This window comes from Lactuca saligna, chromosome 7, assembly GCF_052625555.1.
Source record: "Lactuca saligna cultivar CGN05327 chromosome 7, ASM5262555v1, whole genome shotgun sequence".
NCBI classification, from domain to species: domain Eukaryota; kingdom Viridiplantae; phylum Streptophyta; class Magnoliopsida; order Asterales; family Asteraceae; genus Lactuca; species Lactuca saligna.
The window spans coordinates 110,173,794-110,245,882 of record NC_136423.1 but is presented as its reverse complement, the minus strand read 5'-3'; positions in this window follow the sequence as shown (position 1 = coordinate 110,245,882).

Below are 72,089 nucleotides of genomic sequence, written 5' to 3'. Positions count from 1 at the left end.
GTTGGGCTAAACCCATGGAGTAACCCATGGATACTCCATGGAGGTCTTAACCCATGGAGCATGAAGAATATGGAAAAATATGAGTTACATGGTGTAATGCTAATATCCACAATATAAAAGGACCCCATGGCTCAAGAAATTGGCACTAGTGTGTGTACACATTAGGGCTAGTCGATTTGAGCATAGGAACCTTTTCTCTCAAGTTATTCCAATATGTTGGTGATGTTATGTGAACCATTTGAGGTGTTACATTTAAGGCACCAGGCTCTTAAGCTCCATGGAATCTAGCTACAACAAAGAGGTATGTAATTCTACTAGAATTTATATTATATGTACTTCATATTATGCTAGTTAGAAAAATACCTTGGAAGATTGATATTTGCATGTATAATAGAGAAAACATAGATACAAGGTATTTAGATTGCATGTACACCTTAGGAGTGTTACAATTCTCCAAACCCATCAGTTGTATCAGAGCCTTGGCTTGTTTTCATTATACTTGATGCAAATGGCTGAAAATGAAAGTTTGCATGCTGTCTGCACAGTTGACTCGATGATTCCAGTAAGGGACTCAATGAGTCCATGGCTAAATTCATCCAACTCATCGAGTTAGTTCGTGCACTCAACGAGTTGGACCCCCAAACAGCATATCTTCGGGTTTTAAGGCTGGAATTGGTCTAGAATCATTACCTAAAATTGTTTTGGATTTATAAAAACCTGTTTTGATGTGTTAATGATTATGGTAAACCAATTTCAAAGTGATTATCAAAATTTCAAGTTTTATGTGTGTTTATATTGTTGATAGGATTGTTCATATACTTATGAGTTTTGGTAGATCATATGAATTATTTGCAAAAAAAATTTGTTAGTTAATTTTTGATATAAATTTATTTTAATGGAGTCCATAATTTGTCCTCAAGTTACGGATTACCAAAAGTCATTTCTTTTAAAGATCCATTGAAATGTATAAGTTATAAAGTTGAAGAGTCTTTCTCATAAAATAGTTTTATGGACTCCATAACTTGTCCTCAAGTTATAGATGTTCACAACTCCCTTCATTAAAGTTTTTAAAAGATTAATTAAACTCATAAGTAATGAAAATCCAAAGGTTTATTAAATTCATTTCATAAGTTATAAAAATGAAGAGTCTCATTTTTAAAAATGGTAAAATCTTCCATAACTTGTCCTCAAGTTATGGAACTTGAAGAGTTTTTACATTAAAACTACTTTAAACTCATAAGTTATGGAATTGAAAAGGTTTGAATAGTTCAAAACTTGCCCTCAGGTTTTGGAATTTGTAAAGTTTCCCCTCATGAATACTTTAATTCCAAGTTAAGTCCTTAGAATTTTAAAAGTTAAAATTCAACCCTTATAATTTAGAGTATTATAAGTTCATAATATATACATGTATAAGAGAAAGTCAGTCTTACTGTTAGTAGACCTCATTCATGAACCCGATATATAAAGGGGGTATAAGGTTACTGCCTATAAAATGACAGTTTAATGGGTGTCTACTCTCACCCACTACTTCCTTGACTGGTGGAGGGTCGTTAGCCGAACGGGTAGGACAAGGACTATAATTCTCCCTTCATTAAAAGTATAATGATAAATACTAAGTAACTAAACACTTATGAATTCCCAATCTTAGTTACTTAGGAAAATGTGAATTTGGTGCTAACCCATGAAATTACACTTTGTACTTTCCTTAAGTCGGTTAGTGGAGCGCCTGTGGTTAACCGACACACTAGCTAGATTTAACAAGGTAGGAAAAGGGTAACTTAATGTTTATCATAGTATCGATGGAGCACGTTTGGTTAACCGGCATATCGATTGAGTGATAAATATTAAGGGTACCAAGTATATTTGCATAGTTATTCACACCTTTTTTTTGTGATCCTCGGTAGCCTAGTCACAAAACTTGAGAGAGCACAATCGAGATTGAAATATGCCATTGAAAAGTTCAATGAATCTCAAAAGATCTAGGAGTTTCAATTCGAATTAAAACCTAATAAACTATTTCGTTTTTCATGGTGGAAATTGGTGAATCATCATTCAACTACCTTCAAATATTTTATAGCTTGGATTACGGCATCCCTTTTCCAAGTTATAAAATATTGTGTTGGGTCCTAGCCTTAATATTTCATATTGGGTGTCATATTAAGGACTTTAAATCAACTAACTTGAATATCTCCCATATTAGATGTCTAGTTTAGACATCTATGATCATCCAAAATCTCTTGGAACAAGATTTCCTAATGAAGACGATGTTCCATTGTTGGCTAATGGAAATCATAGTTCTCTTCCTCCATCTCCTCCAATTATTCTCGCTAACCTACAAGTTCTTGAATAGTTCAAGGTCACTCAAGCCCTATTGGCAAACAAGGTCTATGTATGATCACATCTTGGAAATGAAGTCACATATTGACAAGCCGAGAGAGTTGGGTGTCAAAGTCTTGAGAAAGTTGGATGTTCAATCACTTTCTATGTCACATAGTGAGTTCCTATGGGACTACTATGGAACATACTACGACATGACCCTTAATGATCTTATCTATTTCCTTGGTGCTGCTAAATCAACAATGATTTGGAGGACAAGTAGAGAAAATTTGATTAGAAGATCAACTTCCCAAACTTGCATGGACATTGACAATGGTAACATTGGAAATCCGAAAAAGCTGTCTCTTCCCAATGGAAAGGGACTGGCCATAGTCAACTCAGTTGACCAAATGGTAAAGAGAAATGCTAAGTTTGAGATAGTCACATCTACCATTGCCAAAGAGTCTATATGTTTCTATTTCCAAAAGGAAGGGGCATTAGTTGCGAAGCTTCCCTAACTACCTGAAAGATCTAAGAGAAGTTCAAGTCAAAAAGTTTGACTCTGCTTCAGGTAAGTCAACTATCTAACTCTCTTAAGTTCCTATTTGAAGGTTCTTAATACATTCTGATGTATGGCAGGATTAAGCAAAGGGAAGGAAACTTAAAGAAAGAGTATGTTGAATCTGATTGCGAAGATGGATTTCAATTGCATGGTTCAAAGATCAGATTCTTGAGCTACTACTTAGAAGTTATTATAGATTGCTAGGAACTATGTAATAACATAGTTTTCATTTAAAACTGCATTGTAAGGAAAAAGTTTTTTTTCTGCATTTTATAAATAAATAAAATTTTTATTTTATTTTAGTTTATATCTCCTTGCAATGATTTTTATTGAAAATTGATAGTTGTATGTTTCTAGCAATAATGGAAAAAAGGAATTGGATTCTTTCATTTGTGGTAGTGACTAAATTTAACAAATAAGGAAGATTCTCATCACCCAAGTTTCAATTATCCCAAAACTTGGAATCATGCAAGTTGTGTAGTATGACAAATAAGAATTTTATCCTTTGGAAAATTAAGACTAATTCTTTGTTCACATGTATACGTGAGTCAAGTGAAGGACCGAGGGATCGAGTATCCATTCTTGTGCACTGATCAAGTCCACCACAAAATATCTATAAGACTATCCGTCATGATTTACTAAAGCTTAGGAAATATGGTTATACTTACAGGTTTATGTATAATTATGAAACATTGGAAAAGTTTTGATGTATGGCAGAACGAATGAGAAGAATCAAATAAGGCAGAAAGATAAAAGTTTCTCAGATATGAAAAGATGGGAGAGTACTTTAGTATCATGCTTTATGATTATCTTAATGATTGTGAGACCATATCACAGTTCATCATCTAAGGATATCTTAGTGCATTCTTATGGCTAAGAAGAGGATTCATGAATTTTTGAAATGGTTAAATCAAGAAGATGAGTCATATTTTGTTCCAAAAAAATTCTTAGAGTCATACTCCAAGATTGTAACTCGAGTGACACATCTTAAAGAAGGTTTATTAACATTAGTCAAATGTAAGAGTAAAATGTGTTCTACTCTTGTACATTTGAAATTTGTAAGTTGTGATGTTTTGGATAAAACAAGACCAACTAAGGCCAATTGTGTGAAGTGTTTTTCTTGATAAGAATCCGCACCATCTCTTGAATATTTTTTTTTCAAGGAATGGTTCTTGGCAAGAGTTTCAAGAACTAATCAAGAATAAAACATGTTGTTTATCACTAGCACACGACTTGAGGTTTATAGCCTATCGTGTTGACATATTCTTATTTATGTGCCTATTCTGGTTAAAGTTGACTATGCATTTGAGTTCTAAAAGTTCTTAACTTTTATCATAACAATCTGGAAGAAATGGTAGGCCTTATGCTGCCAAGTGGCAAGAAGTTAAGATTGCATGAGTTCGGTCCATATGACTTTGGATTTGTCATTGACCTTGTCTTGTGATTATGGCTATGACAAATTCACATGGATAGGAACACATACACCATAAAATCTAAGTGTCATAAGGTTTCTCTCCAATTCATGAAAAATGATGGTGAGGAAACGCTTTCACTAAGTAGGTTTTAAGTAGATAGAAATTGTGATATTTGCATTCTCAAAGTCGTTAGTGGAGTGTGTATAGTTAATCGACACACTAACATGGACTTGTGAGGAATGGAAAAGGTCTAAACAATTGAGGCTATGATTACGACATCCCTTTTCATAGTTCTGAAATTGTTTAGACACACATGTGAGCTATCTAAGGAAAGGTGTATGATTTTGATTAAGTTTTATCAAAGCATATCGTATCGGAAGTCTGAACTTTGGTAAGAAAATCAATAAAGTATTGATTTCTAGAAGTCCAACTGACTTCTAAGTACATGGAAAAGCTAGTGGGAGCATAAGTGTTATGCTAATAATCATAATGTTAGTGGGAGCATGATGATTATGATAAGTGTTTCAAGTTAGCAATGTTAATTATAGAAAACAAAAGTTTCAATTGGGAAAAGTTGTTTTTCTATAACTAAGGGAGAGGAAATTATACTTCATTTCAAGTCTAAAAGCTTAGATTGAGATTTTAATCATCCTTAGTCAAGGATATATATATATATATATATATATATATATATATATATATTATGTTGGAATGGCTCAACATAAGGAAATTCTATATATGGGTACATTTGTTGCGTTCTAACATTCTTTTATGGTTACGACATCCCTTTTCATAATCTGAATTATGAGAACATGGCAAATAGAATTAGGAATATTTTAGCAAAAGACTAGTCTAGTATCATGTCTTTATGTGAGACATCATGAATTGTGTCCCATATGCTTTGGATATAGGATCGATTGCATGTGCTATAATATTCATTTGTTCTAAATTTTTCAAAATGCCTAGAGCATTAAGAAGAAAAAAGTACTAGAACTAGATACGACTAATTTGATTAAGAAATTGTTGAGGACAATCTAAGGTTTACCAAAGATTGGTTGCTAAGGGACAATTGGAAGTATAGTATTAATTTTGGAAGGACCACATTGACATATTCTGAAAGGAGGCAACTCTTGTTCAGAAGTGATAGTCAAAATGGGAATATGGAAGTGTCTCCATAGGTGGAAGTTATTAAATCTGTTTAAGATTAGAAAACTTAATGCAAAAAGGATGTTCAAAGCAATGTACTTTGAATATGAAACCACGTTTCCATGGAGTTGATATCCATTGGAATACTCTGTAATGACTGTCGACAGGTGTCTGTGACTTTGTGCATAATCATTACAAGAGGATCAGTGCATATAAATTTAAAATCTAACAGATTTCGGTAAATGGCAGAAATTTGGAATTCTTGCATTTACGGTAAGGATTTGTGATTGTGAAATGAGAATCGTTAGAATTATTTTCAATAGATCTATTCTACATAGTAAAGATAAGACAAAATTGCAAGAATGGTCCCTGTGGTATGTCAAAACTAGCAACTTTGGTCCAAAACGGGTTTGGCTCGCAAGAATGGTCCAATAGTTTCTTTTTGTTGCAAGTTTAGTCCAATTTCCTATGAACTTTTTTATAATGACGGATTTGCCCTTTTTAGTTTTATTTTCTTAATTCTTTTTATTGCATAAATCAGAAATAAAAAAGAGAAATAAAAATACACACCTCATCCCTCCTTCCTCTCTTTCTCTTTCTCTTTCTCTCTCTAATGCATTTTCATTTTAAAAGAACATAAGCTGTCGGAAAAATTAGATCAGTTGGAATCTTCTCACCGGACAGCCACCCTGTGCCACAGTAGCCACCATCTAGATGGAGTCACCACCTGCTCATCTCTCTTCCTCCCCCACTTCAGTTTTCAACAAGTGAAACCGTAACTCTGGTTCTTTGTTTACAGATTTTTGGTTCATTACACCATCGTCGGTGCCACCCCTTAGATGTTCAGGTCTCGTCATCCATGAACTCTAAATCTTCCGGATCTCGGTTCTTCTTTTTTTATCAATTCTTCTCTCGTAGCAATGGCGAGCCCAAAGTGACGTAGGCTTTCAAATGCGCGGGTTTTTCTAATCGAAGGATCATAGTGGCGAAGATCTGAAGCTGACAAAGAGGGTTTTGGTGTTTCGAGTGTGAGTCCAAGATAGATCTGAAGAATCAGAGGAACATGGCGACAGAGATCTTGAGCTTTTCTTGGTGACAATTTAGGGTTTATTAAATGGCCGTTTGTCACCTCCGTATAGATGAACACAGAGGTTGCAAAGATCCCAGACAGTAACGCACGTTGGAAACCTATTCCGGTGAAAGGTGGTGACTCCGGCTCCAACGACTCCAACATCCGACCGATGACTTTCTAGATCAAGATACCAAAAACATCCACCCTCTTCTCCATCGATTTTGTTTTTAGAAATCAATAATCGATTTGGTTTTCATTTTTGTTTTCTGGACATTTTCAGATTTCTTGTTCATGAGTGTTCTTGTTCCAATTTGAGTGGTATGGAAAAAATTAAGTTTGTAGAAAATTGGATTGTTCATGTTTTAGATTGCAGATGTGAAAAAAAAATGATTATTTTGTTTTTCAAATATGAATTTTTTTTTCTGGAGTGGTGGTAGTGGTGGTTTCCGGTAGCAGTGGTGATCGGACTAGTCTTGTAGGGAATAAAGAAAGTGGGGTTAAATTTTCTTTTTTCTTTTGTTTAAATTTTAATTAGAAAAATAAAAAGAAATTATAAACAAATAGCAAATTAAATAATAAGGGCAGATCCGTCATTAGAAAAAAGTTCATAGGAAATTATACTAAACTCGCTACAAAACGAAACTATTGGACCATCCTTGCGAGCCAAACCCATTTTGGACCAAAGTCGCTAGTTTTGACATACCACTTGGAACATTCTTGCAATTTTGTCTAAAGATAATAAACAAACATAGTGTGTATAGATGGTGTATGGCATGACTAGTGTTCAAATAATAAACATAGTGTACATGCTTGGAGCATGGGACAACTATTGTTTTAATTCAAGTATAAAGTTGATAATTTGAAATAGTATGCAATGAATAATGTGTAATCAATATGGTGATAAATAAAATTTGTTCTGTTTATATTTATAAGTTCTAAGATGATATTAGATTTGATTATTCTTGTGTTTCACTTTGCATGTTTTGACTTACAGAATAACTAGGTTGTTCTTCCTGAATGACTAAGTTATTTGTAAAACCTCGTTTATTTATTAAATTAATTAATTAATGGCTCGTAGCCCTAAAACAAATAATTATATATGCAGGGTGTTGGTTTCGAGGAGTTAATTGGCACAATTCAGAAGTTGGGGGTTAAAAGTATAAATTCCGGACTCATTTTATAATTATTTATGAAGGCAGGGACTAAATGGTAACTTCTGGGACTTCATTTGAAGAGATTTTGGGGCTAAGCGGCTGTTTGGTAAATTAGGAGTCGAATTTGTGAAGAATTATTGAAGGAGGGGTTAAATTGGTAAATTTTGCACCTAAGTTGTAATGGATTTTAATATTCAGGATTTAAATTGCAAATTGGAATAATGAAGGAAATTGAAAACCACCTCCTTGGGGTGGTGGCCGCTGCCTCTTGCCGCCATAGACCGCCGTGTTGGGTGGCGGTGTGCTTTGCCTCGTGGTGTTGATTCGTTTAAGGTGCTTGAAACCCTAATAGGCCCAAAGAAGCTCAAATGGGCCCAATGAAGCCTAATGGACTCTAATGGACAATAAAATCCTTTGGGCTTAATGATATTCTAGTGGCCTAATAGGCCCAATAAATCCCTAATGGACCTAAAAGCCCAACAAATTGATAAATGGACTAATATTTGGGTTGGAAAAACCATAATGCCAATAAAACCCTAATTTGTGGAAATTACTTGGGATGCACACGAGAATTAATTATTAAATCTTAAATAATAATTAATAATCATTGGAAAACTAGCGTAAGGCATAATGGACTTCATGGATTAAGTCCTTAATGGGTTAAGAAAGAAACACTAAACCTTAATCATCATTTCATATGAAACCCTAACTTCACTTGGGTTTATTGTTGGGACTTTCTATTGGGCCTTGATGATTGGATTATTAATGGGCCATCCAAGAATAATTATATGGACTAAAATAATTTAATGGGCCTAGGGAAAGTCCCATGTAAGGGGTTGAGTCCAATTTAGAAAATTGGGCCATAGATGGACCATAGTTGGGCCTTAATGATTGTATAATGTTGGGCCTTAGAATAAGACCACATATAGGCCTGAGTCTAATTTGGAAAATTGGGCCATATGTTGGGCTTTAATTCCTAGTTCACTTTGGGCCTATGGATTGGGCATTGGGCTTATATAAGCCAATCCTGGGGTAATGAAGTAATTATCCAAGTATGTATTATGGTTATGTGTTGGGACCCAATTATTAATTGGGTGTTGTTTTGGTGTTGACAGTTCAGGAATTTGTCATCCAACAACTGGGGTTGAGTTTGCGGGACTTCAGCAAGTATGGGATTGTGTCTATGGGACTTCAGCAGTGTGAGGTGAGTTACCTTCCAGTAGCGGTGGGTCTACGGCCACAATGCCGGCCCACCAGTAGGGGTTGTATGTTAGATGATTGTCTTTGTGATGTCATCTATGTTTGCTACTACATGATATGTTATATGTGATAGTAGTAGAGTTCGGTTGTTAGGACCAATGGGTAGGCCAGACACCCTAGATATGTCTGACAGTATGTGATGATATGTTGGCATGATATGTTATATGTGATAGTGGCAGTAGGAGGGGAATAGTCCCCAAGTTCGGTTGTTAGGACCGAAGGGTATTTCGGACACCTCATATATGTCTGATAGTATGTTCATGTTATGATACATGCGATAGTAGCAGTAGGGGTGGAATAGTCCCTGAGGGTCAATTGTTAGGCCCGGCGGGTAGGTCAGCACCCCATAATGGCTTGACACGGGTAGGTCGGCACCCTAGAATGGTCGTACCGGGTATGTCGGGCACCCCATAATTTCCCAGCAGTTTGTATGCTATGTGATTGTGTGGTATGTGGTATGATGGGGGAACTCACTAAGCTTCGTGCTTACGGTTTACAGTTTTGGTTTCAGCTATTCGTTTTAAAAGGAAAGGAGACGGCTCAATCGCAGCGCATCACACTATGGTTTTCCGCACATGAGATCTTTGGGATTACACTCTGATATTGTTTTATGACAACATGTTTTGATTATTTCTACTATCGTTTTGACATGACATGATATTACGGATGTTTTATTACACTGTTGGTTTTCTAATAACGTATTTAAAAATGAAAATTTTGGCCTGTATTTTTGGGATGTTACATTATTCAAACCATCCATAGTCGATAATACGTTGGAAGTAGGTATTAAGTCAAGACTGTCATGAAGTTGGTTTGTAGATGTCCAAGGTATTGGAGATAGAAAGAGTTGCTACAACATTCATGAGTGCTCACAAGTTCTGAGTATTGGATTCAACCCACGCTCATTTGACTCACTTCATGGATTTTATCAAGAGTGATCATGAGACGATAATATCTTATATTCTTCAAACCTAGAGATATGAGTTTTTGACTATGAATTGGTCATACACTGATTGTACGGAAACGCATTGGTAACTCGATGTTATAAAACGTGCCTTTGTGTATGATTCAACAAGTACTGGAACAAGCATATGAGTTGAAGTTTATCCATTCCTTTTACCCTTTAAGGGATAAAAGCAATATATGTGGGCCCCTCGATGATTTAGTGATGACACCCCGAAGTGCTTGGCCAAGCCTGGATTGATTTGATTTGTTCAATTAGTCGGTCGTCATAAATCGGAAATCGTGAAACAACGGATGGACAGAGAGAATGATTATAATCCATGTCTCAGTCCATATGATATCTAGAATGGAGGAATATATGATCCCTTATCTAATGGATGCGTCATTGATTTGTTCAGACTTCGACAACAACTTTTGAGGGCAACGATTGTTAGTCGGGTTTTGGAATCATACGCAATAATAGTTTTAGATTTATCCAAGTGGGAGACTTTTGGATTAGATGTCTAAGCCCAAATTATTATTGGTATGTATTCGACCCGACTTGGCATTGTCCATTTGGCTTGCGTGGCATCGGAACAATTTGGATAGACTTTTGTCAGAAAATGATATTAATGACTTGTTAATATATTATAAGTTCTAATATATTAATATAAAATAATATTATTTAATTAGTATCGATCAAGAATTAATTTCGAATTAACTTTGTGATCAAAAGGAGACTAACTAAATATATGGGGATTGATTGTGTAAATCATTCATTCTTATATATGTGGGCTTATGATCCATAGTTCTTCTTGTTGGGCTAAACCCATGGAGTAACCCATTGATACTCCATGGAGGTTTTAACCCATGGAGCATGAAGAATATGGAAAGACATGAGTTACATGGTGTAACCCTAATAGCCATAATATATAAGGACCCCATGGCTCAAGAAATTGGCACTAGTGTGTGTAGACATGAGGGCTAGCCGATTTGAGCATAGGAACCTTTTCTCTCAAGTTATTCCAAAATGTTGGTGATGTTGTGTGAACCATTTAAGGTCTCACATTTGAGGCACTAGGCTCTTAAGCTCCATGGAATCACGCTACAACAAAGAGGTATATAATTCTACTAGAATCTATATTATATGTACTTCATATTATACTAGTTAGAACAATACCTTGGATGATTGATATTTACATGTATAATAGAGAAAACATAGATCCAAGGTATTTAGGTTGCATGTACACCTTAGGAGTGTTAGAATTCTCAAAACCCATCAATACTTTCATACACAACTACCGAATATAGTAACGAACATTCATTTAGGTCTTATGGTTTAAGACTACTTTACATTACTAAAGAAAATATTGGATTTTCTTGGGAAACATACAAACATTTTCATAGATTCAATGACAGGTTTTCATTACAAAAATATTCTTATGAACTCAACAACTTAAATGTTGATACACTTTTAAAACTACTTGTATTCTTAGGGAATCGGTAGACAGGTACACCCGTAGGTATTGAGAAGACAGAGCTTCTAGAGTCGCGTCTTTTATACTTTTGTTATACATTTTGTTGTCATACAATTATGTATTGAATAGATGTAAATACTCTAATTATTCAATGTAATGGATGTGTTTACTTTTATTACTATGATGCAATTGTTGTGATATTGTACATGACATCCTCCATCCCATAACGTTTCCATTGTTCCGATTTGGGGGTGTGACAACATCTCTTCAAAATGTGCACCAGAACACCCAAGTTAGCTTCTCTTTCTCTCTCTCTCTCTCTCTCTCTCACATACGCACACACAAACGAATACACTCGATTAGGGTTTCTCACAAATTATAAGGGTGACAAGGGAGGCGAAAATGATGGCTTCAACTAAAAGAATTGGAGACACTACCTCTACGAAATAGAGTTAGGAGTTATAGTATTTGCCTTAAAGAATTGGAGACACTACCTCTACGAAATAGAGTGTGTGGTGTTCACCGACCACAAAAGCCTCCAACACACCTTCAACTAACAGGAGCTCAACATGAGACAACAAAAGTATGCAAAATTGCTAAATGATTAGGAATGTAAAATTTTAATTATCCTAGTAAAGCAAATGTTGTAACAAATGTTTTAAGTAGGAAATAGTGAGCAAAGCCTCTTCATGTAAAGGCTCTAACCCTAACCATTTACTCGAACCTCGCCACCTAAATTCATGATGCTCAGCTGGAAGCACTCAAACCCAAGAATACCGTGGAGGAAAACCCATGAGGTATGGACAAATAGTTCGACCTCAAGGAAGATGGAACACAATATTTCATGAACAAAATTTGGACCCCAAAGTTTGATGAAGACAGAAATCTAGTATATATGACACTATCAAGTCCAGATATTCAATACAACCTGGATCAGATAAGATGTATCTTGATCTTAAAAAGTTGTATTGGTGGCCCAACAATGAAGGTATACATTGCCATGTATAAGAGTAAGTGCTTGCTCCAAAGTCAAATCAGAGTATCGTAAGCCATTTCGTCTACCACAACAACCGCCAATCCCAGAATGAATATTTGAACAAATAACAATAGACTTTATAATGAAATTGCCAAGAACATCAAGAGGTTATGAGACTTTTTGGGTAGTGGTTGACCGTTCGATTAAGTCCGTCCATTTCCTAGCAATCGAAGAAACCGACAAGATGGAGAAACTCACTAGGACCTATCTCAAGGAGATAGTTAGAATGAATGGTGTGCTAATGTCTATTATCTTGGATCGAGATATCAGACTCATTCCTAGATTTTGGCAATCATTGCAAAGGTTCCAAGGAACCAAACTTGACATGTGTATTGCATATCATCCTCAAACGGATGGACAGAGTGAAGGAACCGTACAAACTTTGGAAGACATGATCCGTACTTAGGAGATAGACTTTAGTAATTTAGGGGATACTAACTCACCACTAGTTGAATTTCCATATAAAAATAGTTATCACATTAGCATAAAGGCTTATCCATTCGAGGCTTTATACGAATGCATATACAATTATCTGAAATGTTGTATAGGAGTTGGAGATACTGAACTAGCTAAAAAGCATATTAGACATACTCCACACACTAGCCCTAAGGTCATTCATGAAAAATCACAGAATAGCACTCAGATAAAGCAAAGATTAAATGTCACACGTGGTCGTCAGAAAAGCGATTTTGACTTAAGACACAAATCCATTGAATTTAAAATAAGAGACCGTGTCCTACTAAAGTTCGCACTATAGGAAGATGCCATTAGATTTAGGAAAATGAGGTAAACTAAACCCCAGTTACATCAGATCGATTAAAATCATGGCAAGGGTTAGTCCGGTGGCTTACAAACTCAATTCACCTTAAGAACTAAATAAATTTCACGATACCTTCCACGTGTTAAAATCTTTGAGAGTGCCTATAAAGTCCGTAGATCCGGGCTAGTCAATTTAGTGATAATAGGGGCCGAAAATGACTTTTCGGCAAAAGATTATTTAGAATAAATAATCCTAACCAAGTTTTAGTATATGCTACAAGGTTTCCGTACATATATAGAGCACCAAAATCCGAGTTATAACGAAGAAGTTATGACCCATCAAAGTTTCGCGATGGAACCGGCACGACACTGGGAAGCGTAAATAGTGAATTTACAATAGAGTGACTTTTAGCCTTAGCGATCTAAACAAAATTCAAAGAAAAGTTTAAACCAAGAGTGTCCATATAAAGAACGCCCAAATCTGACTTCGTATGAGGAAGTTATGATTTTCTAAGATTTGCCATAGCGGTGCATGGCACGAAACTTGAGTTTTAGTTCGAGCAGTTTTTGGCTTATGCGACCTAAATGAGAGTTTAATATCTCATTAATAGGAACTCAACAACAAAAAGAAGGACGAAAACGGAGTCCGTATGTAAAAGTTATGAATTTTACGCGGACATTTAAAAGTGTAATCACCTCCTACTGTTAAATTTAAGATCGGTTGAGAATTAGCCGACGGAGTAAAAAAAAAGTTGTAGATTTTATTTTTACCTACGCGTGGATATAAATAACGTCAAAAATGGAGCTCGTATGCGAAAGTTATGGACGAATCTTAGTCTCTACTTTTCGAGTGCGGCAAATTCGATACACTTTTGTAAATCCGAGATAGATTGAGAACTAACCAACTACGTCTAAATGAAAGTTGTAGTACTCGTAAATACCAACACGTGGATATAAATATCGACAAAAATGGAGATCGTAGGCGAAAGTTATGGATGAAGCTTAGTCTCAACTTTTCGAGTGCAGCGAATTCGATACAGTTTTTGTAAATCTGAGATAGAAGGAGAATTAGCCGACGAGGTCTAAATGAAAGTTGTAGTACTCGTAAATACCAATGTGTAGATATAAAGAACGTAGAAAACGAAGGTTGTACGTTGAAGATACGGACAAAGCTTGGAGACTACTTTACTATAAAATTACTATAAATAAGAGATGAACTCTTCATAATTTCTTCACACCATAAGCCTTTCTTTCTCTCTCTAACTTCTCTCTAACCTCCCTAAACCCCTCCCAAGTCTAGGGAACCTCCCTAGTATTAGAAGAAAGCCCCAGAGCGCATGAAGGCTCCGAGAAGAAAAGATTTCAGCTTGGAGACGTTGGTCCAACGAAACTCGGTTTTTAATAAAACCCGTTGTAAGTGAGCTACGCCTATACTATATTTAATATACCTTTTATTTAATTATAGTAACGTTATTAGAAACTCATAATAAGTACTTGGGCTATTATTATGGGTTATATAAGTATTGTTTAACGCTTATATAATAGTAATAATAGCTAGACTATTAATTAGCCTCTGCGAATAATAGAGTAAACTCTAGTGGTAATAATACTAGGTTTCGTCGAAGGAAATTATTTTTAAGAAGCGAAGCACTATCTGAGTTTGGAATCACCACCTTTTCAAGTGAGTGCATGGTCCCTTTCATCATACACACAGATATGAAGAATTTAGATATATTACATGTTGTGAGTGCATGGTTACTTTCATCTTACACATAGATATGAAGTGTTTCATATAAAGTATGTTCTATGATTGCATATTATCTGACTACTTGTTGTCGATGCTGGATGAACGTTTTTATTCATGTTTTAAATGATTTAAACTGTATACGTATTTTATATATACAAATATGTTGGGGATGACATGGGTAGATGAATGATGAGATAGAAAAAATGACGTGAGTAAACATAAGCAGCTATAGACTTAGTGCCTAATAAATAACACCGACAGCTATGGACTTAGTGCCTATTGGACAAACACTGGTGGCTATGGACTTAGTACTTATTAGAATTGGTAGCTATGGACTTAGTACCTACTAGATAAATACTGGTAGCTATGAACTTAGTACCTGTTAGGAATTGGTAGCTATGGACTTAGTACATACTAGATAAACACTGGTAGCTATGGACTTAGTACCTGTTAGGAATTGGTAGCTATGGACTTAGTACCAATTAGATAAACACATGTAGCTATGGATTTAGTACCTGATGAATAAACTATAGCCGCTATGGAATTAGTTCTTTACGTACAAGTATTGGCAGCTATGGATTTAGTGTTAGTCCTATAACCCTGGAAGCAAGGGACTCAGAATAAACGAATGCAGGATAGATGACTCTTACGATAGATCCTTAAAAGTACAGAAGATAATGGGGATGGGTAATTGGGTTGATTGCTTGAATGTTTAAACATAATAATTATACTATTGTGGGTTGAAAACCCTATGTACTCACCAGGTTTCCCAACCTGACCCACTCAGTTTATTTAGCTTATTTATATTACAAATGTTGAGATGAAGTCACATTACACTGAGAGATTAAAGAGATGTAGATCACTAGTGTAAATAAATGTAAGTTATGTTTATGCTTATGTTTTTGTATTGACGATGACATCCCAAATGTTTTAAAACGAATTAAAAATACTTTTCTTCGAAAATGCGTTGATAACGTATTTATCATGTTTTAGTGGGAACAAATTCCGCAACATTTTTATTAAAAAAGGTACTCTTATTTTTATAAAGCATAAACAAAATCAGTCTTTTCTGGTCGTGAAAATGGAGATGTCACAGTTGGTATTAGAGCATTAGTTTAAGCGAACTAGGAATTTGTAGGAAATTTCTAGACTTAAACTTAGAATGCTAAGCGATGATTGTGAGATGAGTGTTTGCTATATTTTAGACACAAGCACTAGTTTATTTTAGGAAAGACGCCTAAAATGTTTTATGTGCCAAATATTTTATATTATAGCTATAAAGATGCCTTATATGCTATTATTTTTTCGGATCTATGGTCTGTTGCTGACCGGATCTGGAAATTTTATGTGTTCAGATTTCTAAACGTTTGATTACGTTATTAGAACTGGCATATAACTTTTCGGTGTGACAAGGAGATCTATACTTCTATCATAAATAAAATATTTTCTATCTTAAAATTCTCGCCTCGGTACACCGAACGTCTGTTTGGGTGTATAAAACGTCATGGTGAAGACAGACTAGGAAATATCCGAGGAAGATGATAACCTGAGCCTGAGAATGTGATGGGTCATGCATCGGTCGTTGCGCCTGCACCCAAACCTATCACAATGGCAGAAGTTCAGGAAGTGATGCGAACCATGATAGACTGAGAAAAATAGAGGAAATGAGATGGCTTACGATAGTGAATGACACCTAACGGAAGATATCATAAGAGAGGTATCTTGCCTTTAGAATACGTCTGATAAATAGCAATACATCTAGAGAAGTATGGTACATCTGAATGTACACATTTGATTGGCGGGATGATTAGAACGATTGGTGTAATTCCTAAAGTTTTCCTATCATTAGGAATTTCCATCAACAACCGAGTTGAAGCAGAATTGATGATTGAAGATACGCATGGAAGAAGTCATAGTAGAGTCAAGGGAAATTTTTATGATTATTTGGAAACACTTTGTTATTTTAGGACATGGGAACTGCGAGACAATACTTGGGACGAGTATGAGTAGGTGTGAAAGGTAGTAGATGCATATACTATCGGAAGCACATGACTCATGTTTGGATCAGGGAAAGTCACAAGGTTACTAAGAAGCTAGTAATTGATTTTGTTTATTCAAGTATGTTTTTACCATCGTTTTGGTAATGACTAAAAAGATGATTATTATTCCGACCCTAGTGGTCATATGGAATTGAGTCCGACTAAGACGAGTATGTTATATGGTTCAGAGAACCAAGTCCGATGTAGTATCTGACTTAAGCTAGAAGATTGAAGTTAAAGACAATCAAAGCGATCAGTAGAGGTATCTGGATAGTTGATTGTAGCTAGGAATTCTACCTTTTAATATGTGATTATATCACATTTGAACATGAAGGGAGGTATAGTCTGTTCTGGAAATTTGACTCTAAAAGACTTGAGTCTAAGCGTTGCAACATACGATGTTAGGTCATTACAATACGACACATCGGTCCATGGTAGTAATCCTAAGATTGTTAAGTGGAAGAAGCAGTCTCCATTAAGGATCAATATTGTGACTTGAAGGTCATAACTGGAAGTCCAACGTGAGATAGGGAGCGGTTCCAAGATCAGGCACCGCCTGTAGTCACGAAATCTTAGAGTTAGATACTTGTTTGAAGAAACATCAAAGTTACGGTTATTACTTAGCATGAAGCGATAACATATGGAGTCATCATATGAGCCCCATTTCTTTGATGATTCCGGGACATAATCATCCTAAGGGGAGATAATTGTAACGCCTGTAGATTTGGGCTAGTCAATTTAGAGATAATAGGGGTCGAAAATGACTTTTTGGCAAAAGATTATTTATAATAAATAATCTTAACCAAGTTTTAGTATATGTTACAAGGTTTCAGTACATATAAAGAGCGCCGAAATCCGAGTTAAAACGAAGAAGTTATGACCAGTCGAAGTTTCGCGACGGAACCGGCATGGCACCGGGAAGCGTAAATAGTGAATTTACGATAGAGCGACTTTTAGCCTTAGCGATCTAAACAAAAGTCACAGAAAATGTTAAACCGAGAGTGTCTATAAAAAGAATGCCCAAATCTGACTTCGTATGAGGAAGTTATGATTTTTCTAAGATTTGGCATAGCGGTGCATGGCCCGAAACTCGAATTTTAGTTTGAGCGGTTTTTGGCTTACGCGACCTAAATGAGAGTTTAATATCTCATTAATAGAAACTCAAAAACAAAAAGATGGATGAAAACGGAGTCCGTATGTAAAAGTTATGAATTTTACGTGGACATTTAACAGTGTAATCACCTTATACTATTAAATTTAAGATCGGTCGAGAATTAGCCGATAGAGTAAAAAGGAAAGTTGTAGATTTTATTTTACCTATGTGTGGATATAAATAACGTTAAAAACGGAGCTCGTATGCGAAAGTTATGGACGAAGCTTAGTCTCTACTTTTCGAGTGCGACAAATTCGATACAGTTTTGTAAATCCGAGATAGACTGAGAATTAGCCAATGAGGTCTAAATGAAAGTTGTAGTACTCGTACATACCAACACGTGGATATAAATATCTACCAAAATGAAGATCGTATGCGAAAGTTATGGATGAAGCTTAGTCTTTACTTTTCGAGCGCGCCGAATTCGATACAGTTTTTGTAAATCTGAGATAGAAGGAGAATTAGCCGACAGAGTCTAAATGAAAGTTGTAGTACTCGTAAATACCAATGCGTGGATATAAAGAATGTAGAAAACAGAGCTCGTACGCGGAAGATACGGACGAAGCTTGGAGACTACTTTAATATAATATTTCTATAAATAAGAGATGAACTATTCATAATTTCTTCACACAATAAGCATTTCTTTCTCTCTCTAACTTCTCTCTAACCTCCCTAAACTCCTCCCAAGTCTAGGGAACCTCCCTAGCACGAGAAGAAAGCCCTAGAGCGCCTGACGGCTCCAAGAAGAAAAGCTTTCAGCTCAGAAACACTGCTCCAGCGAATCCCGGTTTATAATAAAAACCCGTTATAGGTGAGCTACGCCTATACTATATTTAATATACCTTTTATTTAATTATAGTAACGTTATTAGGAACTTTTTATAAGTACTTAGGCTATTATTATGGGTTATATAAGTATTGTTTAACGCTTATATAATAGTAATAATAGCTAGACTATTAATTAGCTTCGGCGAATAATAGACTAAACTCTAGTGGTAATAATACTAGGTTTCGTCGTAGGAAATTATTTTTAAGTAGCGAAGCGCTGTCTGAGTTTGGAATCACCACCTTTTCAAGTGAGTGCATGGTCCCTTTCATCTTACACACAGATATGAAGTATTTATATATATTACATGTTGTGAGTGCATGGTTACTTTCATCTTACACATAGATATGAAGTATTTTATATAAAGTACATTCTATGTTTGCATATTATCTGAATACTTGTTGTCTATGTTGGATAAAAGTTTTTATTCATGTTTTAAATGATTTAAACTGTATACATATTTTATATATACAAATACGTTGGGGATGACATGGGTAGATGAATGATGAGATAGAAAAAATGATGTGAGTAAACATAAGCAACTATAGACTTAGTGCCTAATAAATAACACCGACAACTATGGACTTAGTGCCTATTGGACAAACACTGGTAGCTATGGACTTAGTACCTATTAGAATTGGTAGCTATGGACTTACTACCTACTAGATAAACACTGGTAGCTATGGACTTACTACCTACTAGATAAACACTGGTAGCTATGGACTTAATACCTGTTAGGAATTGGTAGCCATAGACTTAGTACCTACTAGATAAACACTAATAGCTATGGACTTAGTACCTATTAGGAATTGGTAGCTATGGACTTAGTACCTACTAGATAAACACTGGTAGCTATTGACTTAGTACATGTTAGGAATTGGTAGCTATGGACTTAGTACGTATTAGATAAACACTAGTAGCTATGGATTTAGTACCCGATGAATAAACTATAACAACTATGGAATTAGTGCTTTACGAACGAGTATTGGCAGCTATGGATTTAGTGTTGGTTTTATAACCCTGGAAGCAAGGGACCTCGGAATAAACGAATGTAGGATAGATAACTCTTAGGATATCCTTAAGAGTAAAGAAGATAATGAGGATGGGTAATTGGGTTGATTGCTTGAATGTTTAAACATAATAATTATCCTATTGTAGGTTGAAAACCCTATGTACTCACCAGGTTTCCCAACTTGACCCATTCAGTTTATTTGTATTACAAGTGTTGAGATGAAGTCGTATTTGACTGTGAGAGTAAAGAGATGTAGATCACTAGTGTAAATAAATGTAAGTTTTGTTTATGCTTATGTTTTCTGTATTGACGATGACATCCCAAATGTTTTAAAATGAATTAAAAATACTTTTTCTTCGGAAATGCTTTGATAACGTATTTATCATGTTTTACTAGGAACAAATTCCGCAACATTTTTATTAAGAGTGGTACTCTGATTTTTATAAAGCATAAATAAAATCAGTCTTTTCTGGTCGTGAAAATGGGGATGTCACAGTGTCTCTCCAGTAAGAACCTTGTCTTTCCTCTCAATGAGATACAGGTCAGCACTAAAACTCACTTTGTGAAGGACCGGTGGAGATCATGGATCAAGAAATCAAAAGCCTCACACAAAACCGAATAACTGTTGGGTGCAAAGTTATCCATGTATGACTTTGTAAATGGATGACTTTTGTAGACCCACTTACATGTGGTGCATTAGCCATATGCCATGAAATAGAGAGTGAGAGAGAGAGAGAGTTAGAGATGTAAACACCTTTATATAAGGTGGGTTCATACCACTTATAGAGGTGTGCTTGAGAGATGTAAAATTGTGTGTGTGTGTGTGTGTGTGTGATTGTGTGGGTTCATACCATACATAATCGAGTGCATCTCTTTAACACCCAAATCACCATGTTCATTGTGTATTCTTTAATTCCGCATGTCAAACCAATGTTCATAATTCACATCAATTGGTATTAGAGCGGGTTTTCAAAGATTGAAATAAATCTTGAAGAAACGATTCTCTATTTAACAACAATAATCACAATTGGAACGTTTATGGTGAGTCTCTCGAAGATCTCGCTAAATCTCTTTGATTTGTGCTTGCGTTATTGAATTTTTGATCATTTTGACTCATTGTATCAAATTTGTTTCAACCCAATTGTTATGATCCAACATTGTTTTCCTTGATCTAGTCCAAACAAATCAAAATCTTGAGTTTATAACTGTTCATATTTGATTCATATATCTTCTTAGCCTAATTTCTTGTTATCGTTTACTGCTCATCAGATTGAATTCAAAAGCCCAATCAAAAGTTTTAATCCTTTCATTCAAATCCAAACGTTTTGATCTGTTTACAGTTCACTTAATCCAGTTTAAAGCCCAAACACTTGATCTATATTTTTTTAATATCGAGTTATCTGATTTGTTATCATTTTCACCATTAGAATCCTCGATACCATATTAACTGATCATACAGTTGAGATTGAATTCATGCTTGATCAATGACTCTTCTCATCGACTTAATCTGGTTGATTCTTCTCATTGATTTAATCTGATTCACAAAATCTATTCAATCGTTCACAATATTTGTTTGTTTTCACAATCTTATTTTTTTTGCAATTTCTTTTTGTGATTCATTTGCTTGATCTCTTTCCAAGTTCGTTACGTCAATAATTTCAAAACATAGCGAGTGATTCTCAAATTTGTGTATCACCAACGTTGATTAGTCAAAATGAAGAAGATTGATTGATTATGAGAATAGTGAAACAAAGAAAAGTCAAAATCGTTTACTTGGTTTTCAATCAGTGAATTTTGTTTCGATTTTTGAGATTAAAGGATCAATGTTAGATGTTAGATGAAGCATTGAGTATCAAAGTCGTTGATTTTGGATTTGGAATTGACAATCGATGTTCGAAAGAGATACGAACATAGAAGTTCGTTCTTTGGATTTTGAAGATTTTGAAATTGATGGCCTTTATTAACGAATTCTTTGAGATTGAGAATCAAAGGTCTGAGAAGGAAAGGAGTCGATTGATTTCCAAAGTCAGATATCGGTGAGCTGGGAGCTTAAAGAACGAACCGGGAATTGATTGTTAATGTTGAATGGGTTTGATAAATGATGTCGATGTTGTTGATTGTTTGAAATCTTAAGAATTGTTTGATTTTGACAGTTGAAATGGATCTGGGATCGATTTGGAATGTTTGTCAGTAAAAAAGAAGTATTGGATTTTGAAGATTCGATATGTCGATTTTTTATTGTTGTTTTGGAATCAGTATCTGATATCGTAAGTTTGATGTTGATGGTATTTTGAATGTTGATTGAATGGATATGTCGACAGTATGATTTTGAAGTCATAATCGACTGGAATGAGTCGATGTTCAAAGTCTAGACTTGGATTCATTGGTTTTTTTTATAACGAGCAGGAAGGGATTGGAATTGACATAAAAGGTCGATGGTTATTGATTGGATAATGAAGATTTTGGGTTAAGGATATATGATTGATAATGAATATTTTTCGTGAAGGACAAAATTTTGAAGGTTTCGTTGTCTATGTAACGAATTAGAGAAGAAAACATAAAAGTTTCAAAAGTGAACCTTAAAGTTTCGCAAGTTTGATACTTTAATCCTACATTTGAAAGTTGGACAAAATTTCGAAAATTTGGACGCAAAGGAAAAGTTTCAGAATTGGTCTTTCAAATTTCAACATCTTGACACTTTATACAAATTTCGATAATGGAGCAGAAATTTCAAAATCGGTCTTTCATGTTTCAAAAGATTGACACTTTGCACCCACTTTCGAAAATAAGGACTAAACTTTCGAAAGCTTGAAGATGTGTGCAGAAGTTTTGAAAGTAGTACCTAAAGTTTCAAAATTTTGGCGGAGCACACCCAAATTCGAAAATGGGCTAAATTTCTGAGAAATTGAAGAATGTGCATTTCAAGACCCTATAGTAAATGCGAATTAACGCTTTCAACCAGTTTTCGCAAATGGGGGAGTGTTTCACATTTTTTGCTGTCATGAGCACACCGAGTCACTGTAGAATTTTGAAATTGACAATTTCTACCCAATTTTGAGAAATTTTGTCAAAGAAGGTCCGTGAACGAAGCTAAAAATTGATTTTTTTGTTGATTTTCCGGATTGAAGCGTTTATGCCATGTGTTAAGGGGAGTTTTTTCTAGAAAAATTCCAAATGGAGCACATTCTCTTTCCTTGTTGGTTTTATAATCAAATTTCGATTATAAAAAGGGGTAGATTTTTATATGGAAATTCGAAAGTTGAATTTTTCATATTGTGCGGACTTGAAGACCGAAGTGACCTCAAGTATTTGAAGTTTATGAAATGATTTGATTGGAGATTTGGAAGTGATTTCGGTACATGATGGGTTTGGACTTATTGAAGATTTTTAGGTGTGCTTTTATGCTCAACTTTAGGGTTATTATTTGGAGTTTGAGAAGCTCTTAATTATCCGTTCATGCTTGGTTCTTATTGTATCACATCCTAGAATCCAAATTGAATAATCATGGAAGAATTGAAGATTGTAGTTCATCTCTACATGTGTCACGCTTGAGGCTAAGTTCGCGTAGTTGCTCGATCGTGGAAGATTTGAAGTGGGTCATCCATTCCTAAATTTGATGGGGAGAATGTTGGGTGCAAAGTTATCCATATATGACTTTGTAAATGGGTTGACTTTTGTAGACCCATTTGCATGTGGTGCATTAGCCTTATGACATGATATAGAGAGTGATAGAGAGACATGTAAACACCTCTATATAAGGTCGGTTCATACCACTTATGGAAGTGTGCTTGAGAGATGTAGAATTGAGCATTTGTGTGTGTGTTAATTATGTAGAGTTAGATCTAGATCAATTTTTGTGTAACACCATACATAATTGAAAACATCTCTTAAACACCCAAATCACCATGTTCATTGTGTGTTGTTTAATTCCGTATGCCAAAACAATGTTCACAATTCACATCAATAACTATACTAAATACCCAATGGAACTCTAGTAGAGAAACGAAGTTTACTTGGAAACGTGAGAATCAAATGAAACAAAAGTACCTGCAACTATTCAGCGGTGCTCCCTCCACTAGTGGTATGAAAAGATAGTATAACAAAATGATAGTGGAACAAAATATTCTAGAACAAAATAATTTCGGGACAAAATTCCCTTACTGGGAGGTAATGTGACATCCCGAAATTTAGGTCAAAGACTGTGAACGGTCAAGTTCACAGTAAGTCTGTTGGTAAATTGACTCATTGAATTTTAGTACATCTAATGTAAAAAAAAAATGAGTTATTTCGACTATTATAAGATACATATGGTATTATACTTCCAAATATGTAATCATAAACCGAATTGAACAACTCAAACTGTAATTATAGAAATGTGTTTGAAAATTTGAAATTTCAGATTAAGCAGTTGTGAGCAATACAAACATTCTAGACTCGAAATACAAGTTTCCCTGATTTTGAAAAGATAAAGAAAATCCAAAATGCAGTTTGTGTGCAAAAGATACGACCATTTTAGGAATCCAAAACCAGTATAATATTGATTTTCTTAAAACTCTTAAAACCCTTTCTATCTGTTGATGGACATGCACACGTCAAATGGAAATTTCAAAATCAATTTTTGGACTCAGGCTATAACCCATTATTTAAATTCATATTTGAAATATGTTTGGTAAAAAATTTTATAAAAGTTGAAAATCAGACGTTTTCAGATTTATTAATCGCGGGACCTTGAACTATTAACTTCGATATAATTTCAGTTATTGGTAATGTATCCTAGAATAATATATATAAACCCAATCCGATTGATGAAAAAATTTGAAGGTGAAAATGACACAATATTACTAAGATTTGTGAATATATTCAAATGTAAGGAAACATATTTTTATAACAATTAAAGATGCAACTGGTTATAGTGTCTCAGCTCATAACTATAATTGGGATGTATTTGACCCGATAATAGCATGGTCCTTTTGGGTTGCCTTCACCATAGCAATTTGATAAAATGAATTATGGACAAAGAGGTTAATGAATGATTTATTAATATATTATAAGAATAATATATTTATTGAAAAATCATATTATTTAATTAGTATTAGTCAGAAATTAATTTAGTGATCAAAAGAACGGGGGCTGATTGTGTAAATCAATAATAGTTGTAGTTTGGCTAATGGACTCTATTGATAAGGGGTGCACGAATATCTATGGGAATCCCATAGTCTTTTCATCCACGGCTTACAATGTGGGGGTCTATGTGTTGCTTAGTGCCTAAGCAAGGGAATTAGGGTTTCTATTTGAAAACCCTAGTATCAGCTCAACTATATAAGGACCCCTTATGCTTCATAAGAGAACCCTAGCCGAATTCAATAGCCTTCACCTCTCACTTGTTCATCCATTTCTTGTGGCGTTTGTGATTCCATTAGAGGTGCAACAATTAAGGCACTAAGCTCTTGAAGGTCAAGATCAAGCTAATAACAAGAAAGGTATTCTTCTAACTCTTCTTTAATTGTCAAATCCGAAAATTGTATGCTAGATTAGGGTTCTTGCTTTGGAAATTTAATTTGCATGTATAACTTGAGAAAAACCTAGATCCAAAGCCAATAGGATTGCATGTGCACCATAGGAATGTTGTAATGCTCAAAACCCATCAGTGGTATCAGAGCTTAGGGTGTTTTCTCTTATATTTGATGTTATTATGTTTTGCCAAAGCTGGAACAAAATCGATTTTTGCGACCTGACTGCAGAACTTGACGAGTCCTAAGATGGACTCGACGATTTGGACCAACTCGACTAGTCCAAGCCCTGACTCGACGAGTTGATTCGTCTGTTGGCAGATTTTTTTGGATTTTAACCCAAAATTAGATAAGGATCATTACCTTAAATTGTTTTAATTTGAATTTTATGATATGATAGTGAATATCCTCATCTAATTAAAGCATCATGAACAAATTTTAAAATAATGTTCAAAAATATATGATTAGTTTAATTATTTAAAATTTAATCCATAAGTTTTGAAAGGTTTCAAAATTTATCTTCAAGTTTTGGAATTTCAAATTTGATTAAAAAGTTTTATTTTTTAAATATTAAATTCTAAATACCCTAGTGTTTTAAAAGTTTAAAATACAACCCTTATACTATTATAATATTAAAGGATTAATATGTATATATGTATAAGATGATCCAGTCTTACGGTTAGTAAGGCTCATTCACGAAGCCGATCTATAGGGGGGGGGATAAGGAAACTGCCTATAAAATGGCGATTGAATAAGTGTCCAGTCTCACCCACCGCTTTCTTGATTGGTGGAGGGTCGTTAGCCGAATGAGTAGGATATGACATTAATTCCTCATTAATAAGTATAATGAATATTATAAAGTAACTAAATGCTTTTATAAATTCTCAATCTTAGTTACTTTAGGAAAATGTGAAAACGATGCTATTCCATGAAATTGCATTTTGCACCTTGCCAAGTCGTTAGTGGAGCGTGTGTGGTTAACCGACACAATAACTTAGACCGACAAGGTTGGCAAAGGTTAGCTCGATAATTATCATAGATCAATGGAGTGTGTGTGGTTAATCGGCACATTGATTAGGTGGTAAATGACTCGAGAGTGTCAAGCTAATTTGCATGGTTATTCACACCTTGTGTGTGATCCTTGATATCCTAGTCACAAACTTGAAGGGCATAATCGAGATTAAACATTCCATTAAAAAGTTTAGTGAATCTCAAAAGAATCTAGGAATTCATTTCATTTAAAACCTAATTCTTCATTTCATTTTTCATGGTGGAATTAGTAAATCGTCATTTACCTACCTTCAAATAATTTGCAATTAGATTATGGCTTCCCTCTTCTGAATTTGAATTATTTTGTTGGTTCCTAGCCTTAATATTTCATTTGGGTGTTATATTAAGGATTCCTTATCTAATCTAAACTTTGTTCTTTTTCTTTTTCAGATGTCTATCTCAAACAACGCTTCTGGATCGACTTCCAACTCATCAATCTCCTTATCTCTCATGAACATTTGTGCGAGGATCACCTTTAACGGATCCAAATTCAATGATTGGATTTGCAACATTCGAATAGCCTTGCGTTACGAAGAGAAGGAATACATTCTAAACAAGAAACTCAATGAGATCGATGAATCTAAATCTACTCCTGAACAGATAGCTGAGTATAGGGCTCACGAGAAGGACGCGAATGCTAGCCACTATGACTCTTGAGCTACAACGGTTCTATGAGGAATATTGGCCTAACGAGATGTGCCAATATTTGATGGAAAAGTGCCATCAAAGTGCGCATCAAGAAAGGTATGATATTGTCGCCTCGCTGATAACAACCAAGATGAAAGATGGAGAGTCCATCACAAGCCACTTTCAAAGGATGCAAAGGTCTATGGATCGGTTGCTTAAGTTGAATGTCAAATTTGACGAGGAGATGGTAATTGATATAATCCTCCACTCTTGACCTCCTTTTTATGATGATTTCGAGCTGACTTATCGTATGAACAAGGAGGAAGTCACGTTGAGCAAACGTCAAGGTTTGTTAAGGACTACTGAAAGTTGACTCAAAGGAAAAGTTATCGAGTCCACCCCTGCTGCTGCTGCCCTGGTCCTTGCTATAGGACGTGGAAAAGGGAGGAAGAGGAAAGCTCCCTCCAAGAACCACAAGGGAAAGTCCCATAATGGATCTACTTCAAATGGAGCCAAAGGTAAAGTCGATTCTGTCACTCCCTTATCAGATCCTAAAGAAGCATCGTGCTTATACTATCATGACAAGGGGCATTGGAAATGAAGCTGCTTGAAATACTTTCAGGACATCAAGGATGGGAAAATAAATCCAACATTCATAAGTATTTATACTATTCAATCTAATAACTCATCACATGCTAGTTCTTAGGTCCTTGATACATGATGTGGTTTTCACATTTATTTTGATTTACAGGGGCTAAGAAGAAGTAGGGATATGGAGCATGGGAAGATGAACCTGATAATGGGGAATATGAAATTATTTTCTTTCACCAAGGTCGGGATTTATTCTTTAGTGCTTAGTAGTGAGTTAGAAGTAGAGTTGAATAATTGCTGCTACTCATCAGATATAACAAGGAACGTTATTTCATTTCATGGTTTGTACAGACAAGGTTTTTTTTTTATTTAATAATGAAGTTGGTTCTAATAATGCTTTCTATAATGGTATTTTTTATTTTGAAGCATTGCCTTGTAATGGTGTATATGAAACTATGATGGTTGTAGATAACTTAGGAAATAATGTATTGCATATTGATTTCTCTAATGGTTTAGACAAGGCATGCTTGTGGCATTGTCGTCTTGGACATGTCAACAAAAAGCGCATAGCCCAACTCCAAAAGGACGGAGTCTTGGAGTCATTTGACCTAAATTTTAGATGATACGTGTGAATCTTGCTTACTTGGGAAGATTAATAAATCACATTTCACTAGTACTTGTGAAAGAGGTGAGGGATTATTGGATCTCATACACACAGATATGTGTGGGCCATTCTGATCCACCACAAAGGATGCTAACCATTTCTATGTGACTTTTACCAATGATTATAGCAGATATGGGTATATCTAATTAATCAAGCACAAGTCAAAAACCTTTGAAAAGTTGAAAGATTTTAAGCAAGAAGTGGAGAATCAATTGGGCAAGAAGATAAAGATGCTCAGATCCAATAGGGGTGGTGAGTATCTTAGTATCGAGTTCCACGACTATCTTAAGGAATGTGGAATTCTTTCACAATTGACGCCACCTAGTACACCGCAACTTATTGGTGTAGCTGAGAGGCGCAGTCGAACCTTGTTGTACATGGTTCGTTTCATGATGATTCAAGCTTAGTTACCTATCTCATTTTTGTTGGGATTTATGTACTCTAACATCCGTATGGTGCACATACAACCCTAATGCTTTGGATCTAAGTTTTCTCTTGTTATACATGAAATAAAATTATCCAAAGCATAAAGCCTACTACTAGCAATTATCTTAAAATTTGATATTTGAATCGTATAACTAGTAAGAAGATTACCTTTTTTTTGTAGCTTGTTGTATTTGGCCTTTAAGAGCATAGTGCCTCAATCGTTGCACCTCTAATGGAATCACAAGACGCCATTAACAATTGGAGAACTTGAGAGAGAGACTAGACGCACTCAAAATCGATTATAGTTTCTCTAAGAATACTAGTGTATTCAGTTTTAGGCCAAGGGGTTACATATAGATAGTGTAGAATCCAAGAGTCATATGTAACCTTAATTCTTACACTTAGGCTTATGATCCATAATCCATATGGACTAACTCTTCATGGACTCTTACATAAACTTAGCCCATCATGGATCAATAGCCTAAACCATATGTATCGCTGATTTACATAATCAATCCCCATTAATTTAATTAGTCTCTTTTTATCACTAAATTAATTCCAAATTAATTCTTGATCAGTACTAATTAAATAATATGATTTCACAATTAATATATTCCACTTATAATATTTTAATAAATCATAAATAACCTCTTTCTCAAATATCCATCCTACAGTCATATTCATGATAGTCTTACCTCAATAAAATATGATTGACCGTGGGTAATTTGAATAATATTATTATTCAAGAAGTCAAAAAATGCAAAGTGAAACACAAGAATAATCGAATCCAACATGGTCTTAAAACTTTTGAATATAAATAAAACACCTTTTATTTAATCACCATATTGATTACACATTATCCATTGTATAATGTTTTGATTAATCAACTTAAATACTTGAATTAAAACAATAGTTATCCCATGCTCCAAGCATGCACACTATGTTTGCCTATGTAACTTCCTTTGTGAAATAGATCAAGTGAAAACATTTTAATGAAACTCATTTCACAATTCCAAATCTTTATTTTCAAGTGTAAGAATGCCAAATTCTTGCCACTATTAGAATGTGCTAGCTTCTAAATTATCATGCAATGATTCCTTTTGTAATGTCATGGTACCAAAGCCACAAAAACTTTGCTAATGATATTACAAAGTATTCCTTTGGAGATTGATAACAAAACAATTCCAAGGAAGCAAAGTCTCAAATTCAAAGTACATTCCTTTGAATATCCTTCTTGCATAAATTTTTTTAACCTACACATAGATTTTTAATATCCATCTCCCATTATGGAAACATTTCCATATATATCATATAACAACTCATTATAAATAGAATCATGTCTATTCATAATTATGTCAATATGGTCTAGCCATTATTATAGTTCCAATTGCCCACAAGTGACCAATCCTTAGCGAACCTTACATTGTCCTTAATAGTTGTTTAATAACTTTAGTCATATCCAGTTTTGGTCCTTTTTCCCTTCTTAATGCCCTAGGTATTTGGAAAATTGGAACACATGAATAATATAGCATATGTAATCGATTCTATACCCGTAGCATATGGGATACGACTCATAATGTTTTACATAAAGACATGATACTTGACCAGTCTCTTGCTATAATATTTCAATATATAGAACTTCCAATGTTGAAATATTTCAGCATGTTATTCATATATGCTCATGACTAAGTTTGATTAAAACTTCAATCTAAACTTTTATATTTGAAGTGAAGTATAAGTATCCTCTCCCATACTATAGCGAACCAAATTTTCAAACTTTGCAACTTTGCAAATCTGAACTTTGTTTCCTATAACCAATATTGCTAACTTGCAACACTCTACATAATAATCATGCGCCCAATATCATGATAATTATATTCTTACTAGCATAACACTTATTCTCCCACTAGATTTGACATGTACTCATAAATCAGTTAGACTTCTAGAAATCAATACTTATTGAATTTCTTTCCAAAGTTCGGATTTCTAATACGTGATGCTTCGATAAGCCTTTATCTAATCTCATACCCCGTTTATTAGAAAGATCATTTGTGTGTCTAAACTATTTCAGAACTTACAACAATAAGTTCTGAATGCTCAAACTGTTTGCCATTTCTCACAATTCGAACAATGAAGAGGGATGTGGTAATCATAATCAAATTTAAGAACGCAATTAACACAACTGCTATCTTCTCAAAATCTTCTTAGTGAAAGTGTTTCCTCACAATCATTTTCATGAATTGGAAATAAACCTTATGCCACTTAGATTATATGGAGTATGTGTTCCTATCCATGTGAATTTATCATAAGACACGGTCTATGACAAAATCAAACTCATATGAACTGAACTTACTCTATCTTAATTTCTTGCCACTTGGCAGCACAAGGGCTTACCATGTCTTTCAAGTTGTTGAGCGGATCACCCTTATTGACCAATGAACTTCCATTAATCAAGGTGCTTTGTCTTATGCAAACAATTGAAAACTCACAAAACTCACATTCATGGTCAACTTTAAGTGGAACATGCATAGAAACAAGAATATGTCAACACGATTGGTTACAAACCTCAAGTTGTGTGCTAGTGATAAACAATAGGTTTATTCTTGATTAGTTCTTTGAAACCTTTCCAGATCTTTAAGACTCTCATTGACTTCTTGACATATAAGATTCTCTTGTCAAGAACCATCCCTTGACAAACAAATATCCAAGAGTCAGTGAGGATTCTTATCAAGAAAAGCACTTCATATAATTGGTCATAGTTGGTCTTTGTTTTATCCAAAACATCACAACTACCAACTTCAAAGGTGCATGAGCAAGAACCATTTCTTACTCCACATTTCATGATGTGTCCTAAGCGTACTTAAGATATGTCACTAAAGGCACAATCTTGGAGAATGACTCTAAGACTCAATTTTTGAAACAAAGTATGACTCATATTCTTGATTTAACCATTTCAACATTTCCTGATTCCTCTTATTATCCATACAAGTGCACTAAGGTGTCCTTAGAGGATTAAGTGTGACATGGGTTTCATTAAGATGATCATAAAACATGATACTAAAGTACTCTCCTTTCCTTTCAGATTGGAGAAACTTTTATATGTCTGCCTAATTAATTCTTCTTATTCATTCTGCTATACATTGAAACTTTCTCAATGATTCAGAATTACACTTAATCTTGTAAGCATAATCATATTAACTAAACTCTTACTAAATCATGATGAATAGACTTATTGTTCTGTGTGGTGGACTTGATCAGTGCACAACAATTTGTACTAGATCCCTTAGTCCATCACTTGGCTCACATTTATATGTGAACAAGGAATCAGTCTTAATTTCCCAAAGATGAAGATTCTCACTCATCATACAATACAAGTTGCATGATTCCAAGTTTCTGTCCAATTGAAACTTGGTGATGAGAATCTTTCCTTATTTGGTCAATTTTGACACTACCACAAATGAAGGAATCAAACCCAATTTATATTACCTATTTGCTAAAGACTACTATATGACAGATCACGACATGAAACTTGGTTCTTCAGTTACTTCCTGAGTCGTATGGTCAGTTTGTTAAAGACTACTATATGACAGATCACGACATGAACCTTATTGATCTTACCTATTTGCTAATTGTTGTTGAATCAGAAATGATTTGGTGCACAGGTAATGCAAATTTTATTGGAAGATCCACTTCCCAAACTTCCATGGACACTGACAATGGAAATACTGGAAGTCAAGAAAAGTCTTCTCTTCTCAATGGAAATGGATCGGCCATGGTCAAACTGTTTGATCAAATGGAAAAGACAAAGGTTAAGTCTAAGATTTTCCCATGTGCCACTCCGAAAGAGTTTGTTTGTTTCTATTGCCAAGAGAAGGGGAATTGGATGCAAAGCTACCATATCTACCTGAGTGACCACAAGGATGGCAAAGTCAAAATGTTTAACTTTACTTCAGGTAAGTCCACTATCTAACTCTATTAATTTCCTATTCGTATATTCTTAATACACGATGTGATGAGATCACATTTTGATGTTTTGTAGGATTGATGAAAGAAAGGAAGCTTAAATAAAGAGCAGGCTGAGTCTGATCGCGAAGAGATGGATTTCGATAGCGTGATTCGATGATTAGAGTTTTAAGCTGCTACTTAGGAGTTATGATATATTTATTAGAAATATGTAGTAACATAGTTTTCATTTGTAATTGCATTGTAAAGACAAGTTTTTCTGCAATTTTATAAATAAAGGAAATCTCGATTTTATTTTATTTTATATTTCCTTGTAATGGCGTTTGTGAAACTGATGGTGAGGAAACGCTTTAACAAAGTAGATTTTAAGTAGATAGCAATTGTGATATTTGCATTCTCAAAGTCGTTATTGGAGTGTGTATTGTTAACCGGCACACTAACATGGACTTGTGAGAAATAACAAAGGTCTAAAAAATTGAGACTATGATTACGGCATCCCTTTTCATAGTTATGAAATTGTTTAGACACACACATGTGCTATCTAAGGAAATGTGTATGATTTTGATAAAGTGTTATCAAAGCATCTTGTATCAGAAATATGAACTTTGATAAGAAGGTCAATAAAGTATTGATTTCTAGAAGTTCGACTGATTTCTGAGTATATGTCAAAGCTAGTGGGATCATAAGTGTTATGCCAATAATCATTATGCAAGTGGGAGCATGATAATTATAATAAGTGTTGCAAGTTAGCAATGTTAATTATAGAAAACAAAAGGCTTCAATTGGGAAAATGTTGTTTTTCTATAATTAAGGGAGAGAAAATTATACTTCGTTTCAATTCTAAAAGCATAGATTGAGGTTTTAATCATCTTTATTCAAGGATATATATATATATATATATATATATATATATATATATATATATATATATATATATATATGAATTTTATGTTTGAATGGCTCAACATAAGGAAATTCTATATATAGGTCCATTATTTGCGTTCTAAAATTCAATTATGATTACGACATCCCTTTCCATAATCTGAATTATGAGAACTTGGAAAATAGAAATAGAAATATTATAGCAAAAGACTGGTATAGTATCATGTCTTTATGAATTGTGTCCCATATGCTTCGGATATAGGATTGATTGCATGTGCTATAATATTCATCTGTTCTAAATTTTTTCCAAATTCCTAGTGCATTATGAAGGAAAAAGTACTAGAACTAGATATGACTAATTTGATTAAGCAATTGTCGAGGACAATCTAAGGTTTACCACACATTGGTTGCTCAGGGACAGTTGAAAGTATAGTTAATTTTGGAAGGACCATATTGACATATTCTGAAAAGAGTCAACTCTTATTCAGGAGTAATAGTCAAAAAGGGAATATGGAAATGTTCCCATAGGTGGAAGTTATTCATTTAATATGTCTAATAGTGGGAAACTTAATGCAAGAAGAATGAGCAATGAACTTTGAATATGAGACTTGGTTTCCATAGAATTGATCTCCATTGGAATACTCTGTAATGTCTGTTGACAAGTCTTTGTGACTTTGTGCGTAATCATTAAAATAGGACCAATGCATATAAGTTTAGAATCTAACAGATTTAGGTAAATGGCAGGAATTTGGAATTCTCGCATTTGCGGTAAGGATTTGGGATTGTGAAATGAGTATCATTGGAATTATGTTCAATCGATCTTATTCACATAGTAAAGATCATAGACGTTAGTGTGCATACTTAGTGTATGGCATAACTAATATTTGGAAAAACATAGTGTGCATACTTGGTGTATAGCACGACTACTGTTTAAAAAAAAACCACAATGTACATGCTTGGAGCATGGGACTACTATTGTTTTAATTCAAGTATAAAGTTGATAGTTTGAAACAATATGCAATGAATAATGTGTAATTAATATGGTGATCAATAAAATATGTTTTATTTATATTCATAAGTTCTGAGAGCATATTTGATTCTATTATTCTAGTGTTTCACTTTGCATGTTTTGACTTCCAGAATAACTAGGTCATTCTTCCTGAATGAATAAGTTATTCAAACCATCCACAGTCGGTCATATGCTGAAAGTAGATATGAATCAAGATTGTCATGAAGTTGGATTATAGATGTCCAAGGTATGGGACATAGCACGAGTTGCTACAACATTCATGAGTGCTCATAAGTTCTGAGCATTGGATTTAACCCACGCTCACTGTGTAACAACCCGAAATTTCCGCTTCATTTCAATATAACTTTTTCATAAATCAACTCGCGCAACCGATCGTCGTTCCGATTTCCGATTTCCGATTTCCGATTTCTCCATTTAATTAAGTCATTAATTAGTATACATTTAAAATGACTTAATGGGTGTCTTAATATATTTAGAAATCATTTTAACACTCAATTTTAGTGATCGGAATAATTCTAAAATTTACCGTATCGGGTTACGGTAACTCAATCGGGTACGACCAAAAACCCCGTCTAACGCCGGTATCGGGTAGAATTCCACCGTGTCCAAAACCTAAACACTATATAAACGTGTTTAGGACTTCATTTGAAGCCTTTGGCCAAATTATCACTAAACATTTCCCACCTCTCTCCTAATCCAAGTTTAAGAGATCAAAACTCAAAATTTAGGGCTTCTAATCTCTAAGGTACCTTCCTAGCCTTAATCTCTAACATATTTGGCATCCAAATTCGCGTTCAAATCATGAATTAGGCCAACATTCATGAGTTTACGGCCATGGAACATTCATGGGCCGTAAACTCATATTTCAAGGGTTTTTAAGCCCTAAAACCCTTCCTTTGCATAGTTGGACACTAGATATGACTTAAGGGCTTAAAGGGAAGAACTTATAACATGTAGAACATGGATTTAGAGGGACAAAAGTGAGTTTACGGCCAAGGAACATTCTTGGGCCGTAAACTCATATACAAGGGGTATTTAAGCCAATTAACCCTTCCAAAACCTAGTTGAGACTTAGACATGAACCTTGGACTTGCTAATCTAGACTTGGAACACTTTAAACTTGATTTTTGTGTAACAAAGAAGAGTTTATGGCCAAGACACTCTCTTGGGCCGTAAACTCCTCTAAAAGGGTGATTTAAGGCCTTTAAACATGTTCAAATGCTTCCAAACTCAATCTATGGCTTTGTGGTAAAATCTAGATGCATCTAAAAATGGTTTAAAGGGTTGAAACACAACAAAAGTATGATTTATGAGAGTTTACGGCCTAGGAACATACTCTTTGGCCGTAAACTCATAAAACAATGTTTAAGATGCATCAAACACACCCAAATGGCTTGTACAAATTTCTAGAATCACATGTGATTGTTTTAAACACCAAAAACTATCTTTTTCAATGATAAAAGAGAGTTTACGGCCTTAGAACATACCTCTAGGCCGTAAACTCCAACAAAGGTCTTAATTGATGTTCTAAAATCATATCAATGCCTAGAAAATTAGTTTGAATCACATGTGATTACCCTAAGTAGCTTAAATCAATTTTTCAAAGCCATTGTGAGTTTACGGCCGTAAACTCAAAGAGTGTGGCCGTAAACTCATGTTTTAAATGTTTTAAATCCATTTCAAGTGTTCCAAGGTGTTTAGATAATCATTCCTAGCAATCCCTAAGTCCATTTGAGCCCTTAAAACACCAAAACCTCACCCACATGAGTTTACGGCCGTAAACTCATGTATGTGGGTGTTCCAATGTTGTAAACTACTTAAAATGTTTACTTATGGGGAGTAAACTCAAGTCCCAAGTCCCTTGTATCATTACAAATCCAAAGATGTCACCCGGGTCACTCCAAACGCTCGTTTTGAAGTGTTTAACCTCATTGGAGTGTAATGTTCCATATGATTAGTGAATGTATCTCTAATTGTATATATATGGACATTATATAATTTTACATAGGGTCATCGCGAGTAATCAAACCCCGAACCGACGTCTAGCATTCAAAACCGACACGTTTCCGAGTCCGGTGAGTTCATACCCCTACCCTTTTTCACTGTTTTCACTGTTTTCAAGGGGGGGGGGGGGGGGGAACACAAGCAAAGTACAAGGGAATTCTTGTACTCATAACATGTTTTCAAATGTGTGTTTCATATTCTTATGCTTTTATAACTGATAACTACAACTGATAACAGATCGAACATACAGATCACGTAACATATATTTGTGAAATAAGTCTTTAAACCAGTATGTTTTATATGTATTTCACAAATGGTTTTCCACATTTTATCAGTTAAAAGCATGACATTAAAATATTTGAATATAATACCTTTACACTGTTTTGTCCTCGGTAACACTCCCCATACTTATACGAGTGGAGGACTTTCATATTATTACTAGTAAATTTGTTATTCCGGTACGATTGGAGACATGTCCTCGGAGAACACTCCACCTGGATTACGCGAGTGGAGGACTACACCCATAACCAGAATCTATGGTATTTAGAGAGCGTGACTTGAGTGTATAGATCTATACGGGGCTGACTACCCCACACCTGGCTGCTAGCTACAGCCGAACCGAAATGGTTCAAGGGTGACGAAAGTCATAAATATGTGGACGACTTATTGCCACATGTGGACTACTTATTGCCATAGGTTTCAGTCTATTGTATGGTTATGGAACTCGCAATTAGGATAACAGAGATTTACTTACAGTAATAATGGATTACTTTATACATCGTTTACATCTTTTACATCTTTTACTTACTGTAACTAACATTCAGGAAGGTACGGGACCTTCCTAGGGAAAACATGGAATCTAATCACGATTACATCTTTTACATCTTTCACATCGTTTACATAAGATACATACATGCAGGAAAGCATGGGGCTTTCCTGGGTAACACTTACATAACTAGAAAGAGTCACAGAATGGATAACATTACATCTTTTACAATTTGTAACATACAATAAGGAAAGTATGGGACTTTCCTAGTAACACATGATAAGTAAACAGAACAGTTTAACCAGTCAGATAACCAACTATACATTTTCACATGAGTAAACATGTTTTCAGTATACAAACTTACTATACTTTACAATTGTGAAACAATAACCAACTTTTAAGAAAATACGGGATTTTCTTGGTGTACATAACATTTCAGAAACAGAAAGGAAACCGATACATTTCCGTAAAACAAAACCGCTTATGAACTCACCAGCTTTATGCTGATTTTCAAACCGCTTGTGTTCTCAGGTCAGCGTTAGAACATGTACCCGAAGATCCTTTTGCATGAAGACGGTGTACATGAAGACCCGTTACATTTTGTCTATATATACTATGTATCACAACAGTACAAACTTTACTTTTGAAACAACTATAAAACTGTTATTATGTAATGTAATGCTTGTTTTACTTTACTTACTATGTACATTGGAATTGATACTCAACACGGTAGTCAACCCCGGAAATGTATTTCGCCTTCGGTTTTCGGGGTGTGACACACTGGTATCACATCATTGAATTTATTTCGAGTGATTGTGAGATAATAATATCATATAAGTCTTCAAACCTAGAGATATGACTTGTTTCTTATGAGTTGGTTATACATTGATTGTACAAAAACGCAATGGTAACTCGATGTTATAAAACGTGCCTTTGTGTATGATTTAAAAAGTAGTAGAACAAGCATATTAGTCGATGTTTATTTGTTCCTTCTTTAATTAGAAGCGATATCTGGGCCCATCGATGATTTTGTGTTAACCCATGTACTAAGCCCGGTCAGAACTAAGTTGATGTGTTCAATTAAGTTCTATGTCAAACAAATAGGAAATCAGGAAACAAACTACTGGACAATAAGCAAGACATTGTTCCATGTATTTGTTCGACTGATATCTAGAACAAATGATTATATGATCACTTATCTTAAATGGCAGATCATCATCATCTCAGTTCCACGAGACCTTGAAAGAGCTACGATTATTGATTGGTTCCTGAAGTTATTCTTGCAGATATAGTTATTAGACTTATCCAAGTGGGAGACTGTTGGATTAGGTGTCTAAGTTCATAACTATTTCTGGGATGTACTTGACCCGGTTGGCATGGTCCATTTGGGTTGCATGGCATTGCAACACTTGGATAGACTAAATGAGAGAAATAATACTTAAAGTTTATTAATATATTATAAGTTCTAATATATTAATAATATTATTTAATTAGTATTGATCAAGAATTAATTTAGAATTAACTAATTGATCAAAAAGAGACTAATTAAATATACAGGGTTGATTGTGTAACTCATCTATTCTTATATAGTGGGCTAATGATCCATGGTTTGAATGGATTGGGTTAAAAAACTATAAGGAGCTTCATGAATGGTCCATGGATGTTACAAACCTATGGATCATGGAGTATGAAAATCTATGACAATTAAGGTTTACATGATGTAACCCTACTTGTGCCATAATTATATAAAGATCCTTATGCAAGCAAAATCGGCCACTACTTGTGCAAGATAGAGGGCTAGCCGATTTTGAGGTTAAGTGCTCTTCTCTCAAGGTTATTCCAAGTGTTGTAGTGCTGTGTGAGATATTTGAGGCATCACACTTGAGGTGCTAGGCTCACAAGGTTCTCAAGGAATCGAAACTACAAAAAGGTATGCTCTTCTTCTAGTCTTTATGTTTAAAAGTTCCCCATGCTATGTTAGATAGTTGAAGAACCTTGGAAAAGAAAATTTGCATGTATCTTAGTCAAACATAGATCCAAGGTTTCTAGGGTTGCATGTACACCTTAGGAGTGTTAGAATGCTCAAAACCCTTCAGGAGTTAGGATTCCCACCTACCACTTGCAGAGTTCTCCTACAACAACAACTTTGATTCCTGTATTGTTGCTCCACCATATGAGATGTTGTATGGATGGAGATGTCGTACCCCAGCCTCTTAGGTGAGGTCGGTCATAGGGTGATGGGTCGGACCGAGGTAGTTCTGCAGACTACCGAGAAGATTCAACAGATCATACAACGGTTGCAGACCGCTCAGTGTCGATAGAAGAGTTACGCCAATGTGATTTGGATTTTCATGTTGGTGACATGGTACTACTGAATGTCTCACCCTATAAGGGTGTGATACGCTTAAGGAAGAGGGGGAAGTTAGGTCCCCGATACATTGGCAAGGTGGCATATAGACTGGATCTCCCGAAGGAGCTCAGTTAGATTCATAGCACTTTTCACATCTCGTAATTGTGGAAGTGCATACTAGATGAGGAGGCAATGGTATCATTAGATGATTATTAGGTCGATGAATGCCTGAATTATGTTGAGTAGCCAGTGGCTGTATTGGAGATGAAGATAAAGGTTTTTCGCAATAAGGAGATACCTCTGGTAAAGGTACATTGTCGGCATCAAAAGGGATCCAAGTGGACTTTGGAGCCGGAGTTTGAGATGCAAGAGCATTACCTGGATTTGTTTGTCGTGACAGACTTCGAAGACGAAGTCTAGTTCAAGTGGGGGAGAATTGTAACATCCCAACTCCCAGGTATAAGTTTAAAGCTTTTATATTCATATTTTAGGACATACTCGGTGAGTTGGCTGCCCCAACTCGTCGTGTAGAAACGAATCAAGTCGTGTGGTTTATGGAACCTACTCAACGAGTTGGAGGACCCCAACTCGATGAGTTACTACTTTTCAAAAACTAAGGATTAGCTTATCGGTATGCGAGCATGCATCGATAGATTGCTAGTAGGTATCAACTACTGGTACCGAACCAAGTAATCCAATCCCACTTGAGAGTTTCAACATGACCCTCTTAAAGGCTCAACAAGTACCATAATAAATTGACAGTAACAGGGATTATCGGGTGTTTTTGTGTTGGTATCTAGAAACATTAATCACCAGGAAGTCATATTCTATAGATGATGAAAGCATTACATGGACTATGTCATATCGTAAATGACTAACAAAAATATTTTGAGGTACAATGTCTAAAATATTACATCAAACAAATCCCTTTAGTTTATAAATTTTATTTGGTTTTTATTGATTTTAAGATTATAAGTTGCATTTTAGATATTATATAAACTAAACTTCAAAAAAAAATACAGATTTACACAAAAAAACAATAGAAAAATATAATAATAAAAAAGGTTCCGAAATTGTGGTCTGGAATTATACTTCGATGTTCTGGAGTCCTGTCTGAAATCCTTTAGTTTAAGTTTTATTAAGAATATTTTTTTTTTTCGAAACCACAAATAATTTAAATATTTCTCCTTTGTCTGGGATGGAACCCATGACCTCCTAATTAGTTATAAGATTATGGGTCTCTATGTTAGCCAAGTGTATTAGCCCTCCTCCCCCCGCCCCCCCCCCCCCCCCCCCCCCCACCCCACCCACCTTGTTTTTGTATTTTTTTTATTTTAGATATTATATAATCAAAACATCTACAAAAACAAAAACAAAACACATCTACACAAAAACAATAAAAAAACGATCCGAAACTGAGGTCCGAAATCATACTTGGGTGTTCTGAAGGCCGGTCCGAAATGAGATATTCGATAGATAAATGTTATTTTACCAAAAAAATAAAAAGTTAGATATGTGTTTTTCAAATATATCACTTATAGTTTACTCAATTTCCCTAGTATTCGCTTTTATCAATAAACATCCAACAACTCCTTCCATACAAAGGAACTCATAAATAATGGTGAATAATAGCATAAATACAAAAAAAAGGAGCTCATCGAAGAAAATGGTGAATAAAATTAATAGTACAAACAAAAGAGCTTACACAAAGATTCGCAAAGTATTATATTTTATTAGGAGTAGGTTATAATGTAATATTCAATTGAACAAACCAAGACTTGAGAAAATAAAACATTCACACACACAAAAAAAAGGAGTCGACGTGATCGGAACACGGAGGTTAAAAGCAGGCATCCAACACGCAACAACAACATATCGCAGCACAGCTGCAAACAAACATAAAAGCTGAATCAAAACTAAAGCTTCTATATAAAAAGCAGAATCTGTTGGTGATAACTAATTGTAATTACCATCCTTTCCAAAAGCCATCGCCCCTGGTTTCAGTGTATGCCGGAGCTTGATTTTCAGGTACGGAGGTGGCATCCGTTGTTGGGTATCCAACTGGTGGCGGAGGTGCTTGTTTCTCCATGGGAGGAGGATACGCAACTGCAATTCATCCAATTTGGCATTGCACCATGATTTCCCATTCTTTCAATAACAAGTATAAATTAACAAAATATCAACTGAATTAATGTCAATAAACTCACCAGGAATGTGTTGATCGTTGATGCTCATGATTTGATGCGGATTGTAAAGTTCGAAGGATGTAAGAATTAGTTGAAGTCTACGTATAGATATATAGAAGAAAAAGAAAGTTGAATTGCGGGCCCCACCATCGGTGGGACGGCAGCATCAATCCAGCACACAAAACAAGGTGATTAATTAAGAAAGTAATGTGTAAACATTGGCGCCTTTTGTAGTTGGATTATGCCATTTCTCATCTATACTCTTTTCATTTACGAATAAATACCGTCTACATCTTTACTAAAAGATGAATGCTTGGTTTTTAAATATGTCAATATTCATTCCATAAACTACTCAAATGTTCAACTCCTTTTTCTTTTCGTCATAAATACATCATCGATGTCAAATATATGTGAACTACGGATGTATTGAGAGTGAACTATGCATTATCTATTCAAAGAAAATCATGTTGAGAATGTATATCATGGAATTTAGAAGGATAACTAATTGAAGAGAGTTTACAAGATGGGATGCATGTGATCGATGAGACAATAAATAAAGAATATATATCAATCTGTATGACACACGTGCATGAGTCACCTTTTCGCTTTATAACGCTAACGCTTAGCCAGAGCTAAATTCCATACATACATGTTGAAATTCTTAACAAAATTTCATTAATTAATCAACTATCTGAACAGTTTTTTAAGTTCTTAAACACATATCTTAACTTTGAAGGCTACTTTGTGTGTGTGTGTTTTATACCATTTTATTGGGCTTTTAACCTAATGTATTTGAAACTACATATGTCAATCTTTTATTTATTTATACTAATAAAATCATATAAAATAATTATTTTAATGTATTTAAATAAACATTAGCAACGCAACCCCGATTTATTTTGACTCACACATAAAAGTTGAGATATTTCATTACAATGTAATTTAATATATTGCCAAACCTATGCGTACAAATAATATGTTGTACTAAATTTTCATGAAAATGTGTTTTGTTCCCTTATTTTTACACCATTTTATTTGTACACCCATTTTATTTGAAAGCCTATATAAGTTCAGTAACGATGAATACTTGGCTTCACGGAGGAGTATGAGATTGGACGGAGATTTGATGGAGATTTGATCTTACGTTTGTATTGCTGGAAATGAATCATGATCAATTGGTCGTATCCCGTGTCGAAACAAATTATAAGTTGTGATGATAAAGATGGTATTTTGTGGGACAGAATTGAAGAGAATCCAAGTGGAGAGTTTAGCATTTGTATGTTCTCACATGTCTATCATAACCTCCACCTATTTATAAACGTAGAGCCTTAGGGTATACGATTACAGTTAGGATTTTGCCAACCATGTCTACACTAATGAGCCTTGGTAGGGATTTAAGGTAATCTTTTTTGCAGGTTAGACTCTTGTACCTAGACTACACAAAAGTTCCTGACACCATGCATATACCTCCAAACGAACGTGATTCAACCTTGGCTCTCTCACAGCTCATTTTAGAGTTGTTGGTTCGGCCACCAATATTATCCACTCGACCTAAGGTTGCTGACTAGGCCTTATGTAGATTATTCTATTTTTCTCTTTACCTCTTCTAAGGTGCTGTTTGATTTTCTGAAGCAAAAATTCATGAAGTCTGCGGACCACCTCTGCAACCCTCTGCAGTAGAAGAGGTGGACCAAACTGCTGCAGACTATAATAAGAAGCGTGTTTGTTTTTTTAACATCTGCATACTGCTGCAGATATTAAAAAATTAAAATAAACTAATTTTATAAACCGAAAATAGCTTTTTAATACGTAAAATTTAATAATGTATAACATTTCGGTAAAAATTAATGATATTTTAGTAAAAAAAGAATGATATTTCAACAAAAAATAAAGATATTTTAGTAAAAAATATTGATATTTCATCAAGAAATTATCATTATTGAATATAAAAAAATGAAAAATAAATTCAATAAGAATAAACGAAAAAAAAACGGAAAAAAAATGTGAAATAAAATTTTAATAACATATAATAAAAATTTCAGCAATAAAAAAAGAAGAATAGGAGGTTGGAAGAGGTTAGAAGAGGCAGTACAAGTGCTGCGCCAAACAGAGCCTGCGCAGAGGTTTTTGACTCAAAAGACTTCTAAAAAACAAACAGCTACAAGATGAAAAGTGTTGCGCGTGTGCTGCGCCACGCAACATTAAGAGGTTTGAAGAGGTTTTTTTTTCCAAAAAACAAACAGCACCTAAGTTTGTCTTCCTCATTTTGAGGGTTTGGCTTATAACTTTTTCGGATTGCACCCGACTTGAGCCATCATACAGTTATAATGTAAACCAAACCCAATAAAATTAGGAAAATAATACTCTTAGAAAACCATCATACAATTATAATGTACAATTTATTTAACTAAATTTTTAAGAAACTATAAACCCTAAAGTCTAAACCAACGAATTTTTCTGCCAGAAGAATACTAAAAAAAAATCTCACTAAAACATATAATTGTCGTCGCCATTTTCCGACTGCAACTCCGACCAACAACCTTAACAACAGATGCTTACTCTCTGACGGTCTTTTGCCAACTTTTGTTTGCTTGTTATCTCCCTTCTCCGACATCTTCTCGTTACTACCTTACCGAACTTGTGGTTGTAAGTCTTTGTATGTTCCTTTCTAATCTCTTTATCTTTCTCTTTAGTGGAATATGATATGAGTTGTTGACTTTGAAAGACTAGAGTACAATTAAACTGATAAAGCCTGTAACAATACTTTACTATTTTTTTTTTCAGTTTTTGTAATAAAGTCTGTAAACATTTGATTATATTTAAATCCTACAAAAGTAAGTATAGGAGATATTTTGCTTTTAAATGTATATGTTATTTGTTAATTTCTGTTAACTTTTTATTGTTAATTTTTTTATTTTAATTAAATTGTAACAATATTTTTTGTAAAATAGTTTTAATAAATTAGAAAGAAGTACATGTTTTAAGTTTGATCAAATAGATTTGTTTGTAGGTTTTTGTATTTGAAATTTTGGTTCCGGCCCCCGTAGTTTTGATACTCGTGTTTCACCCATACACACTATCTCTCATCACGAGTGTAAAAGAAATTGTGCAATATAGTCGAGTGATTAATTGTAGACCTTATCATGACCACATTAGGAATGATACTTCTTCAACATTCCTTGAAAATGTTAAGCATTAATGTAGGAGTGTTAGACAATGATAACATCTTTATATGAAGTTGAAATCAAAGCATTTGTCTACGTTCATATGGTGTCAAGTCTCCATCATATCTCTAAAAGATATTCCTCTACCTTATAACCTAGCTTATGAGTAGACATCACGTACATAATTGCACCTGATGAGAGATAAAACATTTGATTAAAGATTATGATGTGGTATATAATTTATCTCTTAACGGATCTTTGATAACTCAACAATAATTAAGATGCAGAATGTACTCATGTAAGATGTGTTGGATAAGGTGTCTATGTCCATAACTATTTCTGGTATGTACTTGACCCGACCCGGCATGGTCCATTTGGGTTGCATGGCACCATGCAATTGGATAGACTAAATGAGAGAAATAACACTTGGAGATTATTAATATATTATAAGTTCTAATATATTAATAATATTATTTGATTAGTTTGATCAAGAATTAATTTAGAATTAATTATGTGATCAAAAGATAACTAATTAAATATATGGGTTGATTATGTAAATCATCCATATCTTGTATAGTGGGCTAAAAGGCTCCATGGACTATCAAGTTGGGTTCCACCCATAGGATGCTCCATGGGAGTTACAAACCCATGGGTCATGGAAATGAAGAGTCATGACACATTAGGGTTTAACCCTAGATGTGTCAACACTATATAAGTAACATGTTCTCCACCTAAAATCGGCTACACTAAGAAACAAGAGGGCTTGGCCGATTTTGAGAAGTGTGTATACTCTCATAAGTTCTTCCAAGAGCATTTGGTGTTGTGTGAAGCATTTGAGGCATCACACTTGGGGTGCCAGGCTCACAAGGTTTCAAGGAACACAAACAACAACAAGGTAAGTTATTCTATCTATACATTAAGTTAAAATTGTTCCCCATGTATGCTAGATAAGAATATAACCTTGGAATTCAACTTTGCATGACAATTAGACAAACATAGATCCAAGGTTATTAGGGTTGCATGTACACTTAGGAAGTGTTAGAATGCTCAAAACCCATCAGTGGTATCAGAGCCTAGGCTTGTTTGCTCTTATTTGTGCTTAAAAGTTGAAAAAAGAATCGGAATTCTTGATGTCTGCGAATGGACTCATCGAGTCTATAGGGGGAACTCGTCGAGTTCATGAGTATCTTCAACCAACTCGGCGAGTGAGTTCATGCACTCGGCGAGTATGGTCGACTGAGTGCAGAATTTCGATTTAGTTGCTGGAAATGAATTAGAAACATTACCCTAAACTGTTTTGGTAATTGAAAACTTGTTTTTGGTGGTGTAATGTCTTTGCTAATTCATTCACAACAACTAGTTATCAAAATTACAAAGTTTTAAATGTAATTTTTGATTGTGTTCATATTCATGTTCTTGTTCTTATGATGTTTTAGATGATCATAGGAATTATTTGTAACCTATGTGGTAGATTAATTCTTGATCATAATGTGTTTTAATGGAGTCCATAACTTATCCTTAAGTTATGGAAAACCAAGAGTCACACTTGAATTAAAACCATTAAAAACACAAGAGTTAGAAAAATGAAGAGTCTTCATTTTATTACTCTATTAAACTCATAAGTTACAAGAAATGAAAAGTTTTGAAAGTTACAAAACTTGCCCTCAAGTTTTGGAACAAGTAAAGTTAAGTTAAAACTTTAAGTTCCAACCCCTAGAATTTTAAAAGTTAAAATTCAACTCTTATACTTATATTATGATGATTTAATAATTATATATATATATATGTATAAGAATAAAGTCGTCTTACCGCTAGTACGCCTGATTCACGAAGCCGGTCTATAAGGTGGGTATAAGGTTGTTGCCTATAAAATGGTGACTTAATGGGTGTTTACTCTCACCCACCGCTTGCTTGACTGGTGGAGGGTCGTTAGCCGAACGGGTAAGACAAGGACTTATAAATTCTCATTCAAAGTATGATGAATATAATAAAGTAACTAAATGTTTTATTAAATTCCCAATCTTAGTTACTTTAGGAAAATGTGAATAAGGTGCTAATCCATGAAATTACACTTTACACTTTGTCTAAGTCGTTGGTGGAGCGTGTGTGGTTAACCGGCACACTAACTTGGACTTAACAAGGTAGGTAAAGGGTGACTTAAGGTTTATTATAGTATCGGTGGAGCGTGTGTGGTTTACCGGCACATCGATTGAGTGATAAACTTTAAGGGTACCAAGTGATTTGCATGGTTACTTCACACCTCGTTTTGTGATCCTCGGTATCCCAGTCACAAAACTTGGAGGGCACTCTCGAGATTGAAACATGCCTTTGAAAAGTTCATTGGATCTCAAAGAATCTAGGAATTTCAAAAACCAATAAAAACTAAATATCTAATATTTCGGTTTTCGTGGTGGAAATTGGTGAATCGTCATTCACCTACCTTTCAAATATGGTATAGCTTAGATTACGGCATACCTCTTCTAAGTTATATTATATTGTGATTGGATCCTAGCCTTAATATTACATTTGGGTGTTTTATTAAGGACTCTCTTAAATCTATACTAAACTTGTTCTTCTTTTCAGATGTCTTCAAATAATGCTTCTGGCTCGAATCCTAATGGCTCCTTTACTCTTATGAGTCTGTGCGGGAAAGTCACCTTTGATGGATCCAACTTCAATAAATGGATCAGAAACATCAGGATGATTACCCGCTACGAGGACAAAGAATATGTCCTTGACAAGGAGCTTAAGGAAATTGATGAGTCCACTGCAACTCCCCAGGAGATCGCTGACTTTCATACTCATGAAAGAGATGCAACCAAGGTGGCTTGCATCATGTTGGCCACAATGACAGCTGAACTCCAAAAGTCTTATGAAGATTTCTACCCTTATGAAATGCACCAAGATTTGATGGAAAGATACCATCAAAGTGCACGACAAGAGAGGTACGAAGTCATCTGCTCCATGATAACAACCATGATGAAGGACGGAGAGTCCGTCACGAGCCACATGCAGAAAATGCAAAGGTATGTGGATCGTTTGCTGAAACTTAATGTGAACTTCCCTGAGGAGCTTGCAATAGATATCATTTTGCACTCCTTACCATCGTGCTATGATCAATTCCGCATGACATATCACATGAACAAGGAAGAGGTCACCCTCAGCAAACTTCAGGGACTTCTCAAGACCGCAGAAACAGGTCTTAAGGGGAAGTCGGTTGCTATCACTCCTACTCCAGACTCAACTCCGGTCTTGGCAATTGGGCAAAGTCGAGGGAGGAAGAGAAAGAGATCTTCGAAGGGTACCAAGGCTCGGACCCTTGATGGCTCTTCTTCAAGTGGAACCAAGAAAGGTTTCATTACTCCTTCTTCTGACCCAAAAGAGGCTGAATGCTTCTATTGCCATGAAAAAGCTCATTGGAAGCGGAACTGCCCAAAGTACCAGCAGGATGTGAAGGATGGGAAAGTCAAACCCAACCATGCAGGTATTTACACTATCATTTCTAATAACTCACCCCATTCGAAATCTTGGGTCCTTGATACCGGTTGCGGTATTCATATTTGTTGTGACTTGCAGGGACTAGGAAGAAGTGAGAATGTGGAGCAAGGAAGAATAAACTTAATCATGGGGAATAGGAAAGTTACACCTGCCACCAAGATTGGAGTTTATACTTTATCGCTAAGTAGTGGGTTAAATTTAGATTTGAATAAATGTTGTTATTCGCCAGAATTGGCAAGAAATATTATTTCCTTTCATGCATTGTACAAACAAGGTTTCACCTTTTCGTTTGATAATGAAGTTGGTTCGATTAATGCTTTCTTTAATAATGTACTTTATTTTAAAGCATTACCTTGTGATGGTGTGTATGAAGCTGTATCTGTTGTAGATAACTTAGGAAATAATGTTTTGTGTATTGATTCTACTAATAATAATAACTTGGATAAAGCATCATTATGGCATTGTCGTCTTGGACATATAAGCAAGAAACGCATAGGCCAACTCCAAAAGGATGGAGTCTTGGAGTCGTTTGACCTAAAGTCAAATGATAGTTGCGAATCATGCTTACTTGGAAAAATAACAAAGTCACCCTTCACAGGCTCATGTGAAAGGGGTGAAGGTTTGTTGGACCTTATACACACGGATGTGTGTGGACCATTCAAACATGCCACAAGGGATGCTAATCGTTATTATTTGACTTTTACTGATGATTACAGTAGATATGGATATGTCTACTTAATCAAGCATAAGTCAGAGACTTTCGAGAAGTTTAAGAGATTTAAACAGGAATTCGAGAATCAATTGGGCAGGAACATTAAGATGCTTCGATCCGATCGGGGTGGTGAGTATCATAGTTCAGAGTTCCTCGACTATCTAAGGGAATGTGGGATTGTCTCACAATTGACACCTCCCAGGACACCGCAGTTGAATGGTGTGGCTGAGAGGCGTAATCGAACCTTGTTGGACATGGTTCGTTCCATGATGAGTCGAGCTTCGCTACCAATCTCATTCTGGGGGTATGCCTTAGAGACTGCCGCCCATATCCTTAATCTAGTCCCTACAAAGAAAGTTGCCAAAACTCCTCATGAGATGTGGACTGGTAAAGTACCTAAAATAGACCACATCAAGATTTGGGGTTGCGAGGCCTTCGTGAGACGCGAGACTCATGATAAGCTCGAACCCCGAAGCGAGAGGTGTATTTTCATCGGCTACCCACAGCAATCCTTTGGTTACCTCTTCTACAGACCTAGTGACAATGTGGTCTTTGTAGCAAGAAGAGGAGTCTTTCGAGAAAGAGAGTTTATAAGCCAAGGAGACAGTGGGAGGCAAGTTGATCTTGAAGAAATTCAAGAGTCAAGTGGTGAAGGAACTTCAAACTCTAGCCCTCAACTTGAGGAGGAAACTCCTGTTGAGCCAATTGACGAATCTGTACCTCTGAGGCGTTCCACGAGAGTTAGGAGTGCACCTGAGCATTACTATGGATTCCATATTACTGCAGAAGGTGAGACACTTATTAGTGATGGGACACTAGTAAGTCAAGATGACCCTAACAGCTACGAGGAAGCCATGGCAGGCCCCGAGTCTGCTAAATGGAAAGAGGCTATGGATAGTGAGATACAATCCATGTATGACAATCAAGTTTGGAACTTGGTTGAAAATGTACCAGGTCGAAAGACTGTAGGATGCAAATGGGTCTTCAAGAAGAATACCGACATGGATGGTAAAGTACACACTTATAAGGCTAGACTGGTTGCAAAGGGCTTCTCTCAAATTCCTGGAGTGGATTATGATGAGACCTTTTCTCCGGTAGCCAAGATTAAGTCTATTCGGGTTCTGTTAGCCATAGCCGCATTTCATGACTATGAAATTTGGCAAATGGATGTCAAAACCGCTTTCCTTAATGGGAAGTTGGCTGAAGATGTTTACATGAGTCAGCCAGAGGGTTTTGTCAGCAACGTGTACCCTAATAGAGTGTGTAAGCTTGAGAAATCCATTTATGGATTAAAGCAAGCACCTCGCAGATGGAATCTTTGCTTTGATGAAAAGGTCAAGGAATTTGGCTTTTCTAGGAGTGAAGATGAATCTTGTGTATATGTCAAGGCTAGTGAGAGTATAGTTAGCTTTTTGGTATTGTATGTGGATGACATACTACTCATAGGAAACGACATTCTAACCCTGCAGGAAGTAAAGTCCTGGCTTGGAAAGTGTTTCGCTATGAAGGACCTTGGTGAAGCTGCCTATATTTTAGGGATAAGGATCTTGAGAGATCGAAGTAAAATACTAATTGGACTTAGTCAAAGTACCTACTTGGAGAAGGTTCTGAAGAGATTCAGAATGCAAGATTCTAAGAAAGGAGAATTGCCCATCCAGAGTAATGCCAAACTGAGTAAGACACAAAGCCCTAGCACTGAGGCTGAGATAGCACAAATGAGTCGAGTACCTTATGCTTCGGCTGTAGGATCGATCATGTATGCTATGACGTGTACTCGACCTGATGTAGCTTTTGCCCTGAGCATGGTTAGCAGGTTTCAGGGGAACCCTGGCAAGGCACACTGGACTGCGGTAAAGAATATTCTCAAGTACCTACGAAGGACTAAGGACTGGGTCCTTACCATCGGTGGGAGTGATGACTTGAGAGTTGTAGGGTATAGTGATGCTAGCTTCCAGACTGATAGGGATAACTTCCGCTCTCAGTCGGGCTGGGTCTTTACCCTAAATGGAGGAGCAATTTCTTGGAAGAGTTCCAAGCAAGAGACAGTGGCAGATTCTACTTATGAATCAGAGTATATTGCAGCTAGCGAGGCGGCAAAGGAGGCGTTATGGCTGAGGAACTTCATTGGAGACCTTGGAGTTGTATCAGCTATTAAAGAGCCAATGGAAATTTTCTGTGATAGTGAAAGTGTTGTTGCCTTAGCCAAGGAACCAAGGGATCACGGGAGATCCAGACACATCGACAGAAAATACCATTTCATCAGACATCGGATCGAAGAAGGACTCCTCGTGGCAAAGAGGATATCATCAGATGAGAATCCGGCAGATCCGCTCACGAAGGGACTGACTCGGGTTAAGCATCTCCAGCATGCTCGGAGCATAGGGCTGAAGGATGATATTAGATTTAGTAGTTAGATAACCTCGAAATTTGTAAAGTGTAATTGACATTTGATGATGAATAAAAGTGTTTTATTTATGAGTAAAGTGTTGCTATCTCTTGTCGATCGTTTACTATATTTCTTTTGCATGTTTTGACTTCCAGAATAATTTTGTTTGGTATAACATATTATTCAAACCTCCACAGTCGGTCATATGTCGGAAGTAGGTATGAATCAAGACTGTCATGTTTGGTTGTAGAGGTCTTGGACAAGGCTACAACAATCATGAGTGCTCATAAGTTCTGAGCATTGGACTCAACCCACGCTCACTGGAATCACTTCATGGAATTCTATCTCGAGTGATCATGAGACGGTAATATCATATAAGTCTTTAAACCTAGAGATATGAGTTGTTACTTACAAGTTGGTTATGCATTGATTGTACGAAAAATGCATTGGTAACTCGATGTTATAAATCGCGCTCTTGTGTGTAATTCAATGAGTAGTAGAACAAACATATGAGTCGAAGTTTATCTGTTCCTTCTTGGATTAGAAGCTGATATCTGAGCCCCTCGATGATTTTGTATGACCTATGTACCGGGCCCGGTCAGAACTAAATTGATGTGTTCAATGAAGTTCTTTGTCAAACAAATCGGCAATCGGGAAACAAATTGTTGGACAATAAGTAAGACATTGTTCCATGTATTTGTCCGACTGATATCTAGAACAGAGGATTATATGATCACTTATCTTAAATGGCGTACTATCATCTTCTCAGTTTCGAGAAATCTTGTAAAGAGCTACGATTGCCGATCGGTTCCTGAAGTCATACTTGCAGTAATAGTTATTAGACTTATCCAAGTGGGAGACTGTTGGATAAGGTGTCTAAGTCCATAACTATTTCTGGTATGTACTTGACCCGACCCGACATGGTCCATTTGGGTTGCATGGCACCATGCAATTGGATAGACTAAATGAGAGAAATAACACTTGGAGATTATTAATATATTATAAGTTCTAATATATTAATAATATTATTTGATTAGTTTGATCAAGAATTAATTTAGAATTAATTATGTGATCAAAAGATAACTAATTAAATATATGGGTTGATTATGTAAATCATCCATATCTTGTATAGTGGGCTAAAAGGCTCCATGGACTATCAAGTTGGGTTCCACCCATAGGATGCTCCATGGATGCTCCATGGGAGTTACAAACCCATGGGTCATGGAAATGAAGAGTCATGACACATTAGGGTTTAACCCTAGATGTGTCAACACTATATAAGTAACATGTTCTCCACCTAAAATCGGCTACACTAAGAAACAAGAGGGCTTGGCCGATTTTGAGAAGTGTGTATACTCTCATAAGTTCTTCCAAGAGCATTTGGTGTTGTGTGAAGCATTTGAGGCATCACACTTGGGGTGCCAGGCTCACAAGGTTTCAAGGAACACAAACAACAACAAGGTAAGTTATTCTATCTATACATTAAGTTAAAATTGTTCCCCATGTATGCTAGATAAGAATATAACCATGGAATTCAACTTTGCATGACAATTAGACAAACATAGATCCAAGGTTATTAGGGTTGCATGTACACTTAGGAAGTGTTAGAATGCTCAAAACCCATCAAGATGGTCATACATATATTATAAGAACAAAAAGTACTAAATAAACATAAGGCAATAAGTAAATAACCTAGTTGAATCTTAACTTAGCTTCCTTGTAAGCTTGAAGTTAGTAAACGATGAAAACCATAGATATGGAAGAACAAAGGAAAGTTATATTACTCTCTTTCTATGTAACGCTTGGATCTTGTATTAGATAAATTCCCTAATTTATTGCATTTTCTATGGGGACTCGACGAGTTGGAAGCTCCAACTCATCGTGTTGAGGGTGTTGTTGGCCGCAGACATTTTGTTCCAACTCGATGAGTCTGGATGACCTAACTCGGCGAGTTGGCGGCTGCAAAGAAAAAAACCCCAATTTTAGGGTTTTGCACCCTATTTAAAGACCTTAAATCTCTTGGTTGGTCTCTTTACCTCTCTCCTTGTCTAGAAAACCCTAATTCCGTGTATTATTCTCCCAGGTTGAGTGTGTGAGCTTGTGGTATGATTGGAAAGTTGGTTTTTTGTATTCTTTGGAAGGAGCTTGAAGATTAAAAGGAGCTTAATTATCCCTTTTAATCAAATAAACTAACAATTATCATATAAGAAAACACTCAAAACCCTTGCCTAATTTGAAATTTTTGGGAGGAAGGCTAGGGTTTCCAAACCCTTGCCTTTATTTTCGAAAACAAGGGGGTGGAGGATAGGGTTCTTAGAACACTGGCCCCTTATCGAAATTTGATGCAAGAAATCCTTCCCAAAATTGATTACTTAGGAGGCAAGGTAAGGGTTTCATCCCTTACCAAATTTTCGAAACTTAGGGTCCAAGCCCTAATTTCGAAATTCTTCGTCTAGAGGGTTTAATTGCCATAAACCCTAATTTGATCGATTCAACAATTATAGCAATTCAATAGAAAACAAGCCAAGCTCTGATACAACTGATATGTTTTATGCAAAACAAATAAACTTAAACTCTTAAGTGTGTATGTAATGCTAATAAAGATCTATGTTTTCTCTATTAAATCTATAACTATGAACATCAAAAGGAAACCCTAAGAACACTAGGCTATTTTCTAAAATACCAAAATAGGTTAAGGATTACGCACCATAGAAACCTTCTTGTTGATCCTTTGGAAAAGAGCACCATAATTGTCGTGCCTTTAATGGAATCACAACCAACACAAGCAAGAGGATGAGAGGAGAGGGGAGAAGAATTTCTTCCAAAGCTTCTAAAGAGGAGGAGTTCTGGAATTATGAAGGGTTATAGCCCTTTATTAAGTTGAGGTAGCTTGATGCTAAAGCTATGGGTTAAGGAGGAAACCCTAAATCCTTTTGCTTGGTAACAAAGCAGCCTATTCCCCTCATCCAAGGGGCTTGGATGAAAAATCGTTGGGCTTGCCCAATTGATTTCAGTCCACCTCATCCAATGAGGTCATTGGGCTTCTTTTCTCAACTTTCAATAAATAACCAAACATACTCTACACTTTTAATTAATCCAATTAATCCCAAAATTAATTCCAATTAATTTCTGATTAATTATGAATTAAATAATATGATTTCTAATTAATATATTATTTTCATAATATATTAATGAATCAATTATTTCAATTTATTCCTCAAATATTAAATCAACCTCTCCCTTTCAAAAACCATCTTGTCTAGTTGTTATGTTTGAGGACAACTCAAAAGGACTATGTTACTATCAATTAAAGTATATACCAATTATAGTTATGTGCTTAGACACCTAATCCAACAAAATTAGACATTACTGGAAAAAATTTACTTTCTAATTGGTATAAATTATCTTCCTTTATGCTCTTGGGAATATATCGTAATCACTATTAAATTTATCTTGAATCCAAACACCAACAAATGACATATTTGCAGAATATTATAAAAGGGAATTTAGATTATACAAACACACCAAGAATAAGTTCTCATATTTTTCTAAATGTTAAGTTAGTAGAAAGCAAGTTTCTTATAACAAAGCAAGTAGGAGGCATATGTGACTTGAAGAAGCTCAAGAACCATAGCCTAATGTAGCAATTATTGGCACTAGTATCAACAATGAATTGTTGAACTTGAATAATAGCTATTTACAAAAACAAATTGTTCGTATTAATTGTATAAATCATCATTGACTTGAGAAATGTTGAATCTCTCATTGATGAGTTCTTCTTGATGGTTTCTGGAAAATCTATCAACTACTAAGATGTTATATCAAATCTTGAATTAGATAAATGACTTAGAGTCATGAACATTGAGATGTAATTCATTTATAATAATCAAGTATGGGCTTGATGAATTTTCCTATCTATAAATAGGCTAGGAGGAGTAAGAGATACTTTTAGAAAAAATACATACATGGATATCATACATATTTAGAAAGGCTTGTTATAAAAGGATTTTATCATGCTCATGTCATTGACTATGTTCCTAATCATACTTATGACATTGACTATGATAAAACCGCTCATAAGTAGCTATGATTAGATCAACAAGGACATTATTTACTATAACTTCATATTCTTAAATATCATATATAGAAAATAGATTTTAGCATATACCACTTTTCTTAATAGACATCTTTTACAAGACATATATATAGCTTAGTCTACAAGCTTTCTTAATCCATGATATCTTAACAAAATGTGTAATGCTTAAGACCCACTTGTGGATATAAAATAAACATCTCAAGTTTGGAATTGTCATTTAATATATAAATACAAGCTACACTTTTATATCAAAACAAAGATGACGTTTGTGTTTACTAAGAACTAGTAGGAACATAGTGATATTACTAATCTGGTATTAATGAGACATAGTTAATCATGATAAATTGCATTCTGACTATGCAGGATCGCTTTCACCTTGACTCGGAAAGTATTTCTAAAATGAAGGACTTAGGAATGGCAAGATACATTCTTGGAATTTAAAATCAATAGAGATATATAAATATGAATGCTAAAAGTTTTTAATTATTTTACATGAATTAATAATATCTTGATCAAGATACAAGATTCATTTAGATGATTCTTGGCATTGTCTTTGAGTTTTTTCTCAAAAGGACATAGCATATAGGTTTGAGCTAGATGAGATAAATTGTATTGTATTTTTTTATCTAATTGCTTCCATCACTTATATCATATTATGCACAAAACTAAGTATATGATTATGTTATGAACATATCATAGGATACTAAGTGAATATATTGTTAAGTAACTAGATGATCATTATAACAACAATCTAGGAGTGCTTAAGAAGAACTAAGAGAATATACATGACATAATCATTTTCGAAGAAGATATTTATGTAAAGAGCTAAATAAAATGTTGACTTCAAAAGGATATGTATGATTATGAATTATAATAGGATTATGGATTCATTATGTAATGTAGATGAAGTTTGGTAGGAATAAGATCCAATCAAAACATAATAACATAATCTACTAAATAAGAATACATTATTACTTTAGAAGCCAAAATCAAATATGATTGGATGAATGAGCTCATTGAGAAACTATGTTGATCTCTGTCATTCAAGCATCATTTAGAAATCTTTGTGACTTTGAGAGTATATTTAATAAAGCTAAGAGACTCTATGTGCCGAGAACATCACTAATGTTCCATCAATGTTGTTAAATAGATTTAGAGAATGAACGATTTCGCCTGGTTCGACTCGTCAGATGTAGGTTGTAGCTAGTAACCACAAGCAAGGAGGTCACCCCATATAGATCTATAAAAATGTTCATCACTCCTTACGATTTAACTATTTTGCACAGAGAGTCTTGCTAAGTTTTCGTGGTCATAGTTGATGAAGAGTACAACTGACATAGAAATCCAAAGTTTAACATATCTAGAAGTTTGTGCAATTGTGACCCAAACTTTAGTCAAAGCGTCTACTAGACTATTATTCATTCATTGAGTTCATATTATTCAAAAAAATAAGTTAGTGCCATAAACCTTAAATTATAAAGTTTATTAGACATAGTGTTCAATTATTATTTAAAATTGTATTACATTATTCTAACAAAAACGGATAGCATAACGGTGATATTTTTACCAAAAGCAGACATTACCCATTGTGAAATCAATAAAAACAAAACAGTATATATATATATATATATATATATATATATATATATATATATATATATATATATATATATATATATATATATATATATATATATATATATATAGAGAGAGAGAGAGAGAGAGAGAGAGAGAGTCAAGATCAAATAAGAAGAAAATTTTTGGTAGAAAGGTAAGAAGTTTTTTTTCTACATGTTTTTTTCGCGAACAAACAAAATGAATCATTAGATGATTCATTTGTAAGATGATTCATAAGAAAAAATTCTCAAAAAAACATCTCAATGATTCATTTATATAATGATTTTGTTATTCACTAAAATTGTCATAAAAGTGGATTTTTTCTTAATTTACTTAAAAATGAATCATATAGATGTTTTTTTGAGAATTTTTTTTTGTGAATCATCTTACAAATGAATCATCTAGTGATTCATTTTTTTTGTTCGTCAAAAAAATATGTAGAAAAAAAACTTCTTACCTTCCTACCAAAGAAAATTTCTTACCGGATCTATAACATATATATATATATATATATATATATATATATATATATATATATATATATATATATATATATATATATATATATAAACACACACGATATTCATTTATTGTTTAAAAGCTATATTATAGCTCTCTAACAAAAATCGGATAACATAACGGTGACATTTTGTCCAAAAGCAGGTTTTATCCATTAGGAAATCAACAAAACAAAACAGTGTGAAAACATACAACGAAATAAGTAATATATATATATATATATATATATATATATATATATATATATATATATATATATATATATATATATATATATATATCTTTTTACTAGCTTTCTTGTATTTTAAATTTATGAACATAAAATAAAATGAACCTTATTGGTTATAAATATAACCAAAATTTATACTTTTACTCGGTTATAATATAAAATATTGATTATTTACATTTTGTTCACCATATATACCCAATCGTTTTTAACCATTACAACATATATGACATAAATAAGAAATATTAGCTTTTTATAAATTATAAACGATAACGAGTTTATATAAACGTGATTAAGAAACATAAACGATAACAATTTTATATAAATATAACTAAGAAATATAAACAATAATAATTTTATATAAACGTAAATTTGAGTAGTGCATTTACTCCCGAAAAAACATTAAAATATTACAAGGGGACCGTGTTACTTCCATTGAAGCGTGAAATGTGTTCATTTTGAAAATCGGGTGTCGTTTCACGTTTTCTCGATTTCTGAATAGAAAGATTTTTGGATGAATCGAGACCAAATGCTTACACTCAACATGAACATAGAAAAGTAACTTTTATGTTAAACGGGCCTCCTAAAATATCTCGCTGTAAACCACCAAAGCTCTACCACTTAATGACGACACATAGCAGCTGTGGATTTCGTAGGTGGTTATTTGTGGTCGACAGCCCTCGTTGGTGTAGGTGGTCAGTACTAGGTGGCTCTTTAGGACAAGGAAATAGATGGCAAGGTGACGTGAGGCGGAGAAGGGCGGCGGGTCATGGTAGTGCCGACGACCGAAGTTTGCATCACCGCTAGCAAAAGAACTGAGGGAGCGATGGGATTTAGAGAGAGTGAAGGGTGAAAACTCTTAGGCTCATCTTTCAGTCTCATTTATAGTCAAAATGTGATGTCATCTTGATGATGTCAACTCAAAATGTGGCCCTTACAATCCAACTTGTAGAAAGTTTTCCGAATATGCTTGTTGATTGTCCTGAAGGTGTTGACTCTAAAATGTAAATGAAATTCTCAAAGGAATGACACTACTTTGCTTTAAATGTGTTCGAATATCTAGTTCGGTCAATTTTAAAGTTTTCTCGCTATGAAAGTTTTAGCGAAAATGCTATAATTTTATGCTAAAATATCTTGAATATAGATTCAAATATTACCATATATCCTAAGATCAAAAATGTGCTGGAAAACACTTAACAAAATGTGTAGCTATCCCAATGAAGCGATACAGTGTTCGTTTTGGGGAATAACTGATTTGCATTCGTAAAAAATGAATAACTTTTGCATACGATCTTCATTTTTGACATTCTTTATATCCATGAAATCGTGTGAACATATTGTATCCAATTTAAGTCTCAAATTCTAATAAGTATACTTAACATATACATTTATTTTTAATGCATTAAATAGTACTTATTTTTGTGAATAAAGTTTCATTCGTTAGCGATCGTTATAAATTGGAGACGAGGAGAGTATTCCACATGCGATTCTAAGTGTATTAACTACAATTGCATTAAAAAAACAAGGAATATTGTACAATATGTTCTATTTCAATGAGGCTCATGGTGCTTTGACTGACGAATGTTGACATAATTTTATCGTTCGTTATATTCTCCCCACGTTAAATGAATTTCATCTTGAAATTCAGCTTGTAGATGGTACATATTTAAAATGTTGAGCGTAGTTTTGCTTCATTTGATCGTCATGTTCCCACATGAATTATGCTCCTCACAGTGAGTTTCATTGTACCTTCACTATAGGAATATATCTGTTCTTCTATCGTTTGATATCAGAATCCATAATCTCCATAGGTCTATTATAAAGTGGAGTTTTGTGTTCACTTGGATCTCTTCAAGGGGATTGATAAGAGTTTTATCGGATAGACACTTCTTAAAATTGGACACATGGAAGATGTCATGCTCTTTTTTTAGTTCTTAAGGAAGCTTGAGTTGATAAGCAACATGACTAACTTTGTTAAAAAAATTTCAAAAGGTCATATATATCGTGGGTTCAACTTGCCCCCTTTACTAAATAGAATCATTAACTTCCATGGAAAGATGTTTAACATTACCTTATCTCCAACATGGAATTCAATAGGTTTATGTCGCACGTCACCATAGCTTTTATGACGATCAAGTACAACCATTAATCAGTCCTTGATTTGCATGATCCTCTTGGTGGTTTCGTGAATTATTTTTAGATGATTATACAGTATATCATCTGCATGCGTTTTGGCAAGTTGGGTATTTTTGACCCCTGCCCAGCATATTGGTGATCGACATTTTGACCCGTATAGAACCTCGAATTGTGTGGCTTTGATGATGGTGTGATAATTGTTGTTATAAGGAAACTCAATAAACGGTAAATTAGTATCCCAAGCATTTCTAAAGTCTATCACATAGTCTCAGTGCATATCCTCAAACATTTGTATGGTTTGTTCACTTTGACCATCAGTTTGTGGATGGTAAGTTGTGCTCATATACAAGCGTCTTCCCAAGGAATTTTGAATTGATTGTTGGTACCTGAAAGTGAACCTCTAGCAATATATAACCTTTACAGTTTTGAAGTCAAGCTTATTTCCAAAATGGTCATCGTCCGAGATGGTGATTGAAGTCGAGAGTGGAGTTTGTGGTTAGAAGCGAAGAGATGTTTTGAGATAGTCAATCTATCTGCATTAACTATTATTGTATTTTATTTGATGTAACCTTACATAGGACTAAGTTATTTTGTCAATTTGGATAATCAGAGTGTCAGATGTAACTCATTTATCTAGTCCTTTGTATGTATTTTGATATGCACGTTGTATCTCCTTTTGCTATATAAGGAGTATTTAATGACAAGAAAATATGACTGATTGTTGCTCCAAAGATAGTCTTTTTTGAATTTACTTCACTTTCAATTTTCTCTCAAATCAAACTCTTTCAAACATTCTACTTGTTCATTTATTGTTTTTACCTTGATTATAGTAATAGTTTAATATTTAATACTTGAAGTCCTTTGTTGAATTCTCCATTCAGTTTCGTCTGGTCTTGCCAGACTTAACTAGAACATATAAATATAAGCAAACATTGACCTAAAGTATTAACTCAAGGTTTGAGTTTTCAAACCTTGATCCTTCGCATCGTATCTTTGTTCTCACAATTGGTATCAGAGCTTAAGTGTTTGTCCTTTGAATCCATAAGAATAGATTATAGTTGTTTTGAGATTACCCTGGTATTTCGATCATTCCTGTATTCAAGATAAAATTTCTTTTATATACCACTTTTGCTCAAAATAACTTAACTTCAATGACTGCTTCTAATTCTCAAAAAATGTATTTAGTGGAAATAGAAAATAGCGTGGGATGCCCTTCGCGTGCCCCATTGCTAGTTGTTGAAGAGTATGATCACTGGAAAGTCATAATGGAAAGACTTTTAATTGGTAAAGAAAAAGGTGAAGCTATATGGAGATTCGTTAAAGAAGGTCCACATGTTCCAGTTCGAACAATTGTTAGAGATGCTGCTGCAATTCTCATGGGACAAGATGAACAGTGTCATGCACCTTTCACTACTGATGACATCGAAAAGTTACATGCAACTCAAGTTGCCTTTTCGGAAATGGTGTTTGGTGTTCCTCTTTGTCTCTTTGAGCACATTAAACTGTGCAAATTTTCCATATAGATTTGGGACACAAGTCAAGACCAGTTCGAGGGATTAGATAACCTGAAGGATGAACATCTTACCTTAGTTGTCAATGAGTTCAACACTTTCGCTACAACTTGTAGTGAATCTGTTGCCTCAGCCTCAAACAGATATCGGATCATCGTCATCACCATGACAACTCATGGGATTTTCTAAACCCCACTTGAATACTACCTCAAGTTGTAACACCCTAAATCAGGTATGGCTTTAACCCTCAAAGAATTCCTATTTTTGGCATAATTGTTCCCTCGAGTACGCTGGGTGTACTTATGGGTACTGTGACAAACCGAAATTTATTCCGTCATTTTAACCCCTTCTTCCGTTAATAAGCCTCGTTTTATTTAACTGTCCGTTAACTTTTGGACTAGTTAATTAATTTGGTACTTTTATAAATGACGTAGTCAGGGTTGAAATAAATTAGAAACACCCCAAATTAATCCCTTGAAAAGTTCTAGTTTCAACCAAGTCGAAATACGACCACTAAATCGGGTGCGACCAAAAGCCCCGGTTAACAGCAGTATCGGGTAGATTTCCACTAAGCCTCAACTCAAGCCCCTATATAAGGGAGAGTAAACTTCATTTTCACCCTTTTTACTCACTCTCTACACTCTCTCTCTACAACTTAATTTCAAGCCAAAAATCGTCCGTTTCGAGCCCCAAACGAGTAAGCAATCTACCCTAACTTGTTGTATAACTTATCTAGCATGCAAATTCGTGTTTAAAACATCAAATAGGGGGTAAATTCATGTGTTTACGGCCCAAGAACACTCTTGGACCGTGAACACCATTAAATGGGGTTTTTAAGCCCCAAAACCCCTCTAAACTACTCCTAAGGCTTAGATATGGCTAAATGACTTATGGAAACGGACTTTGAACACATTGAACTTAACTTTTGGGGAGTAAACTTGAGTTTACTGCCCAAGAACATGCTTGGGCCGTAAACTCCTCTTCATGGGTAGTAAACTCAAGTTTAAGTGTTAGAAATGCCCCTAAACACCTCCTATGGCCTTGGAAAAATGTCTAGAAGCAATTCCACGAATGTAAATGCTTTAAACATTAAAGAAAACCAAGGAAATAGAAGTTTACGGCCGTAAACCCCCATAGGAAAGGTCCATGGGCCGTAAACTCCTAAATGGTGCCCAAATGATGCCCTAAAACACAAAAGGAAAGGGTGAGTAGGATTTTACGGCCGTAAACTCCATGTTTACTACTGTAAACTCCCTAAAATGGTGCATTTGAGGCCTTAAACCCTTTATAAATCTTAGATTTGAGCCTAGCATAATTCCACAAGTGATATAAGACCTTTTAGCATCCTATAACACCCTCACCATGAGTTTACGGCCGTAAACTCATGGGGAGTTTGTCCCAGGGCCGTGAACTCTGAAAAAGAGTTTACTCTTGAAGAGTAAACTCCCTATTTAAGCCATACACACCCTTAGATGTTACCCGGGACACTCCAAGCATTTAACCAAAGTGTTTTCCGCACTTTAGGATGCGTATGTGTGTTTAATTAGTATTATATTTGCTAATTGTATGTAAACATATGTTATCATATGTCAATAGGTCACTAAGTTTGTTCAAGTCTTTACTTGACACCGAGCACCCAACCGACACCTTCGTCAGATCCACTTACATCAGGTGAGTTCATACCCCTGAATTAACCTTTTAAATGTTTTTACATGCTTTTATTGGGGGGGGGGGGGGAATACAAGTTAAACATGCCAGTTATCATATCAATCACATGTGATTGATAACCCGCATGCACAAGGATTCATTACACTATCGAATGTTTTACCAAGTATGATACTAGAAATGGTTTTCGAAAACGTCTTTATGTGTTCAAATCTTTTCTCAAATTACCACTTGTGTTGTATGTTTTATTTCAAACCCTGCTAAAGCAGCATTTTAAACAAAGGTTTTCTCTACTTTATCAAGGCTACAATCAAAACTTGTTTATGAATGACTTTCTTAAAGTATGAAGGTTTTCCAAAGATTTCATCAAAGTTTTCTTCCATGTTTTATACTCCCACTTTGTTAGATAGTACCGCTTCGTTATATTTCCTCGTAGTTAATGCTGCTACTTTGTTAACACTTTTACTTCGTGATACGCTTTTACTTCACGATGCACCTTTACTTCACGATTCACTTATACTTCATGATTCACTTATACTTGTTAACGCTTCTACTTCACGATACCCTTCTACTTGTTAACGCTTTTACTTCACGATATGCTTCTACTTCACAATACGCATCTACTTGTTAGCGCTTCTACTCCACGATACTCTTCTACTTGTTAATGCTTTTACTTCACGATACGTTTCTACTCATTAACACTCTTACTTCATTAATACTACTACTTTACGAACCACTCCTAATTTATTGATGCTACTACTTCGTAAACGCTTATACATTATTAGCATTTCTACTTTGAGAAACGCTTCTACTTCATGGAATACTTCTGCTTTGTTAACACTTCTACTTAGTTAAATGTATGCCTGTGCTTGTATAGTTATATAAATAATGTTTAAAGGACTTAGGAAGGCTTGTTCGCCCTATTTCCTTTTCTTCGTTGAGATGTGGTCTGGTGGGATCGGATATCCGTCCGAAGGTCGTTTGATCATTAATTATATATTATGTATACAAGCATAGATATATAGGATTACATCGATCAGTTCACTTCCCTTGGGTAGCAAGGGCATCCTCCTACTCGTCATTCATAAGATCAGAGACACTAGTAACTATTATAGGAATAGTTAAGGGACTCTATCTCTCACCCTATCTCTTATACTATCACTCTCTCTATCTCTCTCTTACTTTAGAATGTGACACACTATTACTCACTACGATGCTTCATTGTGCTAATGTCGTGTAACCAGAGTCTCCGGGAAGGAGAGCGAACATCATGTGTATAGATCTATACGGGACTAACACTCCCACACCCTGACTACTAGCTACAGTCTGCGCCGGTAAGGCTCATGGGTGACATAAAGCCACTACTACGAATGCCACTACCATTACGCGTGACCTGGAGGGTCATCGGATACTCTATTGTCGATCAGCATGGTTACACACAAGTTCACATTCACTCTTTGTTTTAGACCTTGCTAGACTTTTCATTCATTTGATACTGTTTGAGGTCTGTGTTCACTATTTTTAACCTTGCTAGACATATCATTCATTTGATATTGGCTGGGGTCTGTGTTTTCTCTCGTTAGACTGCGCCAGGCGCGTCGTTCATTCGATACTCTCCTGGAGTTTATGATTTCTTTTGTCTTAGTTAGTAGTCTTCACTGCTGAGGCATATGTTATTCTCCATGACATTCTCCTACTTTCTTTACAATCAATACCCTATTTTGATAATGATAGTGTTAAGACAAAAATCACTTTTACAACATAACTCCGTCCAGTCTTAGTAGAAGGCTGCTTTTAAATTAGAAAATATAGGATTTTCTGGAAAGGACTCTAAGGTGCTGTTTGTTTTTCTATAAAAACCTCTTCAAACCACTTATTGCTGCGTGACGCAGCACACGCGCAACACTTTCCCTCTCGCAGCAGTTTGTTTTTTAGAAGACCTCAGACTATAAAACCTCTGCGCGTGTGCTGCGTGGCGCAGCACTTGACTTACCTCTTCTAACCTCTTAAGCTTTCATTTTTTCTAAGTATTTTTTTAAGAATTTTTGTATAACTTTTTTTTTTTTTTTTTTTAATTTTTTTAAAAACTTTGATTTTCTTAAATTTTTATTTACGGATGTGATACAATTTATTTTTATAATTTTCACGATTTTTTTTAACTTGATTTTTTTTTAATTATTTTTACCGTTTTATTAATAATATTTTCAATTTCAGTTACATCTTTTTTAGCATGTGTAATTTTTTACGAACTTTGTAGACAACGTTTGCAATATTTTCTTAATTTTTTTATTATTTTCTTTTTAATGTTTTTTAAAATTAGTTTTGTTTTTAGAATAAAACTATTAGCTTCTTTTATATTTTTTTAAGGTTTTTTTTTTAAAAAAGGTTTTATATTTTTGTGTTTTTTACATGATTTTGTTATTATTATTTCAATGTTTTAAGACTAGAATTATTAAGTTTAAGTGTTGAGAACTATTTTCAATTTATAAAATTAGTTTATTTAAATTTTAGTTTACTGCAGCAGTTTGCAGATGTTAAAAAACAAACATGCTTCTTATTATAGGCTGCAGCCGTTTGTTCCACCACTTCGGCTACAGAGGATTGAAGAGGTGGTTTGCAGACTTAATGAATTTTCGCTTCGATAAAACAAACAGTACCTAATTCTCTACGTATTCTAAAACTACTACTTGTATAAGGTTATTTGAATTAAAATGACACTAAATACTTATGAACTCACCAACATTTGTAAAAATGCTGATACTCGCTCTCAAATAACTTGTATTCTCAGGTCAGCAATAGACAGGTACATTCCAGGAGCTTTTGATGAAGACAATTTAGTACCGAGTTGCACCTATATTATTACTTGTATTACCTCGAGGATGAAATGTAATGTAACCCATGTAAAACTATTACTATTAATGCAATGGTTGGTGTACTTTGATTACTACATTGCATATGTTGTGATACTTGACATGATGTCATCCACCCCACAACGTTTCCGTAGTTCCGGTTTTGGGGTGTGACAGGTACGCTTAGCATACTCTGCATGTAGGATCGTAGAGGAGCTTTATGTACGCTGGGCATACATAAGGGTACGCCAGGCATACGCATCAGAGGGCTAAAACCCTAAATCTCGTACTTGACCCCTATTTAAACATCTTTTAGCGTCTTGGACAAAACCCTCTCAGCCTCTTTTCGTCTACCTTTAGCTGAGATCTTGTGTGTGAGGGTTTTGAGCTTAAGGAGTGGCTTTTTGTGGCCATTTTAGAGTTCTTTCAAGGAGAGGAAGTGGTTAAGCAAGATTGGGATGGTTTGGTGCTTCAAGAATCTGCATCTTGGTCTTCTTGCAAAGCTTCTAGAGGTAAAAAGCTTGCACCTTTCCACTTAAATCTCTAGATCTAGCTAGGGGTTTCTAGTTTTGTCCTTTTGGTTGATTTTGGACCTCCACTTATGAGTTAAGCAACTCCAGACGATGGGAATGACAGATTTAAGGTCCCTTAGTCCTTTAGTGCCATAAAAATGGACTCTTGGTGGGATTTTGGACCTCATGCATGGGTTAAGCGCCTTGGAAAGGTCTTAATAGGGGTGTCGAGTGCATATATAGCATGCAAAGGCATAAAGTTGCCAACTTTATGCCTTAGGACGTCTTATCAAGCTTAGATCTGACTTTTAGACGTAAAGGAATCGTGTATTAAGCACTTAATGGAAAAGTGCTTAACATGGTTGTACGCTGGGAGTAACCCAATGTTCGTCGTGCGTAGTCCCAAGACCTCAGTACGCTGCGCGTACCAGGGTGGTACGCCAAGCGTCCGCATCACAGATAGGCCCAAATCTGTTTTGGGTCATTGAGCTTTTGGGCCTCTTTTGATTATTGGATTTAGGTGGATGTTGTGAATTATGGGTGATTTCATCTATATTGGATCATGGATATTTTGGTTGGGCCTTATTGGGCCAAGAGGCCCATTATTGATTTTGGTCATGGACTTTGGGCCCATTAGTAAAGAAAGGGTATTTTGGTCCTTGTGGAAGGATTTGGGAATCTAGGTTTCCTTTGATTAAGTAAAGCTCTAACATAGATTATTATTATTATTGTTAAGCACGGGAGGTTACGGATTTTTAGGAGAGCAACTTTCTTATTCAGCAGACAAAGGTGAGTCTTCTCACCATACCAATGGGTCTAAGGCACCAAGGCCGACCCATTCTACGATATGTGGATTGTCATTTGATTATGTGATATGATATGTAAGATATTTGTATGGAAGTTCATGTGGGGGTTCCCGTGGAAAATGGTACAAGACCTTGGAGGGTTTCCAAGGCATCCTAGTATATTTGTATGATTAGCCTGTATGTTATATGATTGGTAGTAAGACCATGAGGAGGATTTCTAGGGCTTCCTCATATGTTGTATGCATGGCTTATATGATTTGTATAGCCGATTAGCTAGTACATTATGTATATGTGACTGTTTGTGGTTATGTTCTGGGGAACTCGCTAAGCATTTCGCTTACAGGTTGTTGATTTGTTTCAGGTACATCGCAGCCCAGGGGCAAGGGCTAGGCGTGATGGCACAGCGTGCACTCTATCTCTCTTTCACTTATATGTGTTGGGATTTCATGTTTTGTTTCAGGGACACTCTATTGTTTTAAAAATAAAATTATAATGAATATGGATTTGGAAAAAAATTGTGTTGGGATTTCATGTTTTGTGCCAATGTGTTTTGATTAATTAAAATGAAAATTTTCTTTGTAAAATTTGGGTCATTACACTAGTTCATTCACAGCCTCGGAAAGGAATGGGGAAATGTGAATTCGTGTTTTCAGAGTAATGGATCTCTGAAAAAGATGAAGATCTACCAACTATTCGATGAGCTTCAAGTTCATCAATCAAATGTTACACAAACCCTACGAGAAATCATAGGAGGTCCTTTGTCTCTTTTTAGTTCTTGTGATCCTCAAATTCTAACCTCACTGTCTCGGACCCCTTCACAACTATTGTTCCATATATCCCACCTATTCAACCCTCACCTCCAGCCTTACCTGTTCCTTCAAACAAAAACTATCAATTGAATGGTGATCTCAATACTAAAGAAATGGACTCTGAACTCTACTTTCAATAGGAGTTTTGCTTGCTATCCATGAAATACAATCGTCCTTTTAACAAGCCATATCATAACCGCTTCCATGCTTCTCATCAAAATAATCCTCGACCATTCAACAAACCTTCCAAAAATCCTCCAGTTTACAAACCTAACCTTCCTACACCAAATCATACCCTAGTATCTTCACAGACTCCAAAGTCAGACAAACCCATTATTGTATGTCACAAATGTGGTCATGCGAACCACTATGCCAAAGATCGCTTAGCTGAAGTCTCATAGAAACCCAAGGTCAAGTACTTGCTTACTATACACGTCAAGCTCATGAAATAGCAGAGAGTGAAAAGGAATTTGTTACCACTGTATCAAGAGATATGGTAGGGTATTGGTCTTCCAGAAATGATGATGACATGAGTACTGGCAGAAACATGTGTCTAGTGGCTTGGCAAACAATTGAATGTGATGAAGGCTACTAGTCATCTGGATCAAACGAGATAAGAAGATCCTGAACCCAACTACTGCTACATAGCTACCAACAATCCACCTGGTAGAATCACTGTTCAATTGGTCAAATCTATGATTAAAGAAAATAATTTTGATTTATCTCTTTATGAAACTCAGATCCAATCAGATACGAGCATCATTTACAAAGCCTATTAGGCAACCATAGAAGACAGTGAGAAGGAATGTGAATTAAGTCATCTTAGGTTACGTTTCGAGGATAAGAAGTTAAAAATAGAGTCTTTAGAACGTGAGCTTGTAATGTCAAAAGATGAATGTATCAATCTTAATGACAAATGTGAAATCACTTATTCAGAAAGAAATGTTTTAATTTCTGACAACACATGTCTCAATGCTAAAATAGATGCTTTACATAATTCCATTGATATTCTTAAAGCAAATGAACGAATGAATTACAATTTTCGTCATCCTTGGTCAAAAGCTCCTAGTCTCGGAAGCGAGTTTTCAAAACCTATCACTCGTTCCTCAAAGGATTTGCAAAACCTAACTTTTATGGGAGACATTCCGAACATCAAACGTTCTGACACTACTGTCTCACCTTTGTCACCCCTTCTTGAGACTTCTGACCAATTTGCATCACTGATTCCTGAGTTTTATCCTATAATTATCATATTTCCTGATTCCACACCTCTGACAAACCTGGACCAGAATCGGACCTTGGAATCCCACTCTAGCATTCCAAGGATTGTTGTTCAAACTCTAAACCACAGTCCTCCCAACAGGTGTGTTGTTGAAGAAATCATTCCAGAGACAACTGAACCTGATACTTCTGAGTTTGTTTAGGAATCACTAGATAGTGATGTTGATAATTCATCGAATTCATGTGAGTCTGATTCACAAGTGGTCTCTAAAACCAAACTTGTGCCAATCAAACCTGTGTTTAACAACCCCCTTGTTCGTCAAACTTCCAAGTCTTCTTTCAACTCCAAAAATAAACCCATTTTAAATAGGAAAGATGTTTTCGATCCTAAGGTAGAAGGAAAAAATGCTCTCAAAAAGGATTTTAAGTCAAGACAAAATTCCAGATTCCTTGAGAACTGCAAAAAGAGTGTATCTAGGACTCCAAATTCACAAACTAGGAGTCACAACACCTTTTGCACCCACTAAGATTCTCAAAAGGCCATCTAATCCTCCAGGTTAGTCAGAACATAAGACAGAGGTCAAGCCCACCTTGAAAAATCCCATTGTAGATACTCAATCTGTCAGAACCAACTCATCTCGGACTGTTTCATCTGTTTTTATAGCCATATCTGATGGTACGATTTTCAAACCTCAAAAGCATTAAAAACCAAGTTTATCATCAAATAAAGAACAATCTTTTAAGAAAATAGTTTCAAAAACAATACTCGAAACAAAATCTAGTATGAAAGTGAAAAATCCCAAAACTGAAACTACGATTCCGAATGACACAGTGATTCTCGCTGCTCTGGAAGTTGTTGGTCGGAGAAAAGTTATTTTGAAACCACATGTCATTGAGTATGATTATTGGATAGATGAAAGGACAATGTTCTTCTTTTTGTTCCCAAAAGAATCTCGGAATAAACCCTCTAAAACTATTGTTGCTCAAAAGTCACAACCAAAGTGCAATGCCCTTTCCCTTGTCCCAAAACCTAACTCAAAGCCTAAAAACTCCACCACTCACTAATTTTATAGGCACTCTGTGCTTCCGAGCAAGAAACAATTTGGTATATCAATAGTGCTTGCTCCATGCGCATGACAGGGCAGAAAGACTTTCTGCGCTATCTCAAACTTTCACCAAATGATGGCTATGTGACTTATGGCAACAAATCCAACTCTCAGATCAGAGCTTATGACATCCTTACAAATGGCAACTTTTCCATTTCAAATATGGCATATGTAGCTGATTTGAAGCATAATCTGATAAGTGTGGCTCAAGTCATTGATGCACATCGACGAGTTGAATTTTGCAAGAAACGTAGCTATGTCATGACAGAATACAAGAAGGAATGTTTAATCAATTCAAATCACAACAAGAACATGTATCCACTTGACATCAACATGATCATTGACAAGCCTTAGCTATGCCTAATCTTGAAAGTTGTTCCCGATGTTAGTTGGTTATGGCATAGAATGTTTTCTCATCAAAACTTCTGATATATGAGTGATCTTGTTTCCGATGAAATGGTAAGAGGTTTGCTACTCCTCAAGTTCAAAAATGATCATTTATGTGTTGCATGTGAGTGTGGATAGCAATCAAAGAAGGGTCATCATCTTAACATTGAAAAGTCCATCTCGGAGCCATTAGAACTTCTGCACGTTGATTTATGTGGACCATCAATAGTAGAAAGTCCACATCACAAAAAAATACATTCTTGTGATTGTGGATAACTTTACTAGGTTCACTTGGGTCTTCTTCCAATGAATCAAGTCAGAAACAGTCTCCAAACTCATCAACTTTATCAAAGGAATTGAAGTTATCATAAAACTTCCAGTAAGGCATATCCGAAGTGATAATGGTTCGGAGTTTACCAATGCCTCGCTGGAGAACTTCCTCACAGAGAAAGGTATTGACCACCACTTCTCTACTCCATACACTACGCAACAAAACGACGTAGTCGAACGACGTAATAGAACATTTGTTGAAGCTGCTTGATCCATGCTTAACTTTGCAAATATTCCACTCTATCTTTAGGCTGAAGCTATTTCAACTGCATGCTTCACTTAGACTAGGAGTATCATAAATCGATGCCTCAACATGACACCTTACGAAGCTATGAACGGTCGAAATCCAAGTATCTCCTTTCTTCACATTTTTGGATGCCGATGCTTCATCAAAAACAACTGTGATTAGCTTACAAAGTTCCAACCCAAAGTTGATGAAGCATTTCTTTTCTTGGTTACTATGCTAAATCAAAGACTTATCGAGTTCTTAATCGACATACTCGAGTTCTAGAAGAAAGATTTGATGTTACCTTTGATGAGAATTTCGTTCGGAATTCCAGCCCAACCCATGTTA